Raw genomic sequence first — 72,089 nt, forward strand, 5'->3', positions numbered from 1 at the left:
ACAATTAAGGGCTGTCGATGTATACAGTTCTTCTGTCCTCCTAAGTTCTCTGATACAGCTCATATTCTACTCACATTTGTGTGCCACAGAACAATTCCTCAGGAAAGACAGGGTTTACCCAGTGCCAGGAAAAGCGTGAGTGTGGAGCTGAGACTTTAGCATCTTTGAGGAACATGCAGGAGAGGATATGGAGGGATAGAGATTAAGCCACTGAGGAGATTTCTTCCTTCATCTTCCGAATGACTCTCCCCTGTCTATCTACGTGTTCTTATACCCTCAGAAGGGTCTTTTGAAATAGTTTGGTAATATTTATTCAGCCAATACCAGTTATGAAATAAGGACAATTGGACAGAAGTCAGTGGAGAAAGATAAATTGATAAAACAAGGTCCCCCAATAAACTATGACATACAGAGAAAACAAAACAAACAAGAATGGTATCTTTGTCAGAAATAAAGTCAGAATAAATAAATGTATAAACAAGTCTGGAAATTAATAGGAACTTATAGATCAGGATTGTTGGTTGCAAGTACAAAAACACAATTCAAATTGGCTTCTGTAAAAAAGAGAATTTATTGGATCATATAATTGAAGTCCTGCAGTGTAATGACTGTGAGATAGCTGGATTTAGGAGCTCTTGGCATGCCATCAGGGACAGATCTGCTCCCTTCAGGCTTTTTCTTAGGCAGGCTCTTCCCTTGTGGGTTATGATGGGGGTTTAAAGCACCAGTTTATTCCTTTAGATTCACAACCCCCAAAGCAAAGGACAGTTATTTCCCTCCAGAACAGTTCAGACACAGTTTCATTGGACTGGCTTGGTCCTCATGCCCATCCCTGATCCATTTACTATGCAATAGCCAGCCAAGCCCGAGTTACACACCCAGTTTTGAAGGAGATGGGAGTCAGCTCACTGGAGCTGTAGGGACTAGGGATGGAGGCTGTTTCTTCAAGGAAATTAGGATGAATGGATCTGGGCAGGTAAAAGCAACAGATTCCCACTCTAAGGGAAAGTTTAGAGATTATATACTTGCTTAAAAAGGTTAAAAATTTATCCTCAAGGTTTGAGAAGAAATTAGGATAAAGGAATGTTAGGAAGTGAAGAGAGAAGAAAACATTGGGCATCAGTGCAGTGGGCGTCCACAGACATTAGTAAATTAATCACTGAACAGCCCCTGAGGGCCCAATTAAAGTTAGATAATGTAGATTTGCCATTAACTCATTAAACCCAGTTTTCAGGACATTTTACTGTAGCTTTCCCAGGACTGGGGATTGACCTAAGGCTGGGGAGAAATCAGGTGCTAAAAAGTCTGGTTAAAGCAGGGCTCCAGGCCAAGTTGTTAGAAGAAGGCAACTAGGGGATGGCTAGTAGACTAAGAATGAGGAGAGTCAAAGGACTGAAGGTCACAGGCATATAAAAAAGCAGTTTTAGCAGGGGTGGTGGAGTATAGATGATGAAAGGCAGGTTCTCCAGAGGTGCAAGATATGTGTGTAGAGACAGACGGTGTAGATAGAGTCATGGCTAGCTATCAGGGTACAGGTTGGCTTCTCTGGGGAGCAGGTGCTAAAATGGCTTTAAGAGTGCGAAAGGCTTATTAAGGGGTAACACCAATGAAAGGAAAAGGGGAAGAAGTAGGATTGGCTAGAGGGAGCCATCAGACTATGATGCAGGCCTGACCAAGAGCTCCAGGACAAGGAATGCCTGTTAGAGCTATCTTGTGTTAAGTACAGATGGAGAGACCCGTGAAACTCCATGCTGCTTAGCCATCAACTTGTGGCCATGAAAAGAGCATGAATTCCCCTTGAAAACTGAGGCAGACTCTGAAGGCACTAATAGTGGGAGGCTGTCAGCCTCTTGCATTCCTCACAGCTGACAACCAGCCAGTCCCTCCCCAAAGAAGAATCTGTGCATGCCCACCATGAGTACCTTTGTGCCAATTAGAAAAAGGCAGTTCCTCTCAGAGTTTTCTCTTGTGTGGATACATGGCTTGGTGAACATAAGGAGACTCTGACTGTGTTTGCAGGTGTACGGAGGCACCCCTGCCTCTAGGCAGACACAGATCTATGCACCAGGGTGCACAGTGTGGTGAACAGAGAAGCACTCCTTCACTCTTTCATTGAGCCACCTTGGACACTGCCTAAACTGCACAACCCTATGCAGTGACCCTGATGGATAAACTGTGAAATTAGTAGCTGTAGCAGCCATTCCCCTTTCTATCTCAGCTGATCCCAGAAGATATTCTGCCCCTCCCCATGCAAGGAAATGTGATCTCCCAGGTCCTGAATAATCCAAATCAATTAAGGTAATCCCATCTTCTTTGTTAGGGATTGATTTAGGGATTTAAGTTTAAACCAATCACTGTGCATTTTCCTTTTATTGGTCCATGGATAGGCATATGACTTAAATTTGTCCAAGCAGACATGATTGGGACAACAGCAGGGAGCATGTGATTCAGTGGTGGGATTCAGCCAGTTCGCTAATTTTTTTGTTGAGTTCAACAAATCAGTTGTTAAAATGGCACTTGTGATCAAGGTTCTCTCTAAGGTGGGCGCCTGGGCAGCTACCCAATGTGGAAATCACAAATTGACATTCTTTACTTTTTTTTTAACGTTCATCTACACAGCAGTGTATTCTAAGCACCTGTAGTAATGTTCATTCCATCCACAGGTGAAAAACTTGCAAGTGAGGATGCCAATCAAGAAGCAATATGGAGAGAGAAATGGCACCGTGAGGAGTACGACCGACAAATCTCCCCAAAATTTCAACAAGTTCATCAACCAGAGACAGAAAAATCTATCCTTGGAGCATCTGGGAGTTCCACACACTGAAGGCAAAGGTAGGATCGAGTGAAAAATTTGACTAAATATATAATCAACCCTGAAGGAAATAAGTCGGACAGAGGAACACTCTGCCTTCCTCACTAATCTGAGCAAAGGCTGCTTTGTTTCACTTGGAACTGAGAGTCGGGGGTGTGGGGGCTAAGGGTGTGGAGGAAGCTAGGCTGTGGCATGGAGGTTTGTTCAAGCTGAGGAAAGAGTGTGCCTGTGGTGAATCAGCCCACGCGAGCAAACGCCTGGGCGCTGCAAGCAGCAGCTGCCAGGGGCGTGTGGGGAATGTGCCAAAGTGAACTTCCCTACACCCAAGCTTCTCTAGGCGGGTGGGGCGCCGCATCCAGCCATTCAAGCTAACAGTCAAATGTTGGGGGAGGGGCACGGGCAGCTTGCAGTCCTTTCTGGAACAGATCGGCGGATCCAATTGCTGAAATTAGCTTAACACACAGTCTGCTCACGTTCCAACTGACATACGTGGCTCTAACTGACAAGATCTCTCTCAGTTCAGCAATCTAAGACAAGAGGCGTGATATTTTTTAGTGCCTCTTGCTAAAGGGGTGGGAGCAACTTCTGACTGGCAGAACTTTCATACTCAGGGATATACGCTAAAAAGAGGGACTTGGCAGATGTTAAGACCTCCTGTACTGCAGGCAGTGACTAGGGCATCTTCTTCCAAGCCAAAACAGGTTACAAAGTGCGGAAAGCCTGGGGAGAGTGGTCCCACAGAGTTCTAGGTGTGCCAAACAGGCCTGGAGGCTCATAGAAAGTCACCTTGAGAGCAATTGGCTTCCAGCCCCACCTGATTACGCTGGCAGCCCTGTCTTCCAGAGCCTTACCCAGAGCCCTGCATTGAGTGGGGATAGAGTGGGGATTTGCCAGCTCTCTGAGCCTCTTACTCCCCACACAGAGGCAACGGCAGCCTCATAGCTGGATCATTAGGCTGCTAATTCAGGAAGGAGAGACTAGGAGATAGGCTCCGGGAAAACAGACTCTCTCATTGTCGGAACCTGCAAACACTAATAAGCCTTGACTACCAACGAGACTAAAGCCTAATATATGACATCGCCGTAGAGTCTTATCAACTGCAAATCTCTACCTAAGTGTGCCACAGGGGCAGAGCCTGGGGTACAGAGTCACCGACCAGGAAGAAGGAGAGGAAAGAAAAAAGAAGAAGTTAAAGTCTCAAAAATCACTATTATTTTGTTTCTTTCATCTTCTTGCCTTTATTATTATTATTTCTATTTCCTCCACCTTGGTCCTTTTATTCTCTGCCCATCTTATTCTTTCCTCTTCTTGACCTACACTACCCATAAGTGTTACATTTTATTTCTTTTCTTCTTCCTACTCTCCAGGAGGATTATATTCCAAAACCCTTAACTCTCTCTTTTGTTTTTTTCCTTTTTTCTTCTTTTCCTTTTCCCCTTTTTCTTATTTCTCCCTCTCTATTAGTTTCTTCTTTTCTCCTTTTACTTTTCCTCTCATTCAATCCTCAATCACGAACAAATTATTTAATTTGGGACTCATTTTTTTTTGTGGCATTTTGGGTGCTTTTTACTTCATTTTTAACTCACTAGCATTCCTCCCAAACCAGGATCTCCATTCTATTTAGTTTTTGCTCCACTTAAGATAATAGTTTTTTTTTCCTTTTTCCTGTTGCCCTCTTATCCCTCTCATTATATCTCTTAGTTTACCATCACTTACAAGCAAAACATTTTATACTTAACCTAAATTTTTCTTTTTTTGCATTAAATGGGTCCCTACTTCCTTTTTTGCCCCTTGAACACTTCCCCCCAACTCAGGCCCTCTGTTATAGGCAGTTTTTGTTCCATTTAGCATAACACAATTCACAGTTAATCATGATATTTTCCTGAGGAGGAGGGGAGAGGAAGGAAAGAGAAGAAAGAAAAGAGGGGGGAATAATAAATTATTATTGGTGTTTTTTTGTGGGTTTTTTTTCCAAATTTTTTTTCCATTTTTTTCTTTTTATTCTTTATTAATTCTCATTACTGCTATCAACAAGACCACCCTCAGATGCCATTAAGAAAAAGAAAATCGAATATCATGGATACAAAAGATAGAGAAGTAGCACAAATAGATGTGGAAAAAATCTATGGAGAAAAAATTTAATATATTGGAAACCTTGGAGCTAAATGACAGAGAATTTAAAATAGAAATCCTAAAAATACTCAGAGGTATACAAGAAAACACAGAAAGGCAATTTAGGGAGCTCAGAAAATAACTCAACGAACACAAGGAATATATTACCAAAGAAATTGAAACTATAAAAAAAAAGAGATGAAAAACTCAATTCATAACTGAAAAACGAGGTAACAAGCTTAGCTAATAGAACGGGCCAGATAGAAGGTAGGATTAGTGACATAGAAGACAAGCAACTTCAGGCACAACAAAAAGAAGAGAGAGACTCAAAAACTAAAAAAAAATGAGAAAGCCCTACAGGAATTGTCTGACTCCATCAAAAAGAATAACATAAGAATAATAGGTATATCAGAGGGAGAAGAGAGAGAAAATGGAATGGAGAATATATTCAAACAAATAATAGATGAGAACTTCCCAAGCCTGTGGAAAGAATTTGCCTCAAATTCAAGAAGCAAACAGAACACCGAGTTTTCTTAACCACAACAAACCTACTCCAAGGCACATCATAATGAAAATGGCACAAACCAACGACAAACAAAAAATTCTCGAGGCAGCCAGGGAAAAGAAGAATGCAACATATAAAGGAAGGCCTATTAGATTATCATCAGATTTCTCAGCAGAAACTCTACAAGCTAGAAGAGAGTAGAATCCAAAATTTAAAGCCCTGAAAGAGAGGAGCTTTCAGCCAAGAATACTATACCCATCAAAGCTTTACTTCAAATACAAAGGAGAAATAAAAACATTCACAGATAGAGAAAAGATGAGGGAATTTATCATCAGGAAATACTAAAGGGGGTTTTCCAACTAGATTCAAAGAAAAAAAACAAAACAAAACCAAAAGTAAAAGTAAAAGCTCCACCAAGAACACAATAAAACCAAATTTAAACTTTTAACAACAACAACAAAAAAAAGAGGGAGAGGACAGAGCAAAGGACAAAGACGTGCAGAAACACTCATAAGATAGGGTACTACAATAAATATGGTAGGTACCCTTTTCATTACTTAATGGTAACCACCTTTGAAAAAACCACCACAGAAGCACATGACTTTAAAAAGGTAGCAACAAAGGAAAGAAGTATGGAATACAAGCAAATGAAAACAAATGATAGAAAAACAAAAGAGAAGAATCAAGATACAAAACTAACAGAAAGCAATTTATAAAATGGCAATAGGACACCCACAAGTGTCAATAATTACACTAAATGTAAAAAGATTAAACTCACCAATAAAAAGACACAGAGTAGCAGAATGGATTAAAAAAGAAAATCCAACTGTATGCTGTCTACAAGAAACACATCTAAGCAATAAGGATAAAAGCAAATTCAAAATGAAAGGCTGGAAAACAATACTCCAAGCAAATAACATCTAAAAAAAAAACAAAACAGGTGTAGCAATACTCATATCTAATAATGCTGACTACAAGACAGAAAAAGTACTCAGAGACAAAAATGGTCATTTCATAATGATTAAGGGGACACTGAATCAAGAAGACATAACAATCCTTAAAATATATGCACCAAACCAAGGAGCACCAAAATATATAAGATAGCTACATATTGACCTAAAAACAAATGACAAAAATACAGTCATACTTGGAGACCTCAATACACCGCTGACAGCTTTAGATCATTCATCCAAACAGAGAATCGATAAAGATATAGTGGCCTTAAACAAAACACTAGAGCACCTGGATATGCTAGACATCTACAGGACACTTCATCCCAAAGCGACAGAGTATACATTTTTCTCCAGTGTACATGGAACATTCTCAAGAATTGACCATATGTAGGGCCACAAAAATAACATGAGCAAATTCAGAAAAATTGAAATTGTACCAAGCATATTTTCTGATCACAAACCCTTGAAACTAGAATTCAACTGCCAAAAAGAGGGGGAAAAACCCACAAAAGTGTGGAAACTAAATAACATACTTTTAAAAAGTGAATGGGTCAAAGAAGAAATAAGCGCAGAGATCAAAAGATATATACAGACAAATGAAAATGACAATACGACATATCAGAATCTATGGGATGCAGCAAAAGCAGTAATAAGAGGGAAGTTCATATCACTTCAGGCCTATATAAATAAAACAAGAGAGAGCCCAAGTGAACCACTTAACTTTACACCTTAAGGAACTAGAAAAAGAAGAACAAAGACAACCCAAAACCAGCCAAAGAAAGGAAATAATAAAAATCGGAGCAAAAATAAATGAAATAGAGAACAGAAAACTATAGAAAAAATTAATAAAACAAGGAGCTGGTTCATTGAAAAGATCAACAAAATTGACAAACCCTTGGCAAGACTCACGAAGGAAAAAAGAGAAAGGACTCATATAAGCAAAATCCAAAATGAAAGAGGAGAAATCACCACAATCATAGATATACAAAGAATTATTCTAGAATACTAACAAAAATTATATACCACCAAATTCAACAATCTAGAAGAAATGGATAAATTCCTAGACTGAGTCATGAAGAAGCAGAAAGCCTAAACAGACCAATTAGCAGGGAGGAAATAGAAAAAACTATTAAAAACCTCCCCAAAAATAAAAGTCCAGGACCAGATGGTTATACTAGTGAATTCTATCAAACATTCAAAGAAGACTTGGTTCCTATTCTACTCAAAGTCTTCCAAAAAATTGAAGAAGAAGCAATACTTCCAAGCACACTTTATGAGGCCAACATTACCGTCATACTGAAACCTGGCAAGGATGGCACAAAGAAAGAAAACTACAGACCAATATCTCTAATGAATACAGATGCTAAAATACTATACAAACTACTGGCAAATCAAATACAACAACATATTAAAAAAATAATACATCATGATCAAGAGGGATTCATCCCAGAATCTCAAGGATGGTTCAACATATGTAAAACGGTTAATATAATACACCATATCAACAAAGCAAAGAACAAAAACCACATGATCTTATCAATAGATGCAGAAAAGGCATTTGATAAAATACAACACAACTTTATGTTTAAGACTCTCAACAAAATGGGTATAGAAGGAAAATATCTCAACATGATAAAGGCTATATATGATAAACCATCAGCCAACATCATAATAAATGGCATAAAACTGAGGACTTTCCACCTTAAATCAGGAACAAGACAGGATTGTCCACTCTCTCCACTCTTATTTAAGGTGGTGCTAGAAGTTCTTGCCAGAGCAATCAGACAAGAGAAAGAAGTTAAAGGCATCTATATCGGAAAAGAAGAAGTAAAGTTATCACTTTTTCAGATGATATGATCCTGTACATCGAAATCCCAAAGAGTCCACAAAATGATTACTAGAAACAATAAGCCAATACAGTAAGATTGCAGGATACAAAATTAATATACAAAAGTTCATAGCCTTTCTATATGCCAACAATGAAATATTAGAAAACAAACTCAAAAAAATAAAATACCTAGGAATAAACATAACAAAGAATGTAAAGGACCTATATAATGAAAACTACAAAGCATTGTTAAAGGAAATCGAAAAAGATACAATGAGATGGAAAAATATTCCTTGTTCTTGGATAGGAAGAATAAATATAATCAAAATGGCCATATTTCCCAAAGCAATTTATAAATTTAATGCAATTCCCATCAAAATTTCTATGACATTTTTAAAAGAAATGTAACAAAAATTCATCAGATTTATATGGAACTATAAAAACCCCAAATAGCCAAAGCAATCCTAAGAAAAAAGAATGAAGCTGGGGGCATTACAATACCTGACATCAAACTATATTATAGGGCCACGACATGAAAAACAGCATGGTATTGGCAGAAAAATAGACACTCAGACCAATGGAACAGAATAGAAAGTCCAGAAATAAAACCACATATATATGGTCAAATAATTTTCGATAAAGGGGCCTACAACAGACAATGGAGAAAAGAAAGCCTCTTCAACAAATGGTGCTGGGAAAACTGGAAAGCTACATGCAAAAGAATGAAATAACTACAGTTTGTCCCCTTGTACTAAAATTAATTCAAAATGGATCAAAGACCTAAAGATAAGACCTGAAACAATAAAGTACATAGAGGAAGACATAGGTTCTAAACTCATGGACCTTGGGTTTAAAGAGCATTTTATGAATTTGACTCCAAAGGCAAGAGAAGGGTAGGTAAAGAAAAATGAATGGGACTACATCAGAATAAAAAATTTTTGCTCAGCAAGAGAAACTGACAATAAAATAAACAGATAACCAACTAAATGGGAAATGATTTTTTCAAACAACAGCTCAGATAAGGGCCTATTATCCAACATATACAAAGAACTCATAAAACTCAACAACAAACAAACAAACAATCCAATAAGAAAATGGGAAGAGGACATGAACAGACACTTCTCCCAGGAAGAAATACAAATGGCCAACAAATATATGAAAAGGTGCTCATCTTTATTAGTTATTAGAGAAATGCAAATCAAAATGAGATACCACCTCACCCCTGTTAGATTAGCTATTATCAACAAGACAGGTAATAGCAAATGTTGTAGAGGCTGTGGAGAAAAAGGAACCCTTATTCATTGTTGGTGGGAATGTAAAGTATTACAACCATTATGGAAGAAAGTATGGTGGTTCCTCAAAATACTGAAAATAGAACTACTATATGACCCAGCAATCCCTCTACTGGGTATATACCTCAAAAACTAGAAACATTGATATGTAAAGACACATGTAGCCCCATGTTCTTTGCAGTATTGTTCACAGTGGCCAAGACATGGAAACAACCAAAAAACCCTTCAATAGATGACTGGATAAAGAAGATGTGGTACATATACACTATGGAATACTAGTCAGCCATAAGAAATGATGACATCAGATTATTTACAACAAAATGGTGGGATCTTGATAACATTATATGGAGTGAAATAAGTAAATCAGAAAAAAACAAGAACTACATGACTCCATACATTGTTGGGACATAAAAATGAGATTAAGAGACATGGACAAGTGTGTGGTGGTTACTGGGGGTGGGGGGAGAGGGGGCGCAGGAGGGAAGGAGGGCGAGGGGAAGGGAAAGGGGGAGGGTCACAAAGAAAACTAGATAGAGTGTGACGGAGGACAATCTGAGTTTGGGTGATTGATATGCAACATAATTGAATGACAAGATAACCTGGATATGTTTTCTTTGAATATATGTACCCTGATTTATTGATGTCACCCCAGTAACATTAATAAAAATTTATTTATAAAAAAGAATTAAAAAAAGGAGCAATATGGAAATACCTTAAATGACAGTTTTATTGTTTTTTGTCAGGTAGTTTTAAAAAATTTTTATTAATATTTTAAAACTCATAACATAATCTAGTTTTGTGTACCTCTTTTATTGTTCTTATTTAAGTATTAAATACATGAAATAATAAAATACCTATCAGTATAGTTTTTTTATACTTAAAGTGGTCATTAAGGCAAAGAACCAGTTGTCAAATTATTAGAATCCTACCACTGGTGACAGTTGTTTCTAGCAGCCACTCTCAACTCTTGAGCCAACCTTGAATTAAATTTTCAGAGTGGGGTGATGGGAAGAGCTTTGATCCTTGGATCCTTGATGGCATTGTCAAGCTGCTCAATCTGGGAGTTCTAAAGGCTGATCTAAACAATTCCTATCATGTAAAGTCAATATCCCTATTACTTAAACCAGCCTGGGTTGGGTGTTTAGATTCTTGCAGCCACAAATATCCCAAAACTGACATAGGGTATTAGAAGAGTTGTCTGAGCAATGAACATGGGAGGTACCCCAGGGTGATGGCGGAAGAGAAGGTAGAGAAGTGGCTTTGGGTTAAAATCATGGAGTAAGGTGGCAAATTCCCCTTAAAGTTAGTAGATAACAATGATCTGGGCATGGGGTGAAGAGAAAGCAAGAAAATTTAAAAAGCATTGCTGCTAAACTTCAGGAAATAGTATTCAGTGTGATCCCTCAGTTCAGAATGCTTAATTAAGTTCAAATTCTGACTCTACCGTTTAACAGGTATAGCATCTTTGGCAGCTGGATCTCTCTTGACGACAATTTTTTCATCCTCAATTAGATGATGGTAAGAATTGAATAGGATAATTCTTATCAGGTACCAAGTTCATAGTAAACCTCAATAATTATTTGAACATTTCAAAGGAATGGAGACTGTTTCTCAATTAAAATAACACCATTGATCAAAACCTCTAAACCAGCGGTTCTCAACCTGTGGGTCACGACCCCGGCGGGGGTTGAACCACCAAAACACAGGGGTCACCTAAAGCCATAAGAAAATACATATTTCCAATGGCTTTAGCCGCTGAGAAGCCATGCTACCATCTGCAGCAGCGCTATTCAGCTTGAATGCACGCCATTATGGATGTGCGTTCCAAACTGAATGCCTGCGGTCATGCGCAGACGTGATTGCATCATCTGTCTGGGGCCTAAAGGGCAGGGAAAGCGGGGCGAATGCTGCACAGTCCATAGCTGCACAGCTGCTCATCCATAGCAGTACATTACATGTGTCCAGCGCTTGCTGACGTCATCAGTGGGCGGGTGCAGCAAGCGCCAGAGGACAGAAGCCTAGGAGGCGGAGAGGCAAGAGGCAGAGAGCCAAGAGAGCTTGCAAGACAGCCTGCTGGTGTAAAAAAGGTTAATAATGTAAAAACAGTACACACACCATACACACAATACTGTGTAAGTGTAAGGTGCTTTGTGTGTAATCATTACACAGTACACAAAGCAGCTTACACTTACACAAAGCACCATACATTTACACAGTGTGAACTACATCGGTCTTATACTATAAGAGACCACTATAAGATGTAGTTCACACTGTTCCCCAATGTATAATTATCTCCCATATCTCCCACTATTTTTCCATATTCTGAATGAGGAAACTACTGAAATCAGCGGTTTCCGGCATTGAATCCGCCTCCTATTGATTTCATTGGGAGTGCGGTGGATTTTATGGAAGAGAGCTCCCGAGAATCTCGGGTTACCACACAATCCACCGCAGCCTCCTTTTGATTTCAATAAGAGGTGGAGAAATGACAGTTTCCGACACATTTCTTCCTCTCCTATTCAAGTCAATGGGAGGCCGCAGCAGATTCCGCTCAAATATAGAGCATGTTGCTTAATTTTTTCCATGCTGGAACTTTGCCTAGAGCAGAAAAATTCCAAAGGCGGAACCTGCCACCCCCAATAGACTGAAAGAGGCCTCACACTGAGGAATCTGCTATGCGGATTCTGCAGTGTAAAAGATCTGCCTCCTATAGAAGTCTATTGGGGGTGGCAGATTCCACCTTTGGAATTTTTCTGCTCTAGGAAAAGTTCCAGCATGGAGAAAATTAAGCAACATGCTCTATATTTGAGCGGAATCTGCTGCGGCCTCCCATTGACTTGAATAGGAGAGGAAGAAATGTGTCGGAACTGCGTTTCTGCCGTACAGGGGATCTCTCTTCTGCGGAATCTACGGGTCTCCCATTGAAGTAAATGAGATGTGGATTCCACCGCAGAAACCGCTGCTTTATAGTGTGAAAGAGCCCTGAAAGATACCATGCTGTGCAGGAACTGCAGTGTATCCTATGACATAGTTCTCACTGTTCTATTGATATATAGAAAACTTGCCACTAATCTGGAAAAAACAGATCCATTAGTTAAGCAGCTATTTACAGAATAGTAGCCCCAATACACTAGGTAAGGAGGTCCATTAGTAATAAATATTTCTCAATATATAATTATTGTTTTTGTGATTAATCACTATGTTTAAATTATGTTTGATTTGTAGCAATGAGAATACATAATGCATATCAGGTATTTACATTCTGAATCATAACTGTAGCAAAATTACAGTTATGAAGTAGCCACCAAAATTATTTTTTGGTTTGGGGTCACTGCAACATGAGGAACTGTATTGCGGGGTCATGGCATTAGAATAGTTGAGAACCACTGTTCTAAACTATCTTTTTTGTATCCAGGAAAGAGTCAGAGGTAATGGGACAGAGCAGCTGGAAATGTTGCTCCTATGGAGATGAGAACTGAGAAAGAGTGAATCTATGGGGCTTGATTTGTTTCTTTCATCTGGATTGGAAATTGACAAACAATGGCTGAGAGAAGCAACCATGAAGGAGGAGCAGACCCCTGCCTCTGAGGACAGGAGAGGGAGGGTGGAGCTGAGCAGAGATTCATGGAGGGGGAAAGAGGCAGGCAACCTTGCAAGAAGATCGTGCACATGAAGATGGAGGCTGATACACAGTCTTGGAAGAGTTTGTAGACTGACTACATCCAGAGTTTCACAAGAGTCAAAATGACACGCAGGGCCTTGGGTCAGGCACTGGTGGAGTACACCAATTTTAATGTCAGGGACCAGCAATAACCTAAAAAAGGGGATCACAGCCTGACCTGTGATGGTGCAGTGGATAAAGTGATGACTTGAAATGCTGAGGTCACTGGTTCAAAACCCCGGGCTTGGAGACAAGATGGCACTGGAGTAGGTGGACATACCAACATCCACCTCCCAGAACCAAAGTGGATTACAAACTAATTTTAAGAACTGTTAACTAGAAAAATCAACTTTGGACAAAACTAAGAGGACTCCTCAACCAAGGAACACAGAAGAAGCCACACCGAGACTGGTAGAAAAAGCAGAAACGTGGAGAGGGCTGTCCAGCTCCCCAGAGCAAACGGCAGCCAGGAGAAACTTGATTGCCGGGAAATGAGTTTATCAGAGAGGGGAGGGTCCTGAGCCCCAGAAACAAAGCCCCAGCCTGCAGCCCCAGAGCCTAGAAGAGGCATATGGACAGTATTTAGCTGGAAACAAGTCAGAATACTGTTTCTGAGAAAGAGACTGATTTCTCAGATCTAGGATTCTTCTTAAAGGGACCACGCAGAACAGCTCTCTCACAACCATTCATCCAGGGCTCTGGGGGACAAGGAAGGAGGACAGCACCAGAGTAGCAGGAAGAGAGTGTAATCTAGGAGGCACAGGGAGAAACATTTTGGGAGACAGCCACCCTAACCCCTGGGACGAGACACTCCCCAAATCTGAAGTGAATATTTCCCCTGGAAACAGCAATACCTGCAAAGGGAAGCAGAACACCTTCCAAACAAGGTCTCCCGCGGCACTCAGTCACTTAGAAGGAGGGAGCTTTCGGGACTATAGTAGTGAGTCTTAGGGTCTGAGCTGGAGCACCTGCACCCACACGGCTGAGGGCTCGCCGGAGGGCGGTGGTGGCAGGACATGGAAACGCGATTCTGTACGCAAGGACGGAAGCCAGCTGGCCACCACTGGGCCCAAGTGTGAACTCAGTCTTGCCCGGCTGGGGAGGAGGGGGCGTGCAAAATTGGTCTAGCCCAGCTGTGGGCAGCCTGTAATCCAGCCTGCGGGAGAAGGGCGGGAACCCCAGAAGGGGTGGAGACCAGCCCTTGAGCAAGGGCGCAGGAGCACAGCCTTGCCCCGACAATGAAACCAAGGCTTGTGGCTTGACTTGGGATCCGACTCCTCCCGCAGGGGTGGAGCCAAAAGTCCAGAACAGGCAGAGTCCCACTACTGAACGTGGGAACGCAGTCCTACCTGGCCTGTGGAGCCAAGGCTTGCAGCTGTCCCATGAGCGAGCTCCTCCTGCAAGGGCAGGGCAAAAGCTCAGAAACAGGAGGAGACTTGCAGCTGAGCAAAGGTGCTTGCCACTGCCCTCAGGGCCGAGCATAACGCCACCCACAGGGGCGGGGCAAAGGCCAAGGACACCAAGGCTTGTACACCTGATCATGTGATCATAGCCACTCCTGTGAAGGAGAGGCAGAAAGCACAGCAACAGTCCCAGTGGGCATGCACTGGCAATGCCCATACCCAAATGCCCTAGGCAGCAACAGCAGAGGGGGTGGCAGGCCTGCAAACAGACTATACCTAGGGAACACAGGCCACACCCAGTGGACTCCAGTGGCCAAAACCTTCCTTTACACAGAGAAAATGAGAAGGCAAAGAAATGCAACACAAATGAATCAAGAGAAATCCCCAGAAAAGGACCTGAATGAGTCAGATATAACCAAATTACCAGATGCAGAGTTTAAAATAACGATTGTTAGGATGCTCAAAGATATTAGAACAACAATAGATGGTCATTATGAACACCTAAATAAAGAGCTAACAAATATGAAAAAGGACATTGAAATAATAAAAAAGAATCAGTCAGAAATGACAAGTACAATATCAGAAATGAAGAACACAATGGAAGGAATTAAAAGCAGGATGAATGAAGCTGAGAATTGAATCAGTGAGTTAGAGGACAAGATAAATAAAGGCACGGGAGCAGAGCAGAAAGAAGAAAAGAGACTCAAAAAGTCTGAGGAAACTCTAAGAGAGCTCTGTGACAACATGAAGAGAAATAACATCCGCATCATAGGGGTTTCTGAAGAGGAAGAGAAAGAACAAGGGATAGAGACTTTCTTCAAGCATATTATACCTGAAAACTTTCCTCAATTAAGGCAGGAAAACATCACAAGTTCAAGAAGCACAGAGAACTCCATTAAAGAGAAACCCAAAGAAATCAACACCAAGACACATTATAATTAAAATACCAAAGCTAAGTGTTACAGAGAAAATATTAAAAGCTGCTAGAGAAAAAAAGACTATCACCTACAAAGGATCCCCCATAAGGATGACTTCCGACTTCTCAACAGAAACACTTGAGGCCAGAAAGGAATGGCAGGAAATTTTTAAAGTAATGCAGAACAAGAGCCTATACCCAAGACTACTCTATCCAGCAAGGCTATCATTTAAAATTGAAGGAGAAATAAAAAGCTTTCCAGACAAAAAGAAAAACTCAAGGAATTCACTACAACCAAACTAATGATCTGTTTACCTGTTGTAAACAGATCAAAGAGAAAAAGAATATAACAAAAGAAGAATACAGTTTTAAAGAACAAAATGGCGGCCCTGGCCGGCTGGCTGAGTGGTAGAGCGTCGGCCTGGTGGGCGGGGAACCCGGGTTCGATTCCCGGCCAGGGCACATAGGAGAGATGCTCATTTGCTTCTCCACCCCCCTTCCTCTCTGTCTCTCTCTTCCCCTCCCGCAGCCAAGGCTCCCGGGCACTGGGGATGGCTCCTTGGCCTCTGCCCCAGGCACTAGAGTGGCTCTGGTCACGGTAGAGCGACGCCCCAGAGGGCAGAGCATCACATCCTGGTGGGCAGAGCGTTGCCCCTGGTGGGCGTGCCGGGTGGATCCCGGTCGGGTGCATGCAGGAGTCTGTCTGACTGTCTCTCCCCATTACCAGCTTCAGAAAAATACAAAAAAAAAAAAGAATAAAATGGCAATAAACAATTATATATCAATAATAACCTTAAATGTAAATGGATTAAACAATCCGATCAAAAGACATGGGGTAGCTGCATTGATAAGAAAACAGCACCCATACATATGCTGTCTACAAGAGACACACCTTAAAACAAAAGATGCACATAGACTGAAGATAAAAGGATGGAAACAAATATTTCACGCAAATGGAAATGAGAAAAAAGCTGGGTGGGGTAGCAATACTTATATCAGAGAAAATGGACTTTAAAACAAAGACTATAGTAAGAGATAAAGAAGGTCACTACATAATGATAAAGGGAGCAATCCAACAGGAAGATATAACCGTTATAAATATTTGTGCACCTAATATAGGAGCACCTAAATATATAAAGCAGACTTTGATGGATTTAAAGGGCATGATCAACAGCAATACTATAATAGTAGGAGATTTCAATACCCCACTAACATCACTAGACAGACCCTCAAGAAAGAAAATTAACAAAAAAAACAGCAGACTTAAAGGACATACTAGATCAACTCGATTTAATAGATATCTTCAGAACCTTTCACCCTAAAGCAGCAGAATGTACATTCTTTTCAAGTGCTCATGGTACATTCTCTAGGATAGACCACCTGTTAGGGCACAAAAGCTGTCTCAGCAAATTTAAGAAGATTGAAATCATATCGAGCACTTTCTCCGATCACAATGGCATGAAACTAGAAATCAACTACAACAGAAAAACTAAAAAATACTCAAACACTTGGAAACTAAATAGCATGTTATTAAATAATGAATGGGTAAACAATGAGATCAAAGAAAAAATTTAAAAAATTCTAGAAATAAATGATAATGAGCATGCATCAATTCAATATTTATGGGACACAGCAGAAGCAGTCCTGAGAGGGAAGTTTATAGCATTACAGGCATACCTTAAGAAGCTAGAAAAAGCTCAAATAAACAACTTGACCCTACATCTAAAAGAACTAGAAAAAGAACAGCAAGTAAAGCCCAGAGGTAGTAGAAGGAAGGAAATAATAAAGATCAGAGCAGAAATAAATGACATAGAGGTTAAAGAAACAATACAGAGGATCAATGAAACCAGGAGCTGGTTCTTTGAAAAGGTAAACAAGATCGATGAACCTTTAACCAGACTCACCAAGAAAAAAAGAGAGAGGACTGAAATAAATAAAATTAGAAACGAGAGTCACAAATAACAACTGACACAACAGAAATACAAAATATTGTAAGAAAGTACTATGAAGAACTGTACGCCAAAAAAACTAGACAACCTAGATGAAATGGACAAATTCCTTGAAACATACAATCTTCCAAAAATTAATCTGGAAGAATCAGAACACCTAAACAGACCAATTACAACAAAGGGGATTGAAACAGTTATAAAAAAACTTCCAAAAAAGAAAAATTCGGGGCCTGATGGCTTCACAACTGAATTCTACCAAATATTCAAAGAACTAACTCCTACCCTCTCAAGCTATTTCAAAAAATTTAAGAGGAAGGGAGACTTCCAAGCTCCTTTTATAAGACAAGCATAATTCTGATTCCAAAACCAGGCAAAGACAACACAAAGAAAGAAAATTATAGGCCAATATCCCTGATGAATTTAGATGCTAAAATCCTCAACAAAATACTAGCAAACTCGATCCAGCAATATATGAAAAAAATCATACACCATGATCAAGTTGGTTTATTCTTAGGAGGGAAGGCTGGTACAATATTTGTAAATCAATCAATGTGATTTATCACATAAACAAAAAGAAGGAGAAAAACCACATGATAATTTCAATAGATGCAGAAAAAACATTTGATAAAATTCAGCACCCATTCATGATCAAAACTCTCAGTAAAGTGAGAATATAGGGAACATACCTCAACATGATAAAGGCCATCTATGACAAACCCACAGGCAACATCATACTCAATGGGCAAAAATTAAAAGCAATCCCCTTAACATCAGGAACAAGTCAGGGGTGCCCCCTTTCATCACTCTTATTTATGGAAGTTCTAGCCACAGCAATTAGACAAGAAGAAGAAATAAAAGGAATTCAAATTGGAAAAGAAGAAGTAAAGAAGAAGTAAAACTATCATCATTTGCAGATAATATGATATTGTATATAGAAAATTCTACAGTCACAGTTAAAAAAACTACTAGACCTAATAAATGAATTCAGCAAGGTAGCAGGATATAAAATTAATACTCAGAAATCAGAGGAATTTTTATACACTAACAATGAACTGTCAGAAAGAGAAATTAAGGAATCAATCCCCTTTACCATTGCTACCAAAAAAAAATAAAGTACCTAGGAATAAATTTAACCAGGGAGACTAAAAACTTGTACTTGGAAAATTATAAAACATTGATAATAGAAATCAGGGAAGATACAAACAAGTGGAAGCATATACCGTGCTCATGGTTAGGAATAATAAACATCATTAAAATGTCTATATTACCCAAAGCAATTTATAAATTCAATGCAATACCAATTAAAATACCAATGACTTACTTCAAAGATATAGAACACACATATTGCAAAAATTTATATGGAACCAAAAGAGAACATGAATAGCCTCAGCAATCTTGAAAAGGAAGAATAAAGTGGGAGGTATCACACTTCCGGATATGAAGTTATAATACAAGGCCATTGTAGTCAAAACAGCCTGGTACTGGCATAAGAACAGACATATAGGTCAATGGAACAGAACTGAGAACCAGAAATAAACCCACACTTTTATTGTCAACTGATATTTGACAAAGGAGGTAAGAGCATATACATTGGAGTAAAAACAGCCTCTTCAACAAATGGTGTTGGAAAAATTGGACAGCTACCTGAAAAAAAATGAAACCACCAATTTATACCACTCACAAAAATAAACTCAAAATTGAAAAAAGACTTACATGTAAGCCGTAAAACCATAAGCATCTTAGAAGAAATCATAGGCAGTAAGCTCTCTGACATCTCTCGCAGCAATATATTTGCCGATTTGTCTCCACAGGCAAGTGAAATAAAAGACAGGATAAACAAATGGGACTTTATCAAACTGAAAAGCTTCTGCACAGCTAAAGACAATAGAACAGAATAAAAAGACAAACTACACAATGGGAGAACATATTTGACAATATGTCTGATAAGGGGTTAATAATCAAAATTTATAAAGAACTTATAAAACTTAATACCAGGAAGACAAACAATCCAATCCAAAAATGGGCAAAAGAAATGAATAGACACTTCTCCAAAGAGGACATACAGATGGCCAATAGACATATGGTAAAATGCTCAACATCACTGATCATTAGAGAAATGCAAATTAAAACCACAGTGAGATATCCCCTCACACCAGTCAGAATGGCACTCATCAACAAAACAACACAGAATAAGAGAAAAGGGAACCCTCCTGCACTGCTGGTGGGAATGCAGACTGGTGCAGCCACTGTGAAAAACAGTATGGAGATTCCTCAAGAAATTAAAAATTGAACTGCCTTTTGACCCAGCTATACCACTGTTAGGAATATACCTCAAGAACACCATAACACTGTTTGAAAAGAAGAAATGCACCCCCATGTTTATGGCAGCATTGTCACAATAGCGAAGATCTGGAAACAGCCCAAATGTCCGTCAGTGGACGAGTGGATTAAAAAGCTTTGGTACATATATACTATGAAATACTACTCAGCCATAAGAAATGATGACATCAGATCATTTACAACAACATGGATCGACCTTGATAACATTATACTGAGCAAAATAAGTAAATCAGAAAAAACTAAAAACTATATGATTCCATACATTGGTGGGACATAAAAATGAGACTCAGAGAGATGGACAAGAGTGTGGGGGTTATGGGGTTTGGGGGAGGTGAGAGGCACCAAGAAAATCAGTTAGAAGGTGACAGAAGACAATTGTACTTTGGGCGATCGGAATGCAGCATAATCAAATGTCAAAATAACCTAGAAAGAAAAAAAAATGACCTAGAGATGTTTTCTCTGAACATATGTACCCTGATTTACCAATGTCACCTCATTAAAATTAATCCAAAAAACCCCCAAATCCCAGGCTTGCCTGATCAAGGCACATATGGGAATTGATGCTTCCTTATCCTCTCTCTTTCTCTCTTTCTTCTCTCTCTCTAAAAATGAATAAATAAAATATTAAAAAAAATTTTTTAAAGGAGGGATTATATGTCCAATTGAAGGTAGTTTGTTTTTCCAGTGTTGCTCAAGCCCTGCTGATATGCATGGCAGAAACATTTAGCATTTGAAGTGAGCCCCTCTAGGGCATCTACCTCTGCAGAGCCCTGGGCTTAGCTACTAGGGAAAGAAGGCTGGCTCTCCTTCCTCCTTGCGGGGCCTGTGGTTAATGTGCTGCCAGGTCACTAGCAGTTTGTAATCATGTTTGTGTCCACTGTGGTGAGTTCCTGAGGGAGATATGGGGAATTCAAAGGCAGTGGTGCTGCCGAGCTGTGTGTGTCCAGAGGTCACCCTGCTGCTCTGCTTGGGGTCAGAGAAAGAGGGAGAAGAATCAGGGGGACTTGGAGTGCCGGCATGAGAGCATTTGCCAAGATCAGAATGTTCCTCTTTGCCATGAGCAGATGGGATCTTGGAACCTAGAATCACAGAGTCCCAGCTCCAGCAGGGCCTCTGGCAACAGCTCTAGTGTCTTCAGCTACAGACACCACCTCTGTGAGTGCCAAGAAAAGCAAACAGAGGCCTCAGATCTCTTGTTGCACCAACTGGAAAGAAGCCCACAGCAAAGGAGCTGAGCTGTGAGGACAGTCTTCCCATAGCCTTGATTTCCCGCCATTCTTCCCCCACCCAGATTGAACAAACACAACATACTTGCAATAAAATTTGCAGGTGTGGCTGCTTTATATTCTGGGATTCTCTTTTGATCAGATTCCCTATAGGACACTGGAATAAAATGGTGAATAAAGCTGGATAATGCCATATGCCCCAGACTTTTGAGACAATATGACAAGAGGATTCCTGGACAAGCAGAGATTCCATTCGGCCTCTGGAAGCTTGTTCTTTTTAGTGGCCTGGGATGGTGTCACTCAAATGCCCTCCAGCCAGCCCTTAGGAAATGTATTCCAAATTTCTTTTCTTAGGGATAAGGGACAGGGGGGAGGGGTTTCCTGTAAATTTGAAAGAGCAAGGTGATAAAGTGGCATCTTAAAGTCCTGGCCATCCAAGATTGAGGTTAGGATCAGAAATCCGATGGGGAAAATGTTTTAGAAGAATAAAAGTAGAATTAATAACATCAAGTGTGACAATAGCTACCAAGGAGAGGAAAATATCCATAGTTTATCACAGAAAATTATGACTCACTGGTGGCACACAGGTGAGTGAGGAATCTGAGATCTGAGGAGGTTGAATTTCTAGAAAACAAACTGATGGCTGTTGATGACTTAAGTCTTCAGATCTTAAAGCTTTAGTTTTCTTATTAAATCAAGTTTGGTCCTATTTCCAGTCAGTTGCTAGGTTTCTAAATTGAGATTGATCAACCAGTGAGTGTTGACCATATTTAATGTGCAAGGCATTGGGTTTCTTTTGGATTATGCCTAAGAGTTGGTTCTTCTCTGTAGTGTTTCCGGGAGGCCTGGATACCGTTCTGCCTTGTTCCTCTCCTCTTTTAATTCATCCTTCATGCATCACACTGCCCAATACATTCTTACTTTATAGTTAGGAAGATTTTAAAACATACAAAAAGATAAAGAAAAGGTAAAGAAAAGGCCACTCTTCATGTTTCAGCTTCAACAATTATCAGCATTTTGTGAATCTTCTTCATTTTTATCCATTATTTCAAAGCAAAGCCTGGACATTACATCCTTTTCACCCTTGAATATTATTTCTACTTTGTTTGCTTCACTGTGAAAATCATGTTTCTCTGTTTGTTTGAGAACTTTCATGGTGAAATATATAGACAGAAGATTGTTTAAAATGTATAGCAATGCTCAAAATAAAACAAACAAAAATTAAATAACACTCATGTACCTATCTCCCAGCTTAAGAAATAGAACACTGATTCTTTTTCAAAAAACAAAGATGGAACTTGACTTGCAGTTTCTATCATGATGGCAAACTAGTATGAATTCTTGGTTTCTTCCTTTAAAGTTGACCTGGCAGGAACTCCAGGTAAAGAAGTAAAGATCTTCCTGCTGCTGCCATCACCCCAGAAACCCTGGACTCTCAATTGTCAGACTGCCCTTGTCTCTGTGCATCATCCCCTTTACTATGTAAAAATCCTGGGTCTGAACATCTGACTGGCCAAGCCTAAGTCACAGAGTTTCAGTTAGAGTGGAGAGAGGGAGAGGTACAGTGGTATCTATATTTCTATATATCTATGTGTGTGTTCCTTGTAAGACTTACTCCTGAAAATGTGTTCGCTTCTAATAAAATAAAAATAAAAATTGGAAAAAGACTGAATTAGACTATCAAAATTCAGTGATGTCAGACATTCAAATTACACATATAACTACCTTAGTTCAAATTCTTCACTGCTCACTGAACAACCTTCTGGGTACAAAGTGATTTACATATTAACTGCCTGAACAGTGCAAGTACAGGCCATACCAAAATGAGCATTCTTTTGGGTGTCATGGTCATATTTCTTATTGAAATGAATAACTTACATAGCAGTTCCCTGTGTGTTTGGTTGTCATGTATTAGTGCTTTGAATTTAATAACTCAGGAGCACTCATTTTTAAAACTTTTTTGTTTTTATTTTTTTATGTATTTTTCTGAAGTGAGAAGCAGGATGGCAGAGAGAGACAGAATCCTGCATGTACCTGACTGGGATCCATCCAGCAAACCCACCAAGGGGCAATGCTCTGCCATCTGGGGTGGTTGCTTCATTGCAACTGGAGCCATTCTAATGCCTGAGGTGGAGGCCATGGAGCTGTCCTCAGTGCCTGGGCCAACTTTGCTCCAATGGAGCGTTGGCTGTGGGTGGGGAAGTGAGAGATAGAGAGAAAGGAGACGGGGAAGGGTGGAGAAGCAGATGGGTGCTTCTCCTGTGAGCCCTTATCGGGAATTGAACCTGGGACATCCACATGCCAGGCCGACGCTCTACCACTGAGCAAACTGGCCAGGGCCATATCTTTTTTTAAAAATAATTTTTTATTTTTCAATTTCACTTGACATACAATATTATATGAGTTTCAAGTGTACAGCTCAGTGGTTAGATATTATATAACTTACTAACTCATCATCCCCATATATCTAGTACATATCTGACACCATACATAATTATTAAAATATTACTAAATTTTTTTTGCTGTTACATACCCATAACAACAAATTTGTACTTCTTTATTCCTTCACCTTTTTCATTTACCTCTGGACCCGCATTTTTTCTGGCAACCATCAAAATATGAGTGTTTTTGTTCTGCTTCTTCGTTTTTTCTGTTTAGATTCATTTGTTAATAGATATGTATTTATTGCCATTTTCTTGTTCATACTTTTGATCTTTTCTTCTTCTTTGAGAAGATTTTTTTAAAATAAATTTTTATTAATGTTAATGGGATGACATTAATAAATCAGGGTACATATATTCAAAGAAAACATGTCTAGGTTATCTTGTCAATAAATTATGTTGCATACCCCTCGCCCAGAGTCAGATTGTCCTCCGCCACCCTCTATCTAGTTCTCTGTGCCCCTCCCCCTCCCCCTAACTCTCTCCCTCCCTCCCTCCTGCGTCCTCCCTCCCCCCACCCCTGGTAACCACCACACTCTTGTCCATGTCTCTTAGTATCGTTTTTATGTTCCACCAATGTATGGAATCATGTAGTTCTTGTTTTTTTCTGATTTACTTATTTCACTCTGTATAATGTTATCAAGATCCCACCATTTTGCTGTAAATGATCCGATGTCATCATCTCTTATGGCTGAGTAGTATTCCATAGTGTATATGTGCCACATCTTCTTTATCCAGTCTTCTATTGAAGGGCTTTTTGGTTGTTTCCATGTCTTGGCCACTGTGAACAGTGCTGCAATGAACATGGGGCTACATGTGTCTTTACATGTCAATGTTTCTGAGGTTTTGGGGTATATACCCAGTAGAGGGATTGCTGGGTCATAAGGTAGTTCTATTTGCAGTTTTTTGAGGAACCACCATACTTTCCTCCATAATGGTTGTACTACTTTACAGTTCCACCAACAGTGGATAAGAGTTCCCTTTTCTCCGCAGCCTCTCCAACATTTGCTATTACCCGTCTTGTTGATAATAGCTAATCTAACAGGGGTGAGGTGGTATCTCATTGTAGTTTTGATTTTCATTTCTCTAATAACTAATGAAGCTGAGCATCTTTTCATGTATCTGTTGGCCATTTGTATCTCTTCCTGGGAGAAGTGTCTGTTCATGTCCTCTTCCCATTTTTTTTATTGGATTATTTGTTTGTTTGTTGTTGAGTTTTATGAGTTCTTTGTAAATTTTGGATATTAGGCCCTTATCTGAGCTGTTGTTTGAAAATAACATTTCCCATTTAGTTGGCTGTCTGTTTATTTTGATATCAGTTTCTCTTGCTGAGCAAAAACTTTTAATTCTGATGTAGTCCCATTCATTTATCTTTGCCTTCACTTCTCTTGCCATTGGAGTCAAGTTCATAAAATGTTCTTTAAAACCCAGGTCCATGAGTTTAGTACCTATGTCTTCTTCTATGTACTTTATTGTTTCAGGTCTTATATTTAGGTCTTTGATCCATTTTGAATTAATTTTAGTACACGGGGACAGGCTGTAGTCGAGTTTCATTCTTTTGCATGTGGCTTTCCAGTTTTCCCAACACCATTTGTTGAAGAGGCTTTCTTTTCTCCATTGTGTGTTGTTGGCCCCTTTATCAAAGATTATTTGACCATATATATGTGGTTTTATTTCTGGGCTTTCTATTCTGTTCCATTGGTCTGAGTGTCTATTTTTCTGCCAATACCATGCTGTTTTGATTATCGTGGCCCTATAATATAGTTTGAAGTCAGGTATTGTAATGCCCCCAGCTTCATTCTTTTTCTGTAGGATTGCTTTGGCTATTCGGGGTTTTTTTTAGTTCCATATAAATCTGATGATTTTTTGTTCCATTTCTTTAAAAAATGTCATAGGAATTTTGATGGGAATTGCATTAAATTTGTATATTGCTGGGAGTGACGTCACGGAAATGGCGCCGTGAGAAGCGCGTCCGACAGCTCTCCCCTAAATCACAACAAATTTATCAACTAGAAACAGAAAAATTTATCCTCGGAGCATTCCGGAGTTCCATACAAACTGAAAGCAAAAGGACTGTTATCACTTGAATCTGAGAGACGAGGGTGTGGAGGAAGGTACCGCAGCGACGCTCATTCAAGCCGCCAGGGAGTGCGCCCGCGGTGAGTCAGCCCATATACTTGGGAACCGCAAGCCGCTGCTCGCGGCCGCGAGCCCGCGAGCTGCCGTGAACCCCCGCGAACCGCCACCGCGAGCTGCTGCGAGCCCCCGCGGAACCGCCACCGCGAGCGGCCGCCACGAACCGCCTTGCGCGCGCCCGGTCCGGTTGAGCACTGCTGGCGTTCCCAGCGGCCCGCACACTGCGAGTGGGGGTCGCCGGCCACCGGTGCCCTGAGCGCCCCATTCGCGCGCGTGCCTTGGGCATTCCACGCGCGCAGGGCGCCTTACTGGCCCGCACACCCAGGGGGCTCCATTATCCTGCGCCTGGTGCGGTCCAGCCGCCAGCGGCGGGGGGAGCGGGAGAGGCTTGGGAGATTCTCTCCGTGGGCGGGGCACCTCACCCAGCCATTCAAGCTAACAATCAAGCGTTGGGGGAGGGGTGCGTGCAGGCAGCCTAAAATACCTTCTGAAACACAGCTGCGACCCAATCACTGAAATTAGCTTAACCCATAAAATCTGCGCACCCTCGGTTCTAATTGATAAGATCTCTCTCAGTTCAGCGATCCAAGACAAGAGGCGTGATATTTTTTAGTGCCTCTCGCTAAAGGGGCGGGGGCAACTGCTGATTGATAGAGCCTCCATATTCAGGGATAAACGCTAACAAGAAGGACTTGGCAGATAATAAGGTCTATACTACACTAGTCGTAAGCAGAGACTAGTGCCTCTTCTTCCCTGCAAAAACAGGCTACAAAGTGTGGAAAGCCTGGGTTGAGAGGTCCAACTAAATGATAGGCGCTGAACAGTCACCTTGACAACAATTGACTCCCACCCCCGCCTGATTACACTGCAGGCCCTGACTGTCAGAGCCTTTCCCAAAGCCTTGCACTGAGTGGGGATAGAGTGGGGATTTCCCAGCTCTTTGAGCCTCTTACTCCCCAGGCAGAAGCAGTTGCAGCCTTATAGCTGGATCACCAGGCTGCTAATTCAGAAAGGGGGGACTAGGAGAGAGAATCCAGGAAAGCAAACTCTCTCATCGTTGGACCCTGCAAACGCCAACAAGCCTTTACTTCCAGCAAGACTAAAGCCAATTATATGACATTGCCATAGAATCCCATCAACTGCAAATCCCTAACTAGGAGTGACACAGGGGCAGAGCCTGGGGTACAGAGTCACCGACTAGGAAGAGGGAGAGAAAAGAAAAAGGAAGAAGTTAACCTCTCAAAATCAAGAAAAACCCACAGACTTTACAACTTGATCCACTAATTTTTTTTTTGTTGTTGTTGTTGTTGTTGCTTGTTTGTTCTATCTTTTTGCCTTTATTTCCTCCACCTCGGTCCTTCTATTCTCTGCCCATCTTATGCTTCCCCTTTCTTGAACTACACTACCCATGAGTGTTGCATTTTATTTTTCTTCTTCATCCTCACCCTCCTTTAAGGTAATACTCCAAAACACTTAACTCTCACTCTCTCCTCTTTTGTTTTTTTTTTGTCTTGCTTTATTTTGTTTTTTTCTCCTATTTTATTTCTTCCTTCGTTTTTCTCTTTTTCTTATTTTTTCCTTTCTATTCGTTTTTTCTTATCTCATTTTACTTTCCTCCCATATAATCCTCAATCACGAACAAATTAGTTAATTTGGGACTCAAGGCTTTTTTTTGGTTTTATTTCTCTTTTTTGCTTTTGTTTTTATTTTTTTTTCTCTCTTGTTTGTTTATTTTTGTGGCATTTTGGGTCCTCCCAACCCAAGGTCTCCATTGTATTTAGTCTTCGCTCCACTTAATACAACAGATTTTTACTTATTATTTTTATTTTTTCTTCTTTATTATTCTTTTTTGGTCCTTTTTCTGATTCCCTCTTATCCCTCTCATTATATCTCTTAGTTGACCATCACTTACAAGCAAATCATCTTATGCTTGTCTAAGATTTTCTTCTTTTTTTTTTTTTTTTTTTTTTTTTTGCATTTAGTAGGTCCCTACTCCCTTTTTTTGCCCCTTAAACTCTTCACCCCAAATCAGGCCCTCCATTATAGACACGATATTTCCCTGAGGAGGGGAGAGGAGGGGAGAGGAGGGAAAGAGAAGAGAGAAAAAAAGGGGGAAATAATAAATTATTACTGTTTATTTGTGGGGTGTTTTACCCTTTTTTTTTTTCTCTTTATTAATTCTAATTAGTGCTATCAATAAGACCACCCTCAGATGCCGATAAGAAAGAGGAAATCGAATATTATGGATACAAAAGAAAGAGAGGTAACACAAATAGATGTGGAAAAATCTATGGAGAAAAGACTTAACATATTGGAAGCCTTGGAGCTAAATGACAGAGAATTTAAATTAGAAATCTTAAAAATACTCAGAGATATACAAGAAAACACAGAAAGGCAATATAGGGAGATCAGAAAACAACTCAATGAACACAAAGAATATATTAGCAAGGAAATTGAAACTATAAAAACAAATCAAACAGAAATGAAAAACTCAATTCACGAGCTGAAAAACGAGGTAACAAGCTTAGCTAACAGAACAGGCCAGATTGAAGATAGGATTAGTGAAATAGAAGACAAACAACTTGAGGCACAACAGAGAGAAGAAGAAAGAGACTCAAAAATAATAAAAAACGAGAAAGCCCTACAGGAATTGTCTGACTCCATCAGAAAGAATAACATAAGAATAATAGGTATATCAGAGGGAGAAGAGAAAGAAAATGGAATGGAGAATATACTCAAACAAATAATAGACGAGAACTTCCCAAGCCTGTGGAAGGAACTAAAGCCTCAAATTCAAGAAGCAAACAGAACACCAAGTTTTCTTAACCCCAACAAACCCACTCCAAGGCACATCATAATAAAGATGACACAAACCAATGACAAAGAAAAAATTCTCAAGGCAGCCAGGGAAAAGAAGAGTACAACATATAAAGGAAGGCCTATTAGATCATCATCAGATTTCTCAGCAGAAACTCTACAAGCTAGAAGAGAGTGGACCCCAATATTTAAAGCCCTGAAAGAGAGGAACTTTCAGCCAAGAATACTATACCCATCAAAGCTATAATTCAAGTATGAAGGAGATATAAAAACATTCACAAATACAGAAAAGATGAGAGAATTTATCAACAGAAAGCCCCCACTCCAGGAAATACTAAAGGGGGTTTTCCAACCAGATTCAAAGAACAAAAGAAAACAACACCAAAAGTAACAGCTCCACCAAGAACACAATAAAACCAAACTTAAACTGTGACAACAAAGGAAAAAAAGGGGGGAGAGGATGGAGATTAACAGTAGCAAAGGATGATGAAGTGCAGAAATACTCATAAGATAGGGTACTACAATGAATATGGTAGGTACCCTTTTCATTACTTAATGGTAACCACCCTTAAAAAAACCACCACAAAAACACTTGACTTAAAAAAGGTAGCAACAGAGGAAAGAAGTATGGAACACAAACAAACAAAAACAAATGATAGAAAAACAAAAGAGAAGAATCAAACTAGATACAAAACTAACAGAAAGCAATTTATAAAATGGCAGTAGGGAACCCACAAGTGTCAATAATTACACTAAATGTAAATGGATTAAACTTACCAATAAAACGACACAGAGTAGCAGAATGGATTAAAAAAGAAAATCCAACTATATGCTGCCTACAAGAAACACATCTAAGCAACAAGGATAAAAACAAATTCAAAGTGAAAGGCTGGAAAACAATACTCCAAGCAAACAACACCCAAAAAAAAGCAGGTGTAGCAATACTCATATCTAATAATGCTGACTACAAGACAGAAAAAGTACTCAGAGACAAAAATGGTCATTTCATAATGATTAAGGGGAAGTTGAATCAAGAAGACATAACAATCCTTAATATATATGCACCAAACCAAGGAGCACCAAAATATATAAGACAGCTACTTATTGACCTTAAAACAAAAACTAACAAAAATACAATCATACTTGGAGACCTCAATACACAGCTGACGGCTCTAGATCGGTCATCCAAACAGAGAATCAATAAAGATATAGTGGCCTTAAATGAAATACTAGAACACCTGGATATGATAGACATCTACAGGACACTTCATCCCAAAGCGACAGAGTATACATTTTTCTCTAGTGTACATGGAACATTCTCAAGAATTGACCATATGTTGGGCCACAAAGACAATATAAGCAAATTTAGAAAAATTGAAATTGTACCAAGCATATTTTCTGATCATAAAGCCCTGAAACTAGAATTCAACTGCAAAAAAGAGGGGGAAAAACCCACAAAAATGTGGAAACTAAACAACATACTTCTAAAAAATGAATGGGTCAAAGAAGAAATAAGTGCAGAAATCAAAAGATATATACAGACAAATGAAAATGAAAATACGACATATCAGAATCTCTGGGATGCAGCAAAAGCAGTAATAAGAGGAAAGTTCATATCACTTCAGGCCTATATGAACAAACAAGAGAGAGCCGAAGTAAACCACTTAACTTCACACCTTAAGGAACTAGAAAAAGAAGAACAAAGACAACCCAAAACCAGCCGAAGAAAGGAGATAATAAAAATCAGAGCAGAAATAAATGAAATAGAGAACAGAAAAACTATAGAAAAAATCAATAAAACAAGGAGCTGGTTCTTTGAAAAGATCAACAAAATTGACAAACCCTTGGCAAGACTCACCAAGGAAAAAAGGCACAGGACTCAAATAAATAAAATCCAAAATGAAAGAGGAGAGATCACCACAGACATCATAGAAATACAAAGAATTATTGTAGAATACTATGAAAAATTATATGCCACCAAATACAACAACCTAGAAGAAATGGATAAATTCCTAGAACAATACAACCTTCCTAGACTGAGTCATGAAGAAGCAGAAAGCCTAAACAGACCAATCAGCAAGGAGGAAATAGAAAAAACTATTAAAAATCTCCCCAAAAATAAAAGTCCAGGCCCAGACGGTTATACTAGTGAATTCTATCAAACATTCAAAGAAGACTTGGTTCCTATTCTACTCAAAGTCTTCCAAAAAATTGAAGAAGAAGCAATACTTCCAAACACATTTTATGAGGCCAACATAACCCTCATACCAAAACCTGGCAAGGATGGCACAAAGAAAGAAAACTACAGACCAATATCTCTAATGAATACAGATGCTAAAATACTAAACAAAATACTGGCAAACCGAATACAACAACATATTAAAAGAATAATACATCATGATCAAGTGGGATTCATCCCAGAATCTCAAGGATGGTTCAACATACGCAAAACGGTTAACGTAATACACCATATCAACAAAACAAAGAACAAAAACCACATGATCTTATCAATAGATGCAGAAAAGGCTTTTGATAAAATACAACACAATTTTATGTTTAAGACTCTCAACAAAATGGGTATAGAAGGAAAATATCACAACATGATAAAGGCCATATATGATAAACCATCAGCCAACATCCTATTAAACGGCATAAAACTGAGGACTTTCTACCTTAAATCAGGAACAAGACAGGGTTGTCCACTCTCTCCACTCTTATTCAACGTGGTGCTAGAAGTTCTGGCCAGAGCAATCAGACAAGACAAAGAAATAAAAGGCATCCATATCGGAAAAGAAGAAGTAAAGCTATCACTTTTTGCTGATGATATGATCCTATACATCGAAAACCCGAAGGACTCCACAAAAAGATTATTAGAAACAATAAACCAATACAGTAAGGTCGCAGGATACAAAATTAACATACAAAAGTCCATAGCCTTTCTATATGCCAACAATGAAATATTAGAAAACGAACTCAAAAAAATAATCCCCTTCACGATTGCAACAAAAAATAATAAAATACCTAGGAATAAACATAACAAAGAACGTAAAGGACCTATATAATGAAAATTACAAAGCATTGTTAAGGGAAATCGAAAAAGATACAATGAGATGGAAAAATATTCCTTGTTCTTGGATAGGAAGAATAAATATAATCAAAATGGCCATATTACCCAAAGCAATATACAAATTTAATGCAATTCCCATCAAAATCCCTATGAGATTTTTTAAAGAAATGGAACAAAAAATCATCAGATTTATATGGAACTATAAAAAACCCCGAATAGCCAAAACAATCCTAAGGAAAAAGAATGAAGCTGGGGGCATTACAATACCTGACTTTAAACTATATTATAGGGCCACGATAATTAAAACAGCATGGTATTGGCAAAAAAATAGACACTCAGACCAATGGAACAGAATAGAAAGCCCAGAAATAAAACCACATATATATGGTCAAATAATCTTTGATAAAGGGGCCAACAACACACAATGGAGAAAAGAAAGCCTCTTCAACAAATGGTGTTGGGAAAACTGGAAAGCCACATGCAAAAGAATGAAACTCGACTACAGCCTGTCCCCGTGTACTAAAATTAATTCAAAATGGATCAAAGACCTAAATATAAGACCTGAAACAATAAAGTACATAGAAGAAGACATAGGTACTAAAATCATGGACCTGGGTTTTAAAGAACATTTTATGAACTTGACTCCAATGGCAAGAGAAGTGAAGGCAAAGATAAATGAATGGGACTACATCAGAATTAAAAGTTTTTGCTCAGCAAGAGAAACTGATATCAAAATAAACAGACAACCAACTATATGGGAACTGATATTTTCAAACGACAGCTCAGATAAAGGCCTAATATCCAAAATTTACAAAGAACTCATAAAACTCAACAACAAACAAACAAGCAATCCAATAAAAAAATGGGAAGAGGACATGAACAGACACTTCTCCCAGGAAGAGATACAAATGGCCAACAGATATATGAAAAGATGCTCAGCTTCATTAGTTATTAGAGAAATGCAAATCAAAACTACAATGAGATACCACCTCACCCCTGTTAGATTAGCTATTATCAACAAGACGGGTAATAGCAAATGTTGGAGAGGCTGTGGAGAAAAAGGAACCCTCATTCACTGTTGGTGGGACTGTAAAGTAGTACAACCATTATGGAGGAAAGTATGGTGGTTCCTCAAAAAACTGAAAATAGAACTACCTTATGACCCAGCAATCCCTCTACTGGGTATATACCCCAAAACCTCAGAAACATTGATACGTGAAGACACATGTAGCCCCATGTTCATTGCAGCACTGTTCACAGTGGCCAAGACATGGAAACAACCAAAAAGCCCTTCAATAGAAGACTGGATAAAGAAGATGTGGCACATATACACTATGGAATACTACTCAGCCATAAGAAATGATGACATCAGATCATTTACAGCAAAATGGTGGGATCTTGATAACATTATAAGGAGTGAAATAAGCAAAGCAGAAAAAAACAAGAACTACATGATTCCATACATTGGTGGAACATAAAATTGAGACTAAGAGACATGGACAAGAGTGTGGTGGTTACCAAGGGTGGGGGGGGGGGAGGGAGGACATGGGAGGGAGGGAGGGAGAGTTAGGGGGAGGGGGAGGGGCACAGAGAACTAGATAGAGGGTGACGGAGGACAATCTGACTTTGGGCGAGGGGTTTGCAACATAATTTGATGACAAAATAACCTAGACATGTTTTCTTTGAATATATGTACCCTGATTTATTAATGTCATCCCATTACCATTAATAAAAATTTATTAAAAAAAAAAAAAAAAAAAAAAAAGAAATGTTACCATTGGAAAAATGAGATGTATACAATTAATAAAAGTAAAAACAATCTTAAAAAAAAAAAATTTGTATATTGCTTTGGGTAATATGGCCATTTTGATTATATTTATTCTTCCTATCCAAGAACAAGGAATATTTTTCCATCTCATTGTATCTTTTTCAATTTCCCTTAACAATGCTTTGTAATTTTCATTATAAAGGTCCTTTACATTCTTTGTTATGTTTATTCCTAGGTATTTTATATTTTTTGTTGCAACGTGAAGGGGATTATTTTTGTGACTTCGTTTTCTAATATTTCATTGTTGGCATATAGAAAGGCTATGGACTTTTGTATGTTAATTTTGTATCCTGCGACCTTACTGTATTGGTTTATTGTTTCTAATAATCTTTTTGTGGAGTCCTTCGGGTTTTCGATGTATAGGATCATATCATCAGCAAAAAGTGATACCTTTACTTCTTCTTTTCCGATATGGATGCCTTTTATTTCTTTGTCTTGTCTGATTGCTCTGGCCAGAACTTCTAGCACCACGTTAAATAAGAGTGGAGAGAGTGGACAACCCTGTCTTGTTCCTGATTTAAGGTAGAAAGTCCTCAGTTTTATGCCGTTTAATAGGATGTTGGCTGATGGTTTATCATATGTGGCCTTTATCATGTTGAGATATTTTCCTTCTATACCCATTTTGTTGAGAGTCTTAAACATAAAATTGTGTTGTATTTTATCAAAAGCCTTTTCTGCATCTATTTATAAGATCATGTGGTTTTTGTTCTTTGTTTTGTTGATATGGTGTTTTACGTTAACCGTTTTCCGTATGTTGAACCATCCTTGAGATTCTGGGATGAATCCCACTTGATCATGATGTGTTATTTTTTTAATATGTTGTTGTATTCAATTTGCCAGTATTTTGTTTAGTATTTTAGCATCTGTATTCATTAGAGATATTGGTCTGTAGTTTTCTTTCTTTGTGCCATCCTTGCCAGGTTTTGGTATGAGGGTTATGTTGGCCTCATAAATGTGTTTGGAAGTATTGCTTCTTCTTCAATTTTTTGGAAGACTTTGAGTAGAATAGGAACCAAGTCTTCTTTGAATGTTTGATAGAATTCCCTAGTATAACCGTCTGGGCCTGGACTTTTATTTTTGGGGAGGTTTTTAATAGTTTTTTCTATTTCCTCCCTGCTGATTGGTCTGTTTAGGCTTTCTGCTTCTTCATGACTCAGTCTAGGAAGGTTGTATTGTTCTAGGAATTTATCCATTTCTTCTAGATTGTTGTATTTGGTGGCATATAGTTTTTCATAGTATTCTACAATAATTCTTTGTATATCTATGATGTCTGTGGTGATCTCTCCTCTTTCATTTTGGATTTTATTTATTTGAGTCCTGTGCCTTTTTTCCTTGGTGAGTCTTGCCAAGGGTTTTTCAATTTTGTTGATCTTTTCAAAGACCCAGCTCTTTGTTTTATTGATTTTTTCTATAGTTTTTCTGTTCTCTATTTCATTTATTTCTGCTCTGATTTTTATTATCTCCTTTCTTCAGCTGGTTTTGGGTTGTCTTTGTTCTTCTTTTTCTAGTTCCTTAAGGTGTGAAGTTAAGTGGTTTACATCAGCTCTCTCTTGTTTGTTCATATAGGCCTGAAGTGATATGAACTTTCCTCTTATTACTGCTTTTGCTGCATCCCAGAGATTCTGCTATGTCGTTTTTTCATTTTCATTTGTCTGTATATATCTTTTGATCTCTGCGCTTATTTCTTCTTTGACCCATTCATTTTTTAGAAGTATGTTGTTTAGTTTTCACATTTTTGTGGGTTTTCCCCCCTCTTTTTTGCAGTTGAATTCTAGTTTCAAGGCTTTATGATCAGAAAATATGCTTGGTACAATTTCAATTTTTCTAAATTTGCTGATATTGTCTTTGTGGCCCAACATATAGTCAATTCTTAAGAATGTTCCATGTACACTAGAGAAAAATGTGTACTCTGTCGCTTTGGGATGAAGTGTCCTGTAGATGTCTATCATATCCAGGTGTTCTAGTATTTCGTTTGAGGCCACTATATCTTTATTGATTCTCTGTTTGCATGACCGATCTAGAGCCGTCAGCGGTGTATTGAGGTCTCCAAGTATGATTGTATTTTTGTCAGTTTTTGTTTTAAGGTCAATAAGTAGCTGTCTTATATATTTTGGTGCTCCTTGGTTTGGTGCATATATGTTAAGGATTGTTATGTCTTCTTCATTCAGCTTCCCCTTAATCATTATGAAATGACCATTTTTGTCTCTGAGTACTTTTTCTGTCTTATAGTCAGCATTTTCGATATGAGTATTGCTACCCCTGCTTTTTTTGTGTGTGTTGTTTGCTTGGAGTATTGTTTTCCAGCCTTTCACTTTGAATTTGTTTTTATCCTTGTTGCTTAGATGTGTTTCTTGTAGGCAGCATATAGTTGGATTTTCTTTTTTAATCCATTCTGCTACTCTGTGTCTTTTTATTGGTAAGTTTAATCCATTTACATTTAGTGTAATTATTGACACTTATGGGTTTTCTATTGCCATTTTATAAATTGCTTTCTGTTAGTTTTGTATCTTGTTTGATTCTTCTCTTTTGTTTTTCTATCATTTGTTTTTGTTTGTATTCCATACTTCTTTCCTCTGTTGCTACCTTTATTAAGTCAAGTGTTTTTATGGTGGTTTTTTCAAGGGTGGTTACCATTAAGTAATGAAAAGGGTACCTACCATATTCATTGTAGTACCCTATCTTATGAGTATTTCTGCACTTCATCGTCCTTTGCTACTGTTAATCTCCATCCTCTCCCCCCTTTTTTTCTTTTGTTGTCACAGTTTAAGTTTGGTTTTATTGTGTTCTTGGTGGAGCTGTTACTTGTGGTGTTGTTTTCTTTTGTTCTTTGAATCTGCTTGGAAAACCCCCTTTAGTATTTCCTGTAGTGGGGGCTTTCTGCTGATAAATTCTCTCATCTTTTCTGTATTTGTGAATGTTTTTATATCTCCTTCGTACTTGAAGGAGTATAGTATTCTTGGCTGAAAGTTCCTCTCTTTCAGGGCTTTAAATATTGGGGTCCACTCTCTTCTGGCTTGTAGAGTGTCTGTTGAGAAATCTGATGATAATCTAATAGGCTTTCCTTTATATGTTGTACTCTTCTTTTCCCTGGCTGCCTTGAGAATTTTTTCTTTGTCATTGGTTTGTGTCATCTTCATTATGATGTGCCTTGGAGTGGGTTTGTTGGGGTTAAGAAAACTCGGTGTTCTGTTTGCTTCTTGAATTTGAGGCTTTATAGTTCTTGCCACAGGCTTGGGAAGTTCTCGTCTATTATTTGTTTGAGTATATTCTCCATTCCATTTTCTTTCTCTTCTCCCTGTGATATACCTATTATTCTTATGTTATTCTTTCTGATGGAGCCAGACAATTCCTGTAGGGCTTTCTCATTTTTTATTATTTTTGAGTCTCTTTCTTTTTTTTTTTTTTTTTTTTAATTTTTTTTTTTAATTCATTTTAGAGAGGAGAGAGAGAGAGACAGGAGAGAGAGACAGGGAGAGAGAAGGGGGGGAGGAGCTGGAAGCATCAACTCCCATATGTGCCTTGACCAGGCAAGCCCAGGGTTTTGAACCGGCGACCTCAGCATTTCCAGGTCGACGCTTTACCCACTGTGCCACCACAGGTCAGGCTTGAGTCTCTTTCTTCTTCTCTCTGTTGTGCCTCAAGTTGCTTGTCTTCTATTTCATTAATCCTATCTTCTATCTGGGCTGTTCTATTAGCTAAGCTTGTTACCTCGTTTTTCAGCTTGTGAATTGAGTTTTTCATTTCTGTTTGATTTGTTTTTATAGTTTCAATTTCCTTGGTAATATATTCTTTGTGATCATTGAGTTGTTTTCTGATCTCCCTAAATTGCCTTTCTGTGTTTTCTTGTCTATCTCTGAGTATTTTTAGATTTCTATTTTAAATTCTCTGTCATTTAGCTCCAAGGCTTCCAATATGTTAAATCTTTTCTCCATAGATTTTTCCACATCTATTTGTGTTACCTCTCTATCTTTTGTATCCATAATATTCTATTTTCTTTTTCTTATTGGCATCTGAGGGTGGTCTTGTTGATAGCACTAATTAGAATTAATAAAGAATAAAAAGTAAAAAAAAAAAAGGAAAACACCCCACAAAAAAACCCAGTAATAATTTATTATTTCCCCCTTTTTTTCTTTCTTCTCTTCCCCTCCTCTCCCCTCCTTAGGGAAATCTCGTGATGACCTGTGAATTATATTATGCTAAATGGAATAAAAACTGCCTATAACAGAGGGCCTGAATTGGGGTGAAGAGTTCAAGGGGCAAAAAAGGGAGTAGGGACCTACTAAATGCAAAAAAAAAAAAAAAGGAGAAAATCTTAGACAAGCATAAATTGATTTGCTTGTAAGTGATGGTCAACCAAGAGATATAATGAGAGGGATAAGAGGAAACAGAAAAATGGAGAAAAAAGATAATAATTAAAGAAGAGAAAAAAAATAAAAATAATAAGTAATAATCTGTTGTATTAAGTGGAGCGAAGACTAAATACAATGGAGACCTTGGGTTGGGAGGAATGCTAGTGCGTTAAAAAGCAATGTAAAAAGTACCCAAAATGCCACAAAAACGAAGAAAAGAAAACCAAAAACAAAAGCAAAAAAAAAAAAACGCAAAAAACTTGAGTCCCAAATTAAATAATTTGTTCGTGATTGAGGATTGAATGGGAGGAAAAGTAAAAGGAGAAAAAAGAAACGAATAGAAAGGAAAAAATAAGAAAAAGAGAAAAACGAAGGAAGAAAAAAAGGAAAAGAAAAAAAACAAAAGGGGAGAGAGTGAGAGTTAAGGGTTTTGGAGTGTAACCCTAAAGGAGAGTAAGGATGAAGAAAAGAAATAAAATGTAACACTCATGGGTAGTGTAGTTCAAGAAAAGGGAAGCATAAGATGGGCAGAGAATAAAAGGACCAAGGTGGAGGAAATTGAAATAATAATAATAAAGGCAATAAGATAGAAGAAACAAACAACAACAACAAAAAATAGTGGAACAAGTTATAAAGTCTGTGGATTTTTTTTTATTTTGAGAGGTTTTTTTTCTTTTTCTTTTCTCTCCCTCTTCCTGGTTGGTGACTCTGTACCCCAGGCTCTGCCCCTGTGTCACGCTTAGGTAGGGATTTGCAGTTGATGGGATTCTATGGCAATGTCATATAATTGGCTTTAGTCTCGCTGGTAGTCAAGGCTTGTTGGTGTTTGCAGGGTCCAACAATGAGAGAGTTTGCTTTCCTGGAGTCTCTCTCCTAGTCTCCCCTTCCTGAATTAGCAGCCTGGTGATCCAGCTATGAGGCTGCCACTGCTTCTGCCTGGGGAGTAAGAGGCTCAAAGAGCTGGGAAATCCTCACTCTATCCCCACTCAGCGCAAGGCTCTGGGTAAGGCTCTGGCAGTCAGAGCCTCCAGTGTAATCAGGTGGGGCTGGGAGACAATTGTTGTCAAGGTGACTGTTAAGTGCCTAGCATTCAGTTGGACCACTCAACCCAGGTTTTCCACACTTTGTAGCCTGTTTTGGCTGGGAAGAAGAGGCACTAGTCGCTGCTTGCTGTATAGATCTTAATATCTGCCAAGTCCCTCTTGTTAGCGTATATCCCTGAATATGGAAGCTCTGTCAGTCAGAAGTTGCCCCTGCCCCTTTAGCAAGAGGCACTAAAAAATATCACGCCTCTTGTCTTGGATCGCTGAACTGAGAGAGTTCTTATCAATTAGAGCCCGTGGGTGCGCAGATTTCGTGGGTTAAGCTAATTTCAGTGATTGGATCCGCAGCTGTGCTCCAGAAAGTATTTCAGGCTGCCCTCGCGCCCCTCCCCCAACACTTGGTTGTTAGCTTGAATGGCTGGGTGGGGTGCCCCGCCCACGGAGAAAATCTCCGGAATAGGGAAGACAGCTTTGGCGCCTCTCCCGCTCGCCTTACCGCTGGCAGCTGGACGCACGGGAGAATGGGGCACTCTGGGTGTGCAGGCAAGTGAGGTGCTCTGGGTGTGTGGGCGAGTGGGACATTCAGGGCATGCGAGCAAATGGGGTGCTCTGGGCACTGGTGGTTGGGGACTCTCACTCGCAGTGCGCGGGCTGCTAGGGACGCTGGCGATGCAAGGGAGCTCACTCTGCGACCTGACTGTGGCACGGGGTGGGGGGGTGGGGGGCGTGCAAGCACCCGCGGTTTCTCACAGCAGGCTGGTGGCTGCTCGCAGTGCCCAGGCTGCCACTCCCTGAGTGTGGGCGGGCAGTTGCATGTGTGGGTTGACTCACCACAGGCGTACTCCCTCCTCGGCTTGAATGAACATCCGTGCGGTAGTTAGCTTCCTCCACACCCTCAGTTCTGACCCGTCTCTCAGATTCAAGTGATAACAGTTCTTTTGCTTTCAGTGTGTGTGGAACTCCGGAATGCTCCGAGGATAAATTTTACTGTTTCTAGTTGATAAATTTGTTGAGATTTTGGGGAGATCTGTCGGACGCGCTGCTCACGGCGCCATTTCCGTGACGTCACTCGAGAAGATCTTTTAACATTCATGTAATACTGGTTCGGTGGTGGTAAACTTCTTTAGTTTTTTCTTGTCTGGGAAGCTTTTTATAGTCCTTCAATTGTAAATGATAGCTTTATTGGGTAGAGTAATTTTGGTTGTAGATCCTTGCTTTTTATCATGTTGACTATTTCTTGCCACTCCCTTCTGGCCTACAAAGTTTCTGTTAAGAAACAGAGGAGTCTTTAAAATTTTTTTTTTACAGAGACAGAGAGAGAGTCAGAGAGAGAGAGAGATAGGGACAGACAGACAGGAACGAAGAGAGATGAGAAGCATCAATCATTAGTTTTTCGTTGCAACACCTTAGTTGTTCATTGATTGCTTTCTCTTATGTGCCTTGACCGTGGGGCTACAGCAGACCAAGTAACCCCTTGCTCAAGCCAGCGACCTTGGGTCCAAGCTGGTGAGCTTTTGCTCAAACCAGATGAACCCGCGCTCAAGCTGGTGACCTCAGGGTCTCAAACCTGGGTCCTCTGCATCCCAGTCCAATGCTATATTCACTGTGCCACTGCCTGGTCAGGCCAGATGACAGTCTTATGAAAGCTCTCTTGAAGGTAAGTAACTGCTTTTCTCTTGCTGCTTTTAATATTCTCTTTGTCTTTAACCTTTTGCATTTTATTTTTATTTAAAATAATTATTTAAAAATATTTTTTAGCCTGACCTGTGGTGGCGCAGTGGGTGAAAGCATCGACCTGGAATGCTGAGATTGCCGGTTTGAAACCCCAGGCTTGCCTGGTCAAGGCACATATGGGAGTTGATGCTTCCTGCTCCTCTCTCTGTTCTTTCTATCTCTTTCCTCTCTCTGTCTCTTTCTCTCTCTATGTCTCCTCTCTCTAAAAAAATGAATAAATAAAATGTAAAAAAAATAAATAAATAAAGTTTCAAAAAAAACCCTTAAAAATATTTTTTATTTTATTGATTTTAGAAGAAGAGGAAGGTGGGGGTGGTCGTGAAGGAGCAGGAATCATCAAATTGTAGTTGCTTCTGGTATGTGCCTTGACTGGGCAAACCCAAAGTTTCGAACCAGTGACCTCAGCATTGCATGTTGATGCTTTAGCCACTGTACCACCCCAGGTCAGGCTACCTTTTGCATTTTAATTATGATGTGTCTTGGTGTGAGTCTTTTTGGATTCATCATGTTTGGGACTCTGCACTTCCTGGACTTGTGTGTCTATTTCTTTCATCAGGTTAGGGAAGTTTTCTGTCATTTTTTCAAATAGGTTTTCAATTTCTTGCTCTCCCTCTTCTCTTTCTGGCACCCCTATGATGAAAATGTTTGTATGTTTGAAGTTGTCCCAGAGGCTCCTTACACTATCTCCACTTTATTGGGTCAGTTGTTTTTCTTTTTGCTGTTCTGATTGGGTATTTTTTGCTCCTTTATATTTCAAATCACTGATTTAATTCTTGGCTTCATCTATTCTATTGTTGATTTCCTGTAAATTATTCTTCATTTCATTTACTGTATTCTTCATTTATGACTGGTTCTTTTTTAAACTTTTATTTTATTGATTTTAGAGAAAGAGAGAGAGATATCAGTCTGTTGATCCACTTGTATATGCATTCATTGGTCGACTCTTGTATGTGCTCAGACCAGGGACTGAACTCGCAAATTTGATGCATCAGAACAATGCTCCAACAAATAATTACCTGGTTAGGACCTGACTGTTTTTTTTTATTTATTTATTTATTTATTTATTTATTTATTTATTTATTTAAATTAAGTGGGAGGTGGGGAGACATGAGACAGACTCCTGCATGCACCCTGACTGAGATCCACTGGCTAGCCCCTACCAGGTGATACTCTGCCCATCTGGTGCTCCTGCTTTGTTGCTCAGTAACTGAGCTATTTTATTGCCTGAGGCAAGGCCATGGAGCCATCCTCAGTGCCCTGGCCAACTCAAACCATTCAAGCCATGGCTGTGGGTGGGGAAGAGAGAGAGAGAAAAAGAGAGAGAAGAGGGAAGGGAAGGTATGGAAAAGCAGATGGTTGGTTCTCCTATGTGCCCTGACTGGGAATCAAACCCAGGACTTCCACATGCCAGGTTGACACTCTACCATTGAGCCAATTGGCCAGGGCCATGCTCCTTTTTATACTGTTGAGTTTCTCTCTAAGTTCAACTATTTTTCCCCTAAGTTTATTGAACATTCTTATAAACAGTGTTTTGAACTCTGCAGTAAGTAGATTGCTTATCTCATTTCGTTTAGTTCTTTTTTCTGGCATTTTGTTCTGTTCTGTCATTTGGGACATGTTTCTTTCTCCTCATTTTGGTAGCTTCTCTGTGTTTGTTTCTATGTATTAGGTACATAGAAACCTTATACACAAGCATATGTCTTTTGGGCTTCGTAGAGTGGCTTAACATGATAGGTGACCAGTATGGTCCAGTAGCACAGCCTCCTTGATCACCCAAACTGGGCACTCAAGGTGTGCTCCCCATCCCCTGTGTAGTCTGTGTACACCCTCCTGCTGTAGTTGAACTTTAATTGCTGTTGGTATGTCAATGGGAGGAGATATAGTCCCAACCTGTTTGGTTGCAAGGACTGGCTGTGACTACTAACCACTGTGGAAGATCAGCTGTGCAGGGGCCTGTCCCACAGAGCAGGGCTTAGTTCAGTGGGGATGAGGATACCCCTTGAGAATGTCACTGTGAAGGTTGTTGTGTGATACTTCAGTGTGGTCTGAAGGTGCCCAATGGGCACACTGGCTCTGGTTCTTTCCGGGAGGTGCAGACCAAGGTTAGCCATCATCTGTGTTCTGTTTGATGCCACATGACTTGAGCTACAAAATGATCTGCAAATGGTTTCTACTTGTGTTGGCCTTGGAGGTACCAGGAGAGGCCAAGCTGTGAATTAAGGCTGGCTGCTGCTAGTGCAGGCCTCAGGTCACTTAGCAAGAGGTATGGGGCATGCTGAGGTCAGATGTTGCTTGTTTTAGAAATATTTAGGAAAGTTTGAAGCATGAGTCAAGACAGCTAGTTGTATGGAAGAGCCACTAGAAAAAGCCTGGGTGGGTGTACAAGTTATGTGGGGCAGGGTCTCAGGAATTACCAGGGCAGGGGTAACAGCCAATCAATGTAGATTCATATGGATTCATATGGATTCCTGCTTCTAGGATCTGTTGTTGGGGAGGGCTCATCAAAGGAACAATGGTCTCTGTCAGCACTTCTGTTTCGAGAAAGCTGCCTCCCCTCTTTAGCACTTACTATGATGCCAGACAATTCAGTTCTGCTCCATAATGTCCCTAGTGCCTCTTGAGCTGCTATCCCAGCACTGGAGCTCAGTGGGAGTGAGTCTGAATAAGTCCATACATGTGTCCTTTAAGAGGAACTAACTGCCTGGGACTCCAGTAACATCTGTCTCACTCAGTCTCAGTTCCCACTGGTTTTTATAGCCAGAAGTTCTGGGGACTTCTCAGTACTGGAACCATGGGCTTGGTGGACTGATGTGGGGATGATATCCCTTGCTACTCAAGTGGGACCTCTGTAGCCAAGATATTCCCCCTATTATTATCTGCCACATGTGAGTGTGGAACCAGACTGTTCTGCATCTCTGTAGCTCCTACCAGTCTCAATGTGGCTTCCTCAAATCCCTAGTTGAAGAACCTCTTTTCAGCTAGATTTTAGGCAGTTCTTAATAATGGTTGTTCTGTAGTCTAGTTGTACTTTTGATATAGTTGTGAGAGGAGATTGCAAGTACCATGTTAACCTATGCTGCCATCTTGACTGGACATCCCTTACATATATGTATTTCATTGCTGTGATGTTATCCAAGTAACACCTACCTGTCAGGTAACCAGCCAGCTGATTTTCTTAAGCCTATTATCCTTCTTTGTAAGGTGCAATGATTCAGGTGTCACATCTTCCTTATCCAAACCTCTATTGAGGGACACTTTGGTTATTTCCATGTCTTAGCCACTGTGGATAATGCTGCAATGAACATGGGGGTGCATGTCTTTATTTATTTATTTTTTTGTATTTTTCTGAAGCTGGAAACAGGGAGAGACAGTCAGACAGACTCCCGCATGCGCCCGACCGGGATCCACCCTGCACGCCCACCAGGGGGCGATGCTCTGCCCCTCCGGGGCACCGCTCTGTTGTGACCAAAGCCACTCCAGCGCCTGGGGCAGAGGCCAAGGAGCCATCCCTAGCGCCAGGCCATCTTTGCTCCAGTGGAGCTTTGGCTGCAGGAGGGAAAGAGAGAGACAGAGAGGAAGGAGAGGGGGAGGGGCGGAGAAGCAGATGGGCGCTTCTCCTGTGTTCCCTGGCCGGGAATTGAACCCGGGACTACTGCACGCCAGGCCGACACTCTACCACTGAGCCAACCGGCCAGGGCCAGCATGTGTCTTTATATACCAATGTTTTTGAGGTTTTTTGGTAGATATCCAGTAGAAGGATTGCTGGATCATATGGCAGTTTTATTCTTAGTTTTTTGAGGAACCACCATACTTTCTGCCATTATAACTGCACCAGTTTACATTCCCACCTGCAGTGAATGAGGGTTCCTTTTTCTCCACTGCCTCTCCAACAGTTGTAATTACCTGTCTTATTGATAATAACCAATCCAACAGGTGTGAGGTGATATCTCATTGTAGTTTTGATTTGCATTTCTGGAATAGCTAGTGAAGATGAGCATCTTTTCATATATCTGTTAGCCATTTGTATGTCCTGTTGAGAGACGTGTCTGTTCAGGTCCTCTCCCCATTTTTAAATTGGATTGTTTGCTTGTTTGTCTGTTTAGCTTTGTGAGTTCTTTATATATTTTGGATATTAATCCCTTATTGGAGCTCTTGTTTGTAAACATATACCATTTGGTTGGCTGCCTGTTTGTTTTGTTGTCAGTTTCTTTTGCTGTGCAGGAGCTTTTTAGTTTGATGTAGTCCCATTCATTTATTTTTACCTTTACTTCCCTTGCCTTGGGGTCAAATGCATAAATTGTTCTCTATGGCCAAGGTCCACAATCCTAGTACCTATGTTTTATTTTTTGTATCATATTTTATTGTTTCAGATCTTATATTTAGGTTTTTGATCCATTTTAAATTAATTTTTGTGCAAGGGGAAAAATTGTAGTGAAGTTTTATTCTTTTACATGTGTTTTTCCAATTTTCCAAACACCACTTATTGAAGAAGTTTTCTTTTCTCTATCTTCTGTTTTTGGCTTCTCTGTTGAAGATTATTTGTCCATATATATGTGGTTTTATTTCTGGGCTCTCAATTCTGTTCCATTGGTCTGTATGTCTGTTTTTCTGCCAATACCATGCTGTTTTGATTATCATGGCTCTGTAGTATAATTTGAAGTCAAGTAGTGTGATACTTCTGACTTCATTCTTTTTTTTCAGGGTTGCTTTGGTTATTCAGGGTTTTTTTATGGTTTCATAAAAACTTGATGATTTATTGTTCCATTTCTTTAAAAATGACATTAGGATTTTGATAGGGATTGCATTAAATTTGTATATCGCTTTGGGTAATATGGCCGTTTTAACTGTGTTGATTCTTCCAATCAATGATCATAGAATATTTTTCCATTTCATTGTGTCTTTTTCAATTTCCTTTAATAATGCTTTGTAGTTTTCAGTATATAGATCCTTTACATCCTTTGTTAAATTTATTCCCACTTATTTGTTGTTGTTGCAATTGTAAAAGGAACTGTTTTTTTGAGGTCATTTTCTGAAGTGTCATCATTGATATAAAGGAACACAACAGATTTTTCTGTATTGATTTTGTATCCTGTGACCTTACTGTTTTGGTTTATTGTTTCTAATAGGTTTTTGATGAAATCTTTGGGATTTCCTATATACAGGATCATGTCATCTGCAAAAAGTGATATATTTACTTTTTCTTTCCTGATATGGATGCTTTTTATTTCTTTCTCTTGCCTGATTGCTCTGATAAAACTTCCAGAATTATGTTGAATAAGAGTGGAGAGAGTGGACAGCCTTGTTTTGTTCCTGATTTTAGAGGGATAGCCTTTGTTTTTTCACCTTTTAGTATAATATTAGTTGATAGTTTATCTTATATGGCTTTTATTATGTTGAAGTACTTTTCTTCTATACCAATTTTATTGAGTGTTTTATTTATTATTATTATTTATTTATTTTAGAGAGGAGAGTGAGAGAAAGAGAGAGAGAAAGGGGGAGAAGCAGGAAGCATCAACTCCTATATGTGCCTTGACCAGACAAGTGCAGGGTTTTGAACCAGCGACCTCAGCGTTCCAGGTCGATGCTTTATCCACCGTGCCACCACAGGTCAGGCCCTTATCGAGTGTTTTAAACATAAATAGATGTTGTATCTTATTGAATGCATCTATTGATAGTATCATATGATTTTTGTTCTTTGTTTTGTTGATGTGGTTGGTGTATTATGTTGATCAATTTCCATATGTGCTCCTGGAATGAATCCCACTTAATCATGATGTATTATTTTTTTAATGTATAGTTGTATTCAATTTGCTAGTATTTTGTTTAGGATTTTTCCATCTGCATTTATTAGAGATATTGACTTGTAATTTTGTGTGTGTGTGTTGTCCTTGCCAGGTTCTGATATGAGAGTTATGCTGGACTCATAAAATGTTATGGAGTGTTGCTTCTTCTTCAATTTTTTGGAAGACTTTGAGAAAGAGAGGTATCAAATCTTTTTTGAATGTTTGATAGAATTCACTAATGTCACCATCTGGTCCTGGACTTTTATTTTTGAGGAGATTTTGATAGTTGTTTCTATTTCCTCCTTGCTTATGGGTCTATTTAGCTTTTCCACTTCTTTGTGATTCAGTCTAGGAAGATTGTATAGTTTTAGGAATTTATACATTTCTTCTAGATTGTTAAATTTGGTGGCATATAATCTTAAATAGTATTCTAGTGTAATCCTTTGTATATTTATAATGTCTGAGGTAATTTCTCCTCTTTTATTTTGGATTTTGTTTATATTAGTCTTTTCTCTTTTTTCCTTAGTAAGTCTAGCCAGGGGTTTGTCAATTTTATTGATTTTTTTGAAGGACCAGCTCTTTGTTGTATTAATTTTTTCTATAGTTTTTCTTCTTTATTTCATTTAGTTTTGCTTTAACTTTTCTATTTTCTTTCTTCTCCTAACTTTGGGTTGCCTTTATTCTTATTCTTTTTCTAGTTTTTTAAAATGTAATTTAGGTTGTTCACTTGGGATCTCTCTTGTTTTTTTATATTAGGCCTGTAATGATATAAACTTCCCTCTTATTACTGACTTCACTGCATCCCAGAAATTTTGATATGTCATGTTGTCATTTTCATTTGTCTGTATATATTTTTTTGATCTTTGCTTTTTATTTCTTCTTTGACACAGTCATTTTTTAGAAGTATGTTGTTTACAGCTCAGATAAGGGCCTAATATCCAAAATTTACAAAGAACTCATAAAACTCAACAACAAACAAACAAACAATCCAATAAAAAAATGGGAAGAGGACATGAACAGACACTTCTCCCAGGAAGAGATACAAATGGCCAACAGATATATGAAAAGATGCTCAGCTTCATTAGTTATTAGAGAAATGCAAATCAAAACTACAATGAGATACCACCTCACCCCTGTTAGATTAGCTATTATCAACAAGACGGGTAATAGCAAATGTTGGAGAGGCTGTGGAGAAAAAGGAACCCTCATTCACTGTTGGTGGGACTGTAAAGTAGTACAACCATTATGGAGGAAAGTATGGTGGTTCCTCAAAAAACTGAAAATAGAACTACCTTATGACCCAGCAATCCCTCTACTGGGTATATACCCCAAAACCTCAGAAACATTGATACGTAAAGACACATGTAGCCCCATGTTCATTGCAGCACTGTTCACAGTGGCCAAGACATGGAAACAACCAAAAAGCCCTTCAATAGAAGACTGGATAAAGAAGATGTGGCACATATACACTATGGAATACTACTCAGCCATAAGAAATGATGACATCAGATCATTTACAGCAAAATGGTGGGATCTTGATAACATTATACGGAGTGAAATAAGTAAATCAGAAAAAAACAAGAACTACATGATTCCATACATTGGTGGAACATAAAAACGAGACTAAGAGACATGGACAAGAGTGTGGTGGTTACCAGGGGTGAGGGGAGGGAGGACATGGGAGGGAGGGAGGGAGAGAGTTAGGGGGAGGGGGAGGGGCACAGAGAACTAGATAGAGGGTGGCGGAGGACAATCTGACTTTGGGCGAGGGGTATGCAACATAATTTAATGACAAAATAACCTAGACATGTTTTCTTTGAATATATGTACCCTGATTTATTGCCATCCCATTACCATTAATAAAAATTTATTAAAAAAATAAAAGAAGTATGTTGTTTAATTTCCACATTTCTGTGGGTGTCTTTACTTTCTTTTTGAAGTTGAATTCTAATTTCAAAGCCTTGTGGTCAGAAAATATGCTTGGTAAAATTTCAATCTTCCTGAATTTGTTGATGTTAGTTTCATGGCCCAATGTATGGTCTATCCTTGATAATTTTCCATGCACACTGGAAAAGAATGTATAATCTGATGTTCTGGCATGAAATGTCCTGTAAATGTCTATTATGTTCATTTGGTCTAGTGTGTCACTTAAGGCTGATATTTCTTTATTGATTTTCTGTTTGGATGATCTATCTAAAGCTATCAATGGTGTGTTAAGAACTCCAAGTATGATTGTGTGTTTGTCTGTTTCTATTTTTAGAACAGTTAGTAAATGTCTTATATATTTTGATGCTCTCTGATTTGGTTTATATATATTAAGAAGTGTTATGTCTTCTTGATACAATGTCCCCTTTATCATTATGAAATGTCCATCTTTGTCTCTGGTTACCTTTGTTGTCTTGAAGTCTGCACTGTCAGATATGAATGAGTATGGCTACAACGGCTTTTCTTTGGATATTATTTGTTTGGAGAATCATTTTTCAGCCTTTCACTTTGAGTATACTTTTTGTCTGAAACTGCTGACAGGATGTGATATAAGCCTGGAGGGGCCTACTTGCTGTTGCAGAATCAAAGAGATGAAAGAGAGAGAGAGATTGAGTCTTGATGATATCATTTGAGCTGTTAAAGCTAGCCATACCTAAAACTTACTTCTGTACTTTTACATTCAAGTTGCATTTCTGTCAGTAGCAACTGAAGATGGTCTAATGGAGAACTATTTTCCCATGCCCACTTAACCCTCTTAGTAATCCTTCCTTTTATCTACTCTGACAATTCTATTCTCTTTAAAACTCAGTTTAAGTATTACTTTCTCAGTAAAGCCCTCGAGCAAGAAAGCAGACAATCTGATCTGCAAATTTAATTTATACAAATCATACTATATGTAATTGTCAATATACTTGTTAGTCTATGACAGACATTACTTACTGCTAACCAATATTATTCTGCTTTTTTCTTATAGCAGAGTCCCTGGTTTGGGGTGGCAATACACCTAATTTAAACATTTGCCTTTCCAGAATCCTTTGCGGATAAGGACATTCTTCCTGCACATTTCTGGCCAGGAGACATAGACAGATGTAGAAATTTCTGGGAAAGATTTTGTTTTCCTATTTCAGGTAACTTTCTTTCCTTCTTCTTTGTTCTTCCTCTTCTTTCCTTGCTACAGGAGGCATGATAGTTGAGGTAGAGATGCTACTTGTCAGCCTTGAGTGACAAGCCATATGTTAATGATGGTGAAGTAGAAGGGTATTTGAAACTTAAAGCTGCCTGACCTGTAGTGGCACAGTAGATAAAGCATCTCCCTGGAGTGCTGATGGTCGCCAGTTCAAAATCTTGGGCTTGTTCTGTCAAGGCACATACGAGAAGCAACTACTGTGAGTTTATGCTTCCTGTTCCCCCCAACCCCCACCTTTCTCTCTCTGAATCCTCTCTCTAAAATTAAATAAAATCTTTTAAAAAAAGAGAAATAAACTTAAAAAGAAAAGAAAACAATGTTTAAAAGAAAAGAAAAAAAACCTTAGAGCTGCCCAGATGATTCTGATCGCCCACCTCTAGATCTAACTTTGGGAGATACAACCTTATGCAGTTAAGCCATTATACCAGGATTTTTAAAATTTGAATTGCATACTAACTGATAGTCTTGTTCAAGACTATTACCTCTTTAAAGATAGAACCTAAGCCTTTACTTCTGAACCCTGAATATACCTAATATTGATACATAGTATCAACACTGAATATACCTAATACTGGGTTCACCTTAATGCTAAAAATAAGATTCAAGCCTCAGATACATTTCAATCCTGAGATCTTATGGTTTTATTCTGTAAACTACTTCTGATGCTTAATCTCACTCCAGCATCTACCCCCTCCCCAGCCATTCTCCTGCATGTTATTTTGAAGGGCAGCCCCAAACCAGGAAGCAGAGGTCGGTCTGCACTTCTTTATAATATGGATTGCTGCTGATACTATCTTAATATATTTCTAACCATTTATCCACATTTGCTACTGTTTCCATTTCATACAAGTAAAGATTTTTCAACAGGAGGTTGAAATTTCAGATTTCTTTGACTATGATTTCAGTCAGAAAACACTTAAAACAGTAATTCTGACTTAGGAATTAAATATATTAACAGCTGCTGGTAGCAGTCATAAAATTTGGCTCCTTGAGAGGCTGCTTTGGGCCTCAGGTAAAATTTTTCATCATCTTAGATAAAAATACATTTCTTTAGTCCCTGACTCAAGCCCCAGGGGACTGATCAGTCCGATGATGATTATTATTATAATAAGCAGTGATTGCTGTTAGCAGACACTGGTTCCAGATTTTCTGAATTAACTCCCCATGCAAAACAAAACAAAAATAAAATCCAACAAGAAAAACCTCTCACCTATTATTATAGCAAGGACAGGAACTTTATTTTATAATACATGTGCTGTTTAACACCCATTAACAGTAAAGGAAAATTGTCCATGTATATTTCTCATTCATCAGTTGTATCAAGGAATTTAAAATAAGTATCTCTCAATTAGCTTCTGAAAGTACTTGTAATGTCATCATTTAGAAGGAGGCAAAAGTAGCTCTGTCCTTTATCAAAAGAAAGTTTAGTGGAAAAATAATCATTTCTTAAATTAACCATGGTAAGGCTTTTACACTATGAGAAGTAAAGACAAAAGTACTTAGATCATCACTAAACTTGCTCCAAGTCAGATGCTGATAGCTTAAACATTTGTAAGAAAGAAATCCTCTGAGTTTGTAGCTTCTTGCTGAGATAGAGGAACATACAATGTATGATTCGAAATTCTTTTGGCCATGTGACTTAATCAAAGGATCTGGATGTTAGAGCTAGCACTGCAATACTGATTATACTCACTAGATTTCAAGCCTTTCCAAAGGAGATCTAAGAAAGCCAATAATACTTACCTGTGCAATCCAGGCACTGCCCTTAAAGATGAGGTATTGTTTTTAGACTTCTGCAGCATTCATCTCATCCCAAAGCTTTTCCTTATTAAACTAATCCCTGGAGAATATCTTTAAAACTATTTTTACTTACTCTTGAGATGTCAACTAAAATCAATTCATTTGTTGAACAAGCGCCATGAAAAAAATGAATTAACACAATAAACAGTGATGGATTATAAAAATAAAAATAAAAAGTAACACAATAAAACTAGTGGCTGCTTATCAGTGAAAGAAAGTGCCTTTTGAGCTGAAATAAGGTCTGGGAGGCAAGCATTTTAGGCAGACCCAGCAGGAACAATGGCTCTGAGATTCTCTGGAGTGCAGCGTGATTGGGGAACATATAGGAGCTCCCGTGGTTGGAGTAGTAAAGTTGAGCTAGGTGGGAGGAGTTATCTGAGATGAGGTTTGAGGAGTAGGCAAGAACCAGCTCAGTCAGGCCTTATGAAAGTTTACATTTATTCTAAGTGGAATGGCAAGCTGGTGGGACATGACTTGGTTTCATCTATGTTTTTTAAAACACACACATGTTGCTGTGTAGAAGATGAACACTGTGAGGCAAGAGTGGAGATGGGAGACTGTCAGGAGGCTTTTGGGTAAGTCCAAATGAAGAATGATGGTGATTGCACTGGAGTGGTAGGAATTGGAGAGAGGTGCCTGGCTTCAGGATATATTTTGGAAGAGCAACTGACAAAGCATTTTGATGAATTGAACATGGGTCATGAGAAAAGAGATGAATTAAGGCTGGAATGGAGTGGATGAGGTGCAACTGAGTAAAATGGGAAGACTGGCAAAGGGCCAGGTTATTATGTGGAGTTGAAAAAAGAAATTGTAGACATATTGTTTAGATTCCTTTTAGATATGAAAAAAAGATGTTTGGAAGATGAGGCTAACCTTGATAATAGTGTTTTCACTGGAGTGTTGAGGAAGTGGGGAAAGACACTAAAAACAACTCTTTAAAGAAGTTTTAAAGTAAAGAGAAGTAGAGATACAGTGTGATAGCCAAGATGGATGTGAAATTAAGGAATATTTGTTTTAAGATGGAAGATACTGAAGCATATTTGTAAAATTGGGAGGAATTGACAATGCATTCCTATGAAGAGAAAAATGAAGTCCTTCAAAAGACAAGAGGAGAAGAGAACAAGAGCAGAAATGGAAGGCTGATCTTTGAAATAAGGACATTTTATCCATAGCCAGTAGGAATAGGGCAAAGAGAGTGGATATAGTCGTTTTGTAGATTTGGAGGTAGGAAGATGATGCATTCCTTCTGATATCTGCATTTTTCCCAATGGATAACGAGACAACTGCCAAGAGTGGTCAGAACCACTCTTCCCTGTGGGAAGAGAACATAGAACATCTGGGGGAGAAAATAGAAGATGTAATATGGACTAAAAAATCTGAAAGCATTAATAGGGATTTTGAGCTGTGCTGTGTGCCCAACTGGGATTTATGATGGGTTTAAAGTAAAAACAACCAACATGGTTAGTTATGTGTTTTTCTATGCACATATAAAATCTTTGGGAGATCTGGTCTAAGCATGCAGTGCTTGTAACAGTTAGTTTAATGGTGTTAGGGGACTTAACCAAGGGAATATTACAGTGGGGAAAGGTTGAGTGTTTACTTACAATTATAATTATGGACTGTGGAAATCTGTATACCATGAGATGAGGAAGTGATGAATGGTGAAAAAGCAATTAGGCCAATGGGTCAAAGATCTCTGTGAGGTCAAAGACTTGTTGCAGGAATAGTACATAAGTGGAAAACTTCTGGGGAGCTATTAACACATAATGTTGTTTATGCCCCACCCCCAAAGGTGCTGAGTTAGTTGGTTTGGAATGACATCTCAGCATTGGTGTATTAATAGAACTTGGTAAGTGATTATAGGTGCAACTCTGGTTAAGAACCACTGCGTCACAGAAAATAGAAAGTCAATGCATGCTTGAGGACTGATGGTTGGCTGGAAGGAGCAGGGCCAGTGAACAACTGATGTCTGTCTGTTTGGTGGTCTGGGAGTGACCTGGGAATGAACAAGGGTTTCTTCCTCCCTTGATCAAACCACGTCCAAAAAGGTAAATTTGAATGTAACTACAGTAAATACTAATGGGAACAATAACTTCAAGCACTGACAGGAGTACATTTCCATTGTTATATACATTGCTGTGGTGTGGCAACCTGGGAGAGTGAAGGACCATCTCACCAGCATGGCAATGTTCTGTGGGGGCTCTCTCGGAACATCTGAGTCATAGGAGTTCTGAAGTCATACTTGGGCCTCTCTCCTCTCTTTCAATATGGAAGAATAAATGTCACCCTTATATATTTATGGTCAAAAGTAATCAAAGAAAACTACAGCAAAGAAACCCAAACTGTTGAATTGCCTATCACCCTCTTCTATCTATTTTACATATTAAAAACATGAGAAAGTGTCAGGTATGGCTTAATGAGATAAAATGAATTTTCTTTCTATTAATAAACAAAAATATCATTATGGAATAATTTCAGAAAAAGTCCTTTAAATCACAAAGTATGTGTGTGATATACAACACTGTTTCTTAGTCTTCCTGAATTCTGCACCCGGAAACTGCCAAGGTCATCCCAAGAACCAGCAGGAGGTCAAATGTGGATGGGCCTTTCTGCAGTGGCTCCCAATAGGCACAGGAACCAGACAGGTAGTCTCTCAGGTAATAACATCAATACTGGGCCTCTTACCTGCATGGCCACAAGGTAACCACATGGCAGAAATCAGATGTGAAATCAAAGAGATGCCAGGAAAAATGCCATGAAGTACTCAACCATGGTTGGATCTGAATGTTAAGAATACCAAGTAAAGTCAAATGTGGCCGAAAAATGTACAAAATGTTCTGAGCTGGGCTTTCATTGCTTACTCCCATCACTGTGCAAGCAGCAGGGTAAGCAGCAGTTTAAAAAAAAAGCATAAACATTTTAATAGAAAATAAACTTCAAGGCTTTTAAAATGTCAGAAGATGCTTTTGGTTGGTTTTAATCTAAAATGGAATTTATCACTAAAAGATGAAAATGATCAAACAGTATCCAAAAAGGGTACATTAAAAGGTAAATTTGAATGTAACTACAGTAAATATTCCCTGGGATGATAATCCTGTTAACATGACTACATTTCCATTGTTACAAACATTTGGCCCCAGAATATTACTGCCTAAAGCAGCGGTTCTCAACCTGTGGGTCGCGACCCCGGCGGGGGTCGAGGGTCGAACGACCAAAACACAGGGGTCGCCTAAAGCCATCGGAAAATACATATTTCTGATGGCTTTAGCCACTGAGAAGCCACACTACCATATGCAGCAGCGCTATTCAGCTTTAACACACCGTTATGGACGTGCATTCCAAACTGAATGCCTGAGGTCATGTGCAGACATGATTGCATCATCCATCCGGGGCCTAAGGTGTGGGGGGGGGGAGGGGGGGGGACGCTCCACAGTCCATAGCAGCGGGGCTGCTCGTCCATAGCAGCGCATTATGTGTGTCCGGTGCTTGCTGACGTCATCAGTGGGCGGGTGCAGCAAGCACCGGAGGACAGAAGCCTAGGAGGCAGAGAGGCAAGAGAGCCCGCGAGACAGCCTGCTGGTGTAAAAAAGGTTAATAATGTAAAAACAGTACACACACCATACACACAATACTGTGTAAGTGTAAGGTGCTTTGTTTGTAATCATTACACAGTACACAAAGCAGCTTATACTTACACAAAGCACCATACATTTACACAGTGTGAACTACATCGGTCTTATACTATAAGAGACCACTATAAGATGTAGTTCACACTGTTCCCCAATGTATAATTATCTCCCATATCTCCCACTATTTTCCCATATTCTGAATGAGGAAACTACTGAAATCAGCGGTTTCCGGCATTGAATCCACGTCCTATTGATTTCATTGGGAGTGCGGTGGATTTTGTGGAAGAGAGCTCCTGAGAATCTCGGGTTACCACACAATCCACCGCAGCCTCCTTTTGATTTCAATAAGAGGCGGAGAAATGACAGTTTCCGACACATTTCTTCCTCTCCTATTCAAGTCAATGGGAGGCCGCAGCAGATTCCGCTCAAATATAGAGCGTGTTGCTTAATTTTTTCCACACTAGAACTTCTCCTAGAGCAGAAAAATTCCAAAGGTGGAATCTGCCACCCCCAATAGACTTCTACAGGAGGCAGATCTTTTACACTGCAGAATCCGCACAGCAGATTCCTCGGTGTGAGGCCTCTTTCAGTCTATTGGGGGTGGCGGATTCCACCTTTGGAATTTTTCTGCTCTAGGAAAAGTTCCAGCATGGAGAAAATTAAGCAACATGCTCTATATTTGAGCGGAATCTGCTGCGGCCTCCCATTGACTTGAATAGGAGAGGAAAAAATGTGTCGGAACTGCATTTCTGCTGTACAGGGGATCTCTCTTCTGCGGAATCTACGGGTCTCCCATTGAAGTAAATGAGATGTGGATTTCACTGCAGAAACCGCTGCTTTATAGTGTGAAAGAGCCCTGAAAGATACCATGCTGTGCAGAAACTGCAGTGTATCCTATGACGTAGTTCTCACTGTTCTATTGATATATAGAAAATTTGTCACTAATCTGGAAAAAACAGATTCATTAGTTAAGCAGCTATTTACGGAATGGTAGCCCCAATACACTAGGTAAGGAGGTCCATTAGTAATAAATATTTCTCAATATATAATTATTGTTTTTGTGATTAATCACTATGTTTAAATTATGTTTGATTTGTAGCAATGAGAATACATAATGCATATCAGGTATTTACATTCTGAATCATAACTGTAGCAAAATTACAGTTATGAAGTAGCCACCAAAATTATTTTTTGGTTTGGGGTCACCGCAACATGAGGAACTGTATTGCGGGGTCATGGCATTAGAAAGGTTGAGAACCACTGGCCTAAGGAATCTCATTGACAAGAGCTAATGCATTGGTTACTCTTAAAACTATCCCTTTTTAACTGTTGACTTACTGGTAGTGTTGGTCATGGAAAAGACTATTTTTATTACCATTGTCATCAATCTCAGTGAAGTTTCAGAGATATCTGCTTGTCGTCACTACAGTTTATTCCTTCGCTGGTTAGAATCCACATGTGTGAACAAGAGCCCAAGGGTTCAGGTGATGCTACATTTCTATCGCATGACAGTGTGACTGTGATTGGATCCGTTGAAAATGTTTGGCTGAGCTTCTAATCCAGATTCTTTCCACTAAAGCCAACAGGTAAGGAGAAGCAGAAACAAAATGCATAATGAATTTATTAAAAATATTTTTTGTATGATCAACCTTGCTTGGAAATACTGAGGGTGGGATAGTGGATAAGGTCTCTTCAACCCTTTCCTCCAGCTTCTCAGACACTCCTCAACTCAGATTAGCAAACATCTCTCAACAGGTCAGAAATACAAAGGAAATACAAATTAGAGAGCATTGCCAGACTAGCATTTCAATGAACAATGCAATATGATGGAAAGAACTCTGGCCAAAAAGCAATTCAGGAAGTGTAGGCTCAGTCATCAAATAGAAAAGTCAGTTTGGCCAAGTCATTTTCTTTCTGGGCCTTAGTTTCCTAATCTGCAAAGTGAGAGGGCACAGGTGTACCATATCAATGGTTTGTAAATAGCATTACTTTGGATCCTTCAAGAAAGTAGCAGGTGGCCTGACCTGTGGTGGTGCAGTGGATAAAGCATCGACCTGGAATGCTGAGGTCACCAATTCAAAACCCTGGACCTGCCTAGTCAACATATATAAGGAAGTTGATGCTTCCTGCTCCTCTCCACTTCTCTCTTTCCCCTTTCTTTCTCTCCCCTCTGTAAAATTAATAAATAAAAAATAAAAAAAATAAAAAGAAAGGAGGAATGAAGGATCCTACCAAATATATTGTTTGTTTTAGATATTGAGGTTTTCCTTGAAGAAAGATTTCTGGCCCTGGCCAGGTAGATCAGTTGGTTAGAGCCTCAATTCAATATGTCAAGGTTGTGGGTTTGATCCCAGGTTATGGGTTTGTTTCCTGGTCAGGGCACATAGGAGAATTAACCAATCAATGCATAAATATGTGGAATAGCAGATTGATATTTCTCTCTCTCAAATTAATAAATTAAAGAGAATATTTATGCAATCAAAAACTTTTACAAAGTACTAGATTAGATGTTCTTTAGGGTCCCTTTATGAATGAATACTTTGAATTCACAGCTGTGTTTTCAAATTTTTTTGATCATGCATGCTATTCAGTCTTTTTTTTTTTTTTGGCCATGTGTTTCTAAAACACACAAAAATTGCATATGTGTATTACTGTGAACTCTTATAAACCTTCCCTCAAATAGAAATGTCAAAAGGGAGATAAAAATAAAAATTTTATGTAAACCATAAATTTGTTTTCTAACAGTTAAAGCCTTTTATTATCAATAATACTTTTATTATGTCTGGTCATTGTTTTTAACATTACTGCATGATACTTGTTAATTTTCTACTAGTACAGTGAGCTCATGATAGACCTTCAATATGAATAGTACTCTCCATTGGGCTCTACAAACAAAAATTAGATAAGTGATCAATGGCTCTAGGATTCTATGAATGATTCAGAGATCACAGTATGTTGGAAGATGGTAAATTGAGTGTTCTTGATTCCAGATAAAATAATTCATTCTGTCTAGTCTAAGCAGAAAAGTTTTATTAAAAGATAGTATGCTGCTTTCAGATTAATGGAAGGACCAGACACCAGGCTTGAATGCTTAACATGACAACTAGGAGAAATGGCCTCCCACAGCACAGGACTGATCTAGCAAAACATGATGGCTGTTCTGCCTATTTCTTAATATGATGCTTGGGATTGGATGCCAGAAACTCCAACACAGTACCCCCAAAGTTCTGGATGTTTCTTTCTCTGAGCTTGTCTGGAGATCCAGTTGCCCCCTAGTGACCACTGCCTCACATTGCTCACTCTGCCTCTTTCTCCCAGGAGGTGTGCCTGCTGTTAGAACTCCTGGTAAAGATAAAGGACAGATTGGGTTGAATGGCTGGGAGTGAAGAAAGAGCTAGTCCCTTTAAAGGAGGAGCCAGAGTTCAAATGACCAAGTCCATGAAGGCAAAGTGTGGCTGGCAGCCTGGATTGTAATAGGTCTTTGAATGGTCCTAAACAAAGGGGTGGTAGAATGAGCCCCAAGCTTCTGGATAACAACAGGGCTTTGCTTCTGGTAAGCGGCTTGGCTGCTCTAGATTAGGTTGACCAGTCAGTCAATATGAGGGATGGCAGAGGTAAGGTCCATCCCCAAGAGAGGGAAGTGACAATAATGAGTTGGTAGCTCACTGTTCTCAGCCAACCAGATTGGGTTCAGTCCTGGGCCAAGACAGCATGACTGTAAGACAGATTCAGCACAGAGGGTGAGAGCCAAATGCTCAAAACATGTCCAGAAGCTTAATCCACTTGAAGCACACTTTTTGACTTTGGACTTGAGAGTAGCCAACCACCATTAGACCTTTTTTTTTTTTTTTTTTTTTTTTTTTGAGGGAAAGGAGTTAAGTTCCCTTATACTACCAGCCCCACATCTGGAGGGTTCAGAGCTGACAGGCCAAATGAAGGCAATGCTCTAGTTGTTGATTGATGTGCGACAAACCCTCCCAAATGTAGTGGTGTAAAGCAATAACAATGTTACTGTGTTCACAGGAATTCACACAAGACCAAGGGGATAGCTTGTCTCTGCTCCACAATATCTGGGACCTTACCTGAGATTCAGATATTTGGAGGCAACTCAAACAGCTGAGGTTTGGAATTGTCCACAACTTCTTCACTCACCTGGACTAGAATAACTCAAAGCAAGGGCTCCGCTGGGCCTGTTGGCCAGAAAACCTATATAAGGTCTTTCTATGTAGACTGGGCTTCTCACAGTGTGGTCATTGAACTCTGAGATAGAGCTCCTATTGGTAGCATTCAGAGCAAATGTGCCAAGCCACCTAAGCAGAAGATGCATGGCTTCTATGGCTCAGCCTTGGAAGTTATGTAACATTGCTCCTATTCTCCTCTGTTGATTGAAGCAGTCACATACTGTCTAAGTTCATGGAAAAGAGACATAGACACTACTTCTTGATGAGAAAAATATCCAAAAATTTGGGACTATATTTTAAAACTTCTATTAAGAGAGAATGCGACAGAGAACATCTCAGAAGCACATCAACTACAAATAAATATTAACCAATACTTGAATAACCTACTTTATTTTAAAAAATCATTGAAGACTTATGTACCAGTTACTGTGTTAAGTGCTGGGTATAGAGCTAAGGCACATCCCTCAAAGAGTTTACAGTCCACTGGAGAAGACAGATGAACATACATCATTATAACCGAAGGTCAAGTGAAGAAAGTCAAGACAGATGGTATAAAAGTGCTAGGAAAAGAATTAATTCATATAGCAGAGAGCAGGGGAAAGCATATAAAGTTAGAAAGCATATGAATATGATTTCCTCTTCACTATTTCATAGATGAAACAATGTGAAAATGTTGTGTGTATGTGTGAGTAAAACAGTAGGTGTGTCAGGAATTTTATATGATTCAACCTATTATTAGATAAGTCACCTTGAAAAAGTCACTTTAACTTCTGGGAACATCAGTTTCATTACCTGAACAATGAGGTTAAAAATGTCATGAGATAACATATGCAAATAAGAAAATATGAAAATAAGGTAACAAATGCAAAATATCAGAGTAGTGCTTAACACAGAGTAATTACTTAAAAAATAATTTTTGTTGTTTTGTAATTATTACTATTATTATGGAAAGCATTAAAAAGAAGTCTGAACAGAGAAGGGAGGTGAATGAGAGATTTTAGGCTACTCGAAAACATGTGAAAAGGTTGTTTTTGTGATTTTACTCATAAGTGCCATTTTGTTCTGCATTTGTTTTTGGAACTAGAAATTTCTTTTAAATAAAATATTCAAGAAAAATATATTAAAACTGAAATTCACTAATAGCAAATCACCACAGTATTTTCAAATCTAGATACCCTAGAATTTTTATGGACTAAATAATCTATAGTCTCTCCCTTCTCAAATCACTGAAATATTCTGTTTAATAATTAATAAATATTCTCAAAAGAAATAAAGAAAAGTCCTTGGGGGAGAACATGAGAGGGGATAAAAATTCTGGTAGCCTCTAATTAGAGAATGAGGAGATAATAGCTTTGAGAATTCAAAGCTTAACTTTGAAAATCTTCATGTGATCAGGACATAAAATTTGGGTCCAACACGAATTGGGGAGTTAGAACTGGTACATTTGCATGAAACTGGATCTCAAAGAGTCTTCACACCACCAGTGAAAGGTTAGTCTGGAAGACTATCAGCTTACCATATAAAAAGAGGCAACAAGGAAGCTTTTTTCTCATCTGATCTCTGAGTTAAAAAGAAAATGCCTCCCCTGACAATTTTTCCCAACAGGCCCACTATACTCATGTTTGTGGTTCCAAATATACTTCCTCCATGGTTTGGAAAATCCAGACTGATAATAAATTTAAAAATTAATAATAACCCTGGGGTATCAGATAAAAACAAGTGTAAAACCACTCTGGAAAAATAAGTCTTAAAGTAATTTTAAACATGATTCTCACAGATAAAATCTTGTTAAAGGTAAACTAACTATCTAAAATTCTGAAATATAAGAAAACAATTTATCTGAGCAATGGTCAGTAGATAAAACAAATAGCAGGATTAGACTCTAGAAACTTTAGATAATAGAACTGTCATATAAAAGAAATATGCTTACAATGTTTTTCTTTTCCTTCTTCTTCTTTTCCAAGTGAGAGGAGGGTAGATAGACAGATTCCTGCATGTGTCCCAACTGGGATCCATCTGGCAATCCCTCCTCTGCCCATCTGGGGCCATGCTGGCAACCAAACTATTTTTAGTGCCTGAGGCAGAGGCTCTGTGGAGGCTTCCTTAGCACCCATGCTGATGCGCTGGAACCAATCAAGTCATGGTTGCAGAAGGGGAAGAGGGAGAGAGGAAAAGAAGGGGTGAAGGAAAGGGTGGAGAAGCAAATGGTCGAGTCTCCTGTGTGCCCTGACAGGGGAATCAAACCTGCGCCATCCACATGCCCGCCAATGCTCTACCATTGAGCCAACTGGCCAGGGCTCTTACAATGTTTAAAAAAGTTAACTTTGACATAGGAAATAAGGAAACAATAAGGCAGCATGAAATGATAATAAGCATGATTGAAAAATACATTATAAAAATGTATAAATTATATAAATTAAAAATATATAGTTGAGAGAGAAAAAAATCGACAAGTTAAATAGCTGAATAGATAAAGCTAAAAAGAGAATTAGAGAACTTAAATATTGAGCTGAAGACATTATTCAGAATTAAACACTGAGAAAGAAATAGAATTTATGAAAAGAGGCAAAGAAACATGAATGATAGCACAAAAACATCCCCCATACATCTAATCAGCAAGGAATAATGAATTGAGAGGTTGCAGGAGAGGCAGATTAAAAAAGGTAATTGCTGAGTATTTTCTAAAGTTGTTGAAAAAGAAAAATCTTTGCATTTAGAAAGAGCTACTGGTTCTTACCAAGATGTGTTTTGGCACTGAAGGACAAGACAAGTTGGATACAAATACCTCTCAAGAAATCTGCACTATTGAGACTAGAGAGGCACAAAACCAACATGTAAGGAAGGTTGGTGATGGGGGAGATGGCTTCCAGTTGAGAGAACCATATCAACAATTTGCTGGAGGAGGGGATGTTTTGTCTTGGATCTCAAATGATGAGTAGACTGAACATGTGAGAGGAAGTGTAATTTATTCTACACACCACTGCCTGCTCAATCTTCCTAAGGCAAAATTCTGATAATGTTACCCCTCACCCCATGTAGAATCTTCAAGCTCTCTTAATTATTTTTAAGATAAAGCCCCCGCCTTTTGCCATTCATCTAAAGCAGTGGTAGTCAACCTGGTCCCTACCGCCCACTAGTGGGCGTTCCAGCTTTCATGGTAGGCAGTAGCGGAGCAACCAAAGTAGAAATAAAAAGATAGATTTAACTATAGTAAGTTGTTTTATAAAGATTGATTCTGCCAAACTTAGTGAAAATCCGACATAGAGTACTTGGTAAGTAATTATTATATGCTTTAACTTCTGTAACTCTGCTTTATAAATTTTATAAAGTAAAGTTACTTCCCTACTTTATAAATCGCCATTACTGTGAAACTGGTGGGCTGTTAGAAAATTTTACTACTAACAGAGATATAAAAGTGGGCGGTAGGTATAAAAAGGTTGACTACCCCTGGTCTAGAGTATCCCATGGCATGTGCTCAACCTGTCTTTACAAACCTGTTTCACACAGTGTCTCTCTTGAATCCCATAATCCAGGCGGACTAAGATTCCTGACCTTCTGGTGCTTACCCCATTGCTTTCCCCTTCTCTTGCTGTTTCCACATTTAGAATGTCTTTGAATAGAGGGGAAACTTTTGGGTCTTTGTCTTGAGAATAGCTAAGGGATCTTGAAGATTCTGAGTAGGAGAATGATATGATCAGAATTGTGCTTTAGGAAGATTATATGTTGTAACCATCTAGGATGCACAAGGAGTACCAGATTGCTTAATTAATGTGATGAAAAAAGCTGCATGATTGTTGATTCTGTAGAGATTTTGGACACAAATATGAAAAGTTCAGCATAAAATTAACACAACAGAAACAGATGGATCAGAATCGGATTCACTATTCCCCCAAAATGCCAATGTTCCAATTAATTCAATATATACAATTATAGAGTTTCAGTTCAATGCCAACTAGCTAAGTTAAAACCTGAATATGAGGTAGATTTTTGCCTGTGGCCTATTACTTCTAAGTGAGTATAAGCCAAGACCAATTTTAGAATTATTCTTCAGTTTCTCTATGCAACAGAAAATTCTTCAGTTTTAAAAAGTATTTTCAAAAGGTATTTATAGAGTTGACATGGATTTTTTTTTTGGTATTATAACCCAGTACAATTGTATTTTATGAAACATTTGAAGTCCAAATCCTAACATATGTCAGACTTTTAGTACATCTATGTGAGTCCTCAAATTAGATAATTCAATAGATTGGTTTCTATAGTTTCTTCTCTGCACAATTGATTCTCTGTAAGAAATTGTTTCTTTCCCAATCTCAGAACTATGCTTCCTGGTCTTAACCTTTGAAAATGGACTGCTCCTAAAACATTTGCTAAGGGACACGTGTCACCATTTAAAAAAATAGAGCTTTACCTCCATGGTATGTTTCTGGGAAAAGTGAGTATAAATCAAACTTTTTTATAAGTCAAATCGTATTTTAAATGTCCCAGGGGAACTCATTATTTAATAAAATAGCATGGAGTAAATAATCACATTGTGATGTGGCTTTTCATAAAGTAGGGCACATGTGCATCACACTCTCATGGTTATGGGACTTTACTCTATAGTGAGTTTGAGGGTAGCCAGGTCTACCTTGGACCCAAGTCAAGGGAATTGAGTTACTAAACATTGATGATCTTGTTATAATGCAGTCTCCTTTATAAGCTGTCTCAACATGGGTCTTATAGTTTGTGCTTTAAAAAGATATGGACAATCTGACCTGTGGTGGTGCAGTGGATAAAGCCGACCTGGAATGCCGAGGTCGCTGTTTGAAACCCTGACCTTGCCTGGTCAAGGCACATATAACAAACAATGAACAACTAAAGTAAACCGACTATGAGTTGATACTTCTAGCTCCTCGCCCACCCCATAGAGTCAATAAATACAATCTTTAAAAAAATATATGGGGAATCTGCCATATCTATAAGTTTAAAAGTATATTAAGCAAATTAATTTGATTTGATAATCTTTATAATTTCTCATGTCAACCATAATTATTTGTTTGAATAAAGAATTTTGAAGTACCACATGTGTAAATTTTACAAATCTTTTATCTCCTTGCTGGGATCTAAACTCAACCAATTGTTTCACGTATTGAAAGTAAGGTTAACTAGATTAATAAAAATCAAAATTTAAAAACAATACACAAACAAAAGTATTATGTAAGTAATACAAATATATATATATATTTATTTTTAAAGAAAGAGAACTTACTAATCCCATTAAAAACCACTTTCTCTTAGAACTGTGTAGCTTTCATCTCATAGGGAGAGAATATATGAACACATACACTAAATGTCTTCAAATTATAACTTTGTATGTATTATCCAGAAAGACTAACATTCAGATGGCCGGGGCGGGGCAATGTTTCTGTCAGCAAGTTTCAGTGGCCCTCATGTGGCTCAGATTCTGTTTCTTCCTGCTGTCTGGGAGGTGGTCCGGATCCTGTTTGCATGGAATGAGCTGGGTAGGACCCTGATTCATACCCAGGCACAAGTACACAAAAATCCCTTAAAAATATGTAGCTATATCCAATCACACACACATTTGTGCCCATTCAAATTGCAATGTTAAGAGCTGTTTGTACAAACCAGTTTTATATATCATATCAATATGTGATATATATATATATATATATATATATATATATCTCAAAAGCTTCAGGCTTCAGTTATTTGAATAGACAGTCTGTTGAGCAAAATATACCTCATTACAATGGGAGTGGAAAGGGCAATATCCAAGATCCCTGACCACCACCCCCTTCACCTACAATATAAAATTTATTATTATGCCAAATTCCAGAATGTTAGAGCTTGGAGCTCTAAATGGTTTTGTTTGTTAAAGTTCTACTAATGTAGTAGAAATAGTAGGCATTTGTATACATTATGTTTAATCTTCAGGACAACTCTGCAAGATATACATAATTATTTCCATCATACAAAAGAGAAAATAAGGACTCAGAGATATTGAGTAACTTGCCTAAGGTTACACAGCTGATAAAAAGCAGAACTGGGATTTGAACCTCCAAAGGTTTGACTCTTAAGGTCTTTCAATTCTTTTTGTTGTTTTAGAGTTTAATGTATAATGTATAATGGCTCTGAAATCTGAATACTGCCATCTTTTCCTAAGCTCGGCAATCATGGCTTCCAAAAAGTTACAGGATCCTCAGTAGTGTGTGTCCTTTTTGCAGAAGCTGAAAAGTGCTCACTTCATTTTAGTTTACAAAAGCTAGCTTTTAACTCTTTCAGCTACTGACCACTTGGAATGCTGACAGATTATGGGCTTCAGGACCAACTCTGAGTCACAAAATTAGAATATGCAGATGTCAAACAGTCTTGTGAAACCTCAGATTAAAAATCCCCTTTCTATAGAATTATACAGGGGAAAAAACAAGGACCTAAGCCTTAACTCAAAGAGCTTTAAATTTGACTGTGTTCTAGGTGCAGAATATCAGATGTGCAATGAGTTCAAGAACCTTCCAGAGAGAGAACAAAATACTAAGTGCCTAGTGATGTAAAACATTGTGTTAGTTTATGGGAGGGGAGTTGATGTGTGAGAAAAAGAGGTAATAGTTACTTTAGCTTTACAGTTCACAAAGCATTTTTTTTATCATTAATCTCATGAGGGAAGGAATAACGATTTCCATGCTACAGTAAGAAAACAAAGCTTTGAGAAGATAAGGCATGGTTTCCTTCAAAAAGCTTACAGTGGAGAAGGCAAGGAAGACCAGGAAACAAAGAACTTCAATGTAAGGAGGGAGAAATCAATGTCACAGACTTGACATCAAAATCTTGGGGGGTGAAAGGGAAATGTGTGTGTGGAGTGTCAATCAGACCAGGATCCAGGAGGCCTCACTGGTGGCATTTGGCCTCTGAGTCCAACAGTCAGTGGATGAAAGGGGAAAGAGTTTCTGCAGGGGCCAGAGGAGTTGTAGCTTTAAAATGGATAGGTTCTTCGACTCCATTCTCTCCCGAGACCCAGGCAGAAAGCAGGACTTGAAATGAAGTTCAGTCATGGAAGTGGTCCTGGTCTAAGACAGAAGAAAACCTGGTCAGGTATATTCCAGACCAGTGCTTCTCAAACTTCAATATTCAAGTGAATCACATGTTAAAATGCCAATTTTCATTTAGTTGGTCTGGGATGGGACCTGAGAAATACAGGACTGTATTTCTAATAAAGTCCTGGTAATGCTTGATGTTGCTGGTCCAGGGGCCACACTTAGAGAGCAGCCGCTTTACCCGGGAGCCTGTTAGAAATATAGACTGCTTGGGTCTCACTTCGGACTTAGAGAATCAGAATCAGCATTTAAAACAAAGTCCTCAGGGAGTTCACATACACATTTAACTTTGAAAAGCATTTTTCTAGGTTATTCTTTTTTCAGTAGCAGGGATCCAAGGAGGTCCAAACTTCCCTGGGTATTGCATACCAGCAGTCTGGTTTCTCTCCGGAGCTCCTGTTCCCACAGGCAGAGATTTTGTGCCGCGTGAAGCTGCTCCTTCGATTCTAAACCAGTAGCAACTCAGGGAGTTGATCGCCTCGTAATCCTCCTTGCTGGGTTCCTTCCCACCCCAACCCGTGCTTCCCCGGGGCGATCCAGCTGTTTCCCACCCCCCACGCCCAGGCGGCTACTGTGCACAGCTGGAGCCCTCTGCAGCGGTAGTATCGGGAGCTGCTGCAATCGGGAACCAGCCAGGCGGGGGCGCCGCAGACTAGGCTGTGCGGGAGCACGCCGTTCCGGGTCCGGAAAGGGCAGACCAAGCGCCGGGCGGGAGAGCGCTAGCTCCGCATCTGGTGCCAACCAGCGCGGCCCTGGCGCGGCCCTGGCGCGGCCCCACATTCCCACACCACAGGAGCGGCGGCTCGCTACCTGGGAGGCGGCGCGCATCACCCCAACCTGTGTTTCATAAACCCGTCGTGAAATAATTCCCAGCCTCCCGGGCCAGTAATCAGCCCGACCTTCTCCCGAAAGAACTGCTGATTATAATCCCCGAGCTGGGTGAGAGCCTCGGGGGCCTAGATTTTAAGTCAACTACTTAGTATCATTATTATTATTATTAAAAACTAGCTCCCCCGCCCCTCTTCCCTTACAGACAAATCGGAGGTTGGGCGGGGGGTGTTGAACGACCAGAGGGTGGGAACAGGATTGTAAAACCTAACGATTTGCTAAGAAATCCGGGACCAAAAACGCAATTTACAAAACAGCGAGTTTTTACAAGGTAGAGAAGGTAACTGGGCAGAAAACACGGGGCTGCCAAATCCCCGCCGCGCGTGCTCGCCGGAGCAGGCTGGTCTCCAGTGCTCCTCTCGGGCCGCGCGGCTGAGACAGCGCTAGAATTTCGTAGGAAGAGGAGGCTGCCTCAGTGCCACGGACTCCGACATCCGCGGGCCGCCCAGAGGAGTACCCTGGCTGCCTTGCGCCCCCTGCGGCGGCCGGCGCCCCTTCGCCGCCTGCCAGCGAAAGCCGAACCATGCCCGCGCCTCGCCAGCCCCACACTTCTTCCGCCCTGCGCAGCCCCGCGCACTCTTCACTCCGACGTTTGAAGAGCGTATTTCACCGCCCGCTTCCTTTTCAGAGCCAAACACAGCAAACGGTTTAAAGTTAACACCTTCACGCAATCACTGCTTCGGGGATATACGCATTTTCCCCCTGCCTAGGCGTATGAATATGTGTTTTTCCAAAATTGTCAGACTAAATGGACAGTCTTAACGTTTATTAAAGCCTACGTGTTCTGTCTTAAGGCTTATCGGGTTTGTCCAAACTTTTATGTGTGTGTGTGTGTGTGTGTGTGTGTGTGTGCGCGCGCGCGCGCGTCTCCACCCTCCTCTCGCCTTCCCAACCCCGTCCGTGCAGGGCGAAGTAGTCCTATATAGCGATGATAAATATCCCTGTTGATCACTTGATTGATTACCTCCCTGAAAGGTCACGCGGGCTCGCAGTAATTTCCTTTTGCCTAAGGCTCCCTTTTCACTTTTACTCCGGCACGACAGCTCCGAGTACACGGATCTTTAGTTTGTATTTTAACCCCTAAATGCAACCCCTCCCGAAAACAATGCACACAAGAAAAATCGAATAAAATCAACTCGAGACCTTTTAGCTCACTAGCAGCCGCCCTCCCCATCTCGCTTTTTTTTTTTTCTTCTGGTCCCTGCCCCCTCCTACTCTGACCCCTCTCCCCTACTCAAATGTATTCTGGACACTATTTAATAGATGAGGGTCTTGCAAGTAAACTCAGGCGTCCCTTGGGTCTGCATTTCATGTCTGTGGCTCTTTCTCTCTCTCTCTCCCGTGGACTAAAAATTCGGATTTAAACACTAGACAAGCTATTAATTTAGCAAGACTACCCAGGGTCCTGAACCCAATTAATTTCTAATAATTATAGCCCAAGGGGGCTAGATAGATCTCCCTGCCTCTTTCTTTTATTGCCACTCCACGACACCGAGGTCAGCCTATAATAATAACGCGTATATTTTGAAAGTGATCTCTAGAACAGTGAGTTATTGCAATGAATGAAAATTGTTTCCATTTTGGCTAATTGAGCCGGTGGCCAAAAGCTAGAGCTCTGAGACTAAATAAAGAGGACTGTTTCATTTCAACATGAAGAAACCCCTGCCTAGCTTTGGTCACCCAGCGAGAGTTTAATTTCTTAACAGCCAACCTGAAACCCAGCGTTGGGTAAACAGTATTAATAATTGCATTACAATGATTAAATTAATCTTGCTGGTAGCCAGCAGAATATAAGTTTGTGATTGAATAGCAAGATGTAAAGTTCGCTGCACAAAGACAATAGGCTAAAAAATGCCCCCCAAAGAATTCAAACTTTTTTCCAACGACACTGTGGGGTTGGTTCAATCATAATGCAAGGAAAGGAAAATTTCCTGTTGCGTGCAATGTATTGAAACCCGGTTCTTTGTCGTTTCTAGCATTAATTAAAGGCACATAGTTGGGGAAGGGATAAACTTGTGCTCTTCTCCTTTTCAGTGACTCATCTTCCTTCCAACTCCCACCTCGATCTCCTTGCTTTTGCTTAATAACAACAACACCCTCACAAAAATCGGAAAGCCAAAAAATGACAGTAGCAAAACAAGCAAATCCAAACATCCCGTAACTTAATCGACTTTCTAAGGAGGCACTGCTTCCAGGATGCCCGCTTCCGTGGAGGAAAATGCAATTAAACGTTGGGACCCACGCTACTGCCCCTCAAGGAAACGAATTGCGAGAGGTGAGGGAAAAGCGGGCTGGGGGGGCGGAGAGCTCCGGCAACTTGTTGGAGGCCTTGTTTCCCTCGGGCCAGCGACAGTTTAGACGTCCCGTCAGAGGGAACCCTTGGGGCCGCTGAACAGAAAGTCACCTGCTGAGTCTCACGGCTGAGACTTCGGACAGGTGGATCTGACGGGGCCCGGGCATCTGGGAGTGGGAACCCGGGGTGAGCGCGCGGCTGCCGCGCTGCAGACAGCCAGCGCCGTCCTCTGCTGCTGGGCGTTTGCTCCATCAGGTTAAACACACACACTTGAACTAGCAACTTAGCTCTTTTATTAAGGTTCACTTAGGGGGAAAAGCAAGAGATAAAAACAAAGAATGAAAGAGAACAGGAGAAAAAGGAAAAGAAACTCAGCTTTCAGGTTTGAAAATGAGAGTGATGGTATTGTGAATATTTTATTTAAACAACAACGAAAGAAATAATGCCTTGTCTTTTCACAATGGCTTGGCCCGAGGGTACAGGGGAGTTTGTGTTTATTGTTTCAGTTAGAGGAGGTTGGACTCGCTCTTGTCCCTAAACTCTTGCAAAGATCAGGCAAAATACCGGTTTGCCAAAGCGACCGCGACCCCAGGGACTTTAAAAACCAGAACAGGAGGGTCCTCCAGCTGCGCCTCACTACTCCCACCCCGCCGCCACCACCCTGCCCTTTAGAAAAGTTTAAAAGACAGAAATCTTTAAATTTGGGGGTTCAGATTTGATTTTCTTTAGTTCTCCACCACCTACCCAGTCCCTTTCATAGCCCCCACCCCGGCCCTAGCCTGCCACGTGGTTCATAATTTCTCAACAGAAGCCACCACTGCAGCTGCACATGTGGATTTTGTATTTCCTCCTGGGTTTGGTTCTATGGTATCACCGTTTCTTAGAAATTCCTTAACACTCCTTTCAACCTCCTTTCTCCAAGGGGACCCGGTAGAGATTCCCAGGGGCATGAGATGAAAGGAGGTGATGATAAGACCAGTGGATGGGGAGGTTGGTAACTCCTTTATTTTTTTAAGCTCCCCAGAGTAAAAAGGTGAAATGAAACGTCCCAGTCAGATGCTCCTCCTGTCCCGGTGCTTCTGGGCCCCTAGTGGGCTCCACCTCTTCTCCCAGGAGCCAAGGCCGCAGGGTCTGGCAGATGAGAGGGGCCTGGACCTCCAGCGTGGCCCCTTTGTCCTCTGGCCTAGGTGAGGGTGTCCAGAGAGGCTCTTAAAGTGACCAGAAACGGTTTCTATGAACTTTTTCCAGCTAGCTTAATGTACTTCTCTCCCTAGAGATTTTTCTTTCTTTCTAAAGGCTTTAACCCCCCCCCCCCATTTCTTCTTTTCCCATAAGACACTGGATAGAAGGAAGATACTCCCCCCATCTAAACAGAGAAATGCCAGGGAACATGTATCCCTAGATTACTGGCTACCCACACTCAGCATGTCGAAGTGTCTGGTGTAAGTGCACCACCTGCAAGCACCAGGCAGCAGGGGTTGTGGGAGGGCTGGGAACTCCCACCCCCAAGGCTCTTTAGACCAGAGAAATGATAGAGATTCCCTGTGCCCATGCATGTGGGCACCAGAGACTTCTCTTTTGGAAGTTGTTTTAATCCTGCTTTGTGTAATTCTCCCATTCCCCTTCCTCGCGTTTCAACGTTCCACATCTATCTCCTTCGGGACCTGTACCTTGTTCTCTAGGAGCCTGTATCTCACAGTCTAATGCCCCTGGGATTACACAGCCCGGGAGAAAGGGAAATGGTAGCCATGCTAAATCCTTTGATTTTGGTTTTCTTGACTAAAGATATTTGTGAGCCATTGATGGATGCCCTTTGGGGTTGAAGCTTGTTATTAGCTCACTCACACCCCAGTCCTAGTTTTGGCAGTAAATGACAACAAGTACAACTGGGCATTCTCAATGATCTCCCTTCTTCCTCTGACTTTGCCAAACTAACTACCAGAATCTGTTTTTTCTTTTATTCCTTTAAGTTGAACATCAAGGATGTATTGTCGCAGCACAGAGACTGAAAAGATTGTAATGGTCTTTTATGGTGTCTGGCAGGATTTGCAACAGGTATTAATGGGACGTAAATAGCTCGTGGAAGGTATTGAACAAAACTGTTTAATGCACGGAGGTTGTACCAAGAGAAAAATCTATACGTAGTTGGAATTCAGTTTACCTTGAACATTTCTGCTACCCACGTCCTTGGTAAATCTTGTAATAAAAGCAAATTTCAACAATTTATATTTTAAGGGTGGGAGATGAATTTCCTCACCACATTTTTCTTACGACCCTGGAGGTTGTGGGTTTAAGCGAACGAGTGAAGATGGCAGGCAGGCTGAGCTGCAGCAGGAGGCGGCGGCGGCGGCGGGAGGCCGGAGGTGACAGCCAACCTCGGGGAGGGCAGGAGGTCTGGGTATGGAGTGCCCGAGCCTGCCCAGACCTGGCTCAAAGATGAGAATTACTATTTGGTGGGAATAGGACACTAAAATGTCCTACGGGTGGCAACAAGCATTGATATTGTACCATACCTACAATCGAGAAAGAAACAGTTATTTATTCTGCTTTCTGAAAGCAGAGCCGCAATAGGGCCAGTGGCAGCAGCGGTGGCAGCATCACATTTCCCGAAGGTCAGGATGAGTCTCACTTTCTCCTGGGTTATTCATCGAGAGTCCAGCCCTTCTAGTTCTTTAATATGGAAAAGATTTAAAAAGTCCTCCTCCACCCCGCCTCCTAGGTCTGTACGGTATAGAACATTTCCTGCAATTTCTAGTGGGGAAAATAGTAATAGTAATGATACAGCTTATTGGTGATTCCAACAAGAAATCAATACTCTGCTAGTCTTTCATTCTTTTTTT

General features: G+C 39.7%; 1 long non-coding RNA gene across 1 annotated transcript; it reads left to right on the forward strand.

The window, feature by feature from the left end:
* Positions 1 to 2,667: 2,667 nt before the first annotated feature.
* On the forward strand, positions 2,668 to 59,221 carry LOC136311970 (uncharacterized). The gene is made up of 3 exons (XR_010726858.1): positions 2,668 to 2,832; positions 56,226 to 56,382; positions 58,820 to 59,221. It is a non-coding gene; the product is annotated as an uncharacterized lncRNA (long non-coding RNA).
* The last annotated feature ends 12,868 nt before the right edge of the window (positions 59,222 to 72,089 follow it).

Source organism: Saccopteryx bilineata, chromosome 8, assembly GCF_036850765.1.
Source record: "Saccopteryx bilineata isolate mSacBil1 chromosome 8, mSacBil1_pri_phased_curated, whole genome shotgun sequence".
In the NCBI taxonomy this organism is placed as follows: domain Eukaryota; kingdom Metazoa; phylum Chordata; class Mammalia; order Chiroptera; family Emballonuridae; genus Saccopteryx; species Saccopteryx bilineata.